General features: G+C 37.7%; 2 protein-coding genes across 2 annotated transcripts in view; both read left to right on the top strand.

Moving 5' to 3' along the window:
- The first annotated feature begins 337 nt into the window (after positions 1-337).
- Positions 338-25,604, top strand: ANKRD66 (ankyrin repeat domain 66). Its single transcript, XM_020993963.2, has 4 exons — positions 338-421; positions 4,568-4,727; positions 17,169-17,397; positions 24,943-25,604. The coding sequence occupies exons 2-4, from the start codon at positions 4,580-4,582 to the stop codon at positions 25,142-25,144; spliced, it is 579 nt and encodes a 192-aa protein (XP_020849622.1). The 5' UTR covers positions 338-421; positions 4,568-4,579; the 3' UTR covers positions 25,145-25,604.
- A 34,270-nt stretch (positions 25,605-59,874) lies between these two features.
- MEP1A (meprin A subunit alpha) overlaps positions 59,875-60,948 on the top strand; it is a 34,164-nt gene continuing 33,090 nt past the window's right edge. Inside the window, 1 exon segment of the mRNA XM_078155667.1 lies at positions 59,875-60,004. Coding sequence (XP_078011793.1) covers positions 59,875-60,004 — 130 coding nt within the window.

Raw genomic sequence — 60,948 nt, 5'->3', positions numbered from 1 at the left:
GAATTCCTTTAACAGATAGTTGTTTTCCAGCCTGAGAGTTTGCTAAGGAAAGAGAAGAGACAGATTCATTTTGACAAGAGGGAAAGGAGAGAAAGGTCTGCAGCATGGGGAGCCGAGAGCCAGGCGAGGACTTAAGATCTCCAGGCATCTATAGGAGAGAGTGCTGAAAGCAAGGGTGGAAGGCACTAAATTTCACCTACTTTACAATTCTGGCCAGGTCTAGAAATGCTTGAAGAAGTCAGGAAACCAATCATGAAAGGGACTTTTCTTCAGGTCAACCAATCCCAAGGTGGAAACAGTTACCATGGTGCTCACCAACAAACAGGAAGATTGAGGTCCTGAGCCAGATTTCAGCACTGCTAAATAAGCTTTGGGAGAATTCCACTAGCATTCTTTCACTGCTCACCATACTCCCTGACAGGTGAGTCAAGGAGACATCAGAGAATAATGTTATTTTTGGTTATGATATTTTACCCAGTGCTTATTTTATGTTCATGGAGCCCTTGTAAGTTAATTTTACTTATAAATTAATTGGAATAATTCTGTCAGATGAGTGGGAAGTCAAATGCCTGTTAGTTAAATTAAAAATATATATATATATCTTATTGGGACATTGTATTTACGTCAGATTCAGATGATGCATTAGTTTTACTGACCTGCTTTCCCCCTCCTCTTTCTTTTTTATTCTTTGGCATAAGGGATAACTCACTGGGTAGGTAAGGGATATGTTTGAAAATAAAAGTGATGCAAAAACAGAAGATCTCAATAAAAATGGATTTTAAAAAAATGTACGTGGGCTAAATTTTGCCCAAAGAAGACGTGATGAAGTACATTTCTCTGCTTCTTTGCAGACCTGCATGACTGTGGGTGTGAAACACTATGTACCATGTTACATTTTTTTCCCAATATGTTGGTTAGTTTCAGTGATTTCCCCCCCAACCCTACTTTTTTATTTCTTATTTTAAGGAATGGTTCCCTGGGAGGGGGAGGAGAAGGAAAATAGTAGGAAACATAGGTGATACAAAAAGAAACCCATAAATTGCATTTTATAAATATATATTTATACAATATTTTATATAATAATCTATATATAATAAATATATTATAAAGATATAAATTTGTTTTATAATTGCATCTCAGTTGCATATACAAGGGAGAGCCTGAGACATCGACATTAAATTGTAAACTCTGCACAAGTGAACTTTATAGGCTCATAGAACATTAGGTCAAGAAGAAATCTAAGGCGCCACCTTCATTTTATAGCCTCTTCATATTACAGATGAGGAAGTCAAAGGCCACAGATGACTTGCCCAAGGTCACACAGAGAGTAAGTGCCTGAGCCAGAATTCTAACCTCTGGTTCCAGATTCAGTATCCTTTCATCTTCCCTCCATTGTCTTCTAGCTACGCAGCTGCAAATTTGGTCAGAGCATGGAAACACACTTTGTTCAGTCATTCTTCAATTTAAAAGGACCTGTTTTAGTTTCCATCTTTGCTACAATAAAAGTGCTACAATGAATATTTTTATATGTATCCTTTTGTTCTTCCTTTTATTTGTTTGGGACATATAGCTACTAGTGCTATTGTTAGGTCCAAAAAATATGCACAATTTAATGACTTTCTGAATATTATTCCAAATTTCATTCCAAAATGGTTGTATCATTTCACATCTTCACCAGGCATATATGAATGAGCCTGCTCAATCCAATATCTCTTTCAATAACTACCATTTTCCTTTTTTTTTTTTTTGGTCTTCTTTGTCAGTATGATGGATATGAATAGAACTTTGGCTGTGTTGTACAATGCTGTCTAGGCAAACATTTTAATTCGCATTCTATGGATTTGTCTTCCCAGTGGGTGCTTAATGAATGTATTGATGGATTTTTCATTATTAGTCATTTGAATCATTTTTCATATAAATGTTGATAGCTTGCTTTTCCTTCCTTCATTCCTTCCTTCCTAATTTAGGTGGTATTTTTATTTTATTTTATTGACACAGATCACAAATAATTAATATCTCTTCACTTTATTTTCTATAAAGAGCTTTGTAGTTGTGTTTATATTAACTTTTATAATCTATGTATAATATATATGTAAAATTTATAATCTCATCTATAATTGTCTCCCAAACATTTTGTATGTTCAGTAATTATTTTGAATTGAATTTCTCTATCTGTTCCTTCTGTGTTTTGTTAGTGATGTGCAAACATACCAATGATTTGTTTATTTTATATCTTGCTAGCTTCCTGAAGTTATTGCTTTATCTAACTTTTACTTGAATTTCTATTGTCCTTTAAATAGGACATCGTATTGTTAACAAAAAGCAATAATTTTATTTCCTTTGTTCATGTGTTTTCCCTCAATTATCTGCTATCATTTTAACAGTAATTGATTCCAAATTTGATTCTTTGTAGGCAAAATGACTTACAGAATGATAAAGTGTTAGAGAACTTAGAGATCATAGGATTGTAGATTTATATATGAAAGGGCCGCTAAGACCATTTAGTCCAATCCCTTCATACTATAAAGGAGAAAATTAAAGCCCAAGGAGAGTAAATAGCTTGTTTAAAGTAGCAGAAGCAGGCTTTGAGCTCAGTTCTTCTGACTCCAAATCCAAGACTACTTCTTCTGCATTAATATAAACCTCTCATTTTACAGATGAGGAAATGGAGGACCAGAGTGATGGAATGACTTTTCTTAGGATCACACAGCTAGTCAGTTAGTGCTAGAGATGGGAAGAGAGTACAATGATACTAATAACTTACATTTACAAATGCTTTCAAAGTTTCAAAAACTCTTGGAAAAAAAGTTATCCTTTAGTGACCATCACAATTACCCTGTCAAATAGGTGCTATTATTGTTTCCATTTTGCAGATGAAGAAACTGAGACTCGGAGAGTTGAAGTGAACTGATCAAGGTCAAACAACTTGTAAATATGTGAGCCAGGATTTGAACGTAGGTCTTCTTGAGTCCAGATTTAGCTCTTATGCTACATGGCCTCCTAATCAAGTGCTTTTTCAGTTGGGAGTCAGATTATGGAAAGCCTTAATACTGGGCTTTCTCTGACTCTAGCATTTTCCCTCTGGTTTTTTTTGCTGAGGCATTTAGACTTGATTTTATCCAAAGGTTTTTTGATCAGAGAAATGATTTGCATACAGGATAGATAGCAGAATTAAATATAAACTCAGCAGAGCATGAAATGGGATGCTGATGTGCTTTAGCTCAGGAGACATATGAGGAAGTAAATAATGCCAAAGCATAGGTGGGTTCTGTTCAGAAAAAAAATGTGCTTTGGAAATATCCCCCCAGCAGCATGATTCCATTTTTACTTCACTGTCTCCTTATGGTTTGCTGTCTAGTTAAGTGCACTCAGCATTAGAAAAGGAACTGATCATCTGAGTGACAGTTTCTGGGAGTTTAGTTTGCCTGAGAGATCTCACACAAGTAGTTACTGAGTTTGGAATGTGACATGTAGAAAACAGGAGACACGAACAACAGAACTATTGTATAATTATGGGACAAATGTAATTTATCTAATTTTAGACTTGAAGTCAGAAAGACAAGAGAAGAGAGAAAACTACATCAGCTAATCAACTGGCCTAGCTGAGACATTGTTCTCAGTGAGGTGTTAGTCAAGCATTATTTGAATCAACTCAGCTTAGCCATGGGAGCTTCTATTTAACACAAAAGTTACATTCATCAAGGAACTTTTATGGACAGTTCCTAAGACAGAAAGAGAACATAAAAGTTTACAATTCTAGGCCTTTAAGTTAACTGGATTTTTCTCACTCAGATACCTCTTTGGCAGATGTCTACATGTACCAAGTCTTTGTCACAGATATGGAATACAGTGATGGGAGAGTATGACCTGACCCAAGTTTGTATGTGGATAGTTATTATTGATGCATTTTTAATAGATGAGTACCTGTGATATTATTATTTATTTTGCCTTACTGATACATAAATGTTTAACATATAAACTTTGCCTTACTGATACTTATATGTTTAACATATAAAAGTGTCATTATTGTGAGCAGCTCATTGTGTCAATAGAAACACCACAGTGGGGGCTTGATGGCTAAAGTTGCAAGTAAAGAGAGTACATTCCCTCATAATTGAATTACCTTAGGACAGGGGTGGGGAGCCTGAGACTTTGAGACCACATGTAGTCTTCTAGGTCCTTGGATGTGGCCTTTTGACTGAGTCCAAGTTTTACAGAACAATTCATTTTATTAAGGGGATTTGTTCTGTGATGTTTGGATTCAGTCAAAGGGCTGCATGTGGCCTTGAGGCTGCAGGTTCCCCACCTCTGTCCTAAGACTTTGAGAGAATTTGAGTATAACTGTGTTTTGGTGGTCTTTCTTTGGGAACTGAGACTGCGGTGTGATGGCAGGTTGGAGTGATTGAGTCAATCCAGAAAGTGCCCAAATGTCCACACACACACACACACACACACACACACACACACACACACACACACATACACACGAAAGGTATGAGGCATTATAGTGTAGGTAGACACTCCACATAATTTACATATTGTACATTTGTGACTGTTTTCTTATCAGGAAATATCCAAAATGACAGATATGACCAGGCTTCACCAGGCTGTTGCTATAGGGGACTACAATTTGGTGATGAGGATGCTAAAGAAGGGGCTTTACAATCCGAACCACAAGGATGAAGACTGGAATGACCGGACTCCACTCCACTGGGCTGCAATTAAAGGTAAATGGGTCTTGTCACTGCCAGTGTGCAATATCCACTTAGTCTGGCTTTTTTTTCCCCTGGGACTTCTGGAGAATAAAACCTTTTTTATCCAAAGGAATGAATTTCTAATGACAAAAAAATCTTCACGTTACTTCTATTATTGGGAGGAGATGAGCAATCTCTTTTCTCCCCTATGCAATAATGATTGCTCATTATATTACAATAGCTCTTGTAAGGAATGATGAAGGGTTCAGTGTTAGAGGAACTTGGGAAAACATGTGTGAACTGATATAGAATGAAACAAGCAGAACCAGAATGATTAACACAATAATAACATCATAAAAAACCAATAACTTTGAAAGACTTAAGCATTGTAATGACCATTCATGATTCCATAGGACTTAAGATGAAACATGCTACTTCACTTCCTAAAAGAGGGGTGATGGACTAAGCATGCAGATCAGGAAATATAGTTTTGGACATGACCAATGTGGAAATTTGCTTTGTTTGACTGTGCATATTTGTTATGTCAACTGGTTGGAACTGGCCTCTAACCTGTGGATAGCCAGAGCTGAACAGAGCAGGCTAGAGACAGGATAGTCAGGAGTCAAATAGAAGTGAGGGAAATGTCTTACAAGCAAGGACATATGTGCCAGGGCCCTGCCCATGGTGGGGATAATGGGTATAGGCCCAAGCCAAGACCTTTGCCCCTTACCCCAAAAAGAATTTGGGTCCCATTTGTTTGAGGGGGGAATGATGGGGTTGGGATATGGACCTCAGAAAGGAAAAACCCTGAACTTTCTCACATGGACAAATCTCTGGATCTTGCCTAAGGCTATAATCCCTTTCCTTATTACCTGTGCCCAATCTCCCAATTCTGTTACCCTTAACCTAGCCTAGCCCTCCATTTTCTTACCTCCAGATGGCCCCCGGCCACTTTCCACCCTTAATCGTATCTAGACTCCATTCTCCCTTGACCATGTGGTCCAGGTCCCAGGCATTCTGTTCACCCCAGCTTACTGGCCACTCTCATCTAGATCTTCCTTAGACCCCTCCTCCAGTCACACCAAACTACTTGGCCACTCCTAGATCCCTCCCACAATCTTTCTGTATATAAGGTACATCTTGTCTCCATTAAGGTGCTCAGATTCTTAAAATCTAGGCAATAGCTCACAGATGCTCACATTCCTTAAGAGTCTGGCTAATATGGCAGATCTTTAATAAAGCTTGTCTTTGGTTGAAAGAAAGTTTGGGTCAAATTCTTCTGAGCAGGACACGTGAGTTGTGATTTTTGTGTTCCCAGCACCCTTCAACCCCTAGATCTCAACAGGGAGAACTGAAGCAGTGTGGGGAGATCTTAATAGTTATACCAATGGCTACACACCCTGACAATGAGGGGTAACAGCAACAATGAGACAAGTTTGATTCATAGAAGGGCTTCATGACTAGAACATGGGTACTTGTCCCATTCTTGTCTAAGCTCAAAGAACACCTGGTGCTGGCCAAAGCAATACAGTAATTATGTGGTTTTGCCAGAAGATGAGATTGTCCAGAGGATTGCCATTATGCCAAGCTCAGGGCACAGCTTGTTTGCTGGGCTTTAGCTCTGGAAAACAGGGTGTCTTCTAACGTCTTCACATTTCCTCCTTTTGGCCAAAGGGTGGGGGTCTGAAAGACCTCCTACCCTTCTGGACAATAAAGGAGAGGCAGGTATAAGTCAAGATGCTAAGAAAGGACACTTTGACCAGGAGAAGATGTTGACCAGGGTGGTTAGTTCCTTGAGGAAACCTATTGGGAAAGTGTGTCCCAGATACCATTGCTAGCCATTGTTTGCTTGCAAGCAGAAAAGAGAGGGGGCCAATAATGTTTGATAACTTATTACTAAAACATACTCAAAGCCTGAATTTCCATGATAGATAAATTTTGGAAGCCAATCATATACATTTGTATTTAGTTCTTAGACAAAAATCTAATCCTGTTGCTTTCTCAAAATTTATTATTCCATTTATTTAGAAAACTTTTTACATCTTTGTCTTATTACATTGTCTAATCACTTCCCTCTTATGAGGATATCATCCCTATGTTATAATTTGACCATTAACATAGGTTAAAATTATAAGATGTTCATACTTGCATCCTATTATAGTAACTCAGAGATGTTCCAGTATCAATCTACTATATAAAAGATTTAGTATTGTACTTACAAAATTTCTTGATTATAGAAATTTACTATAAAAATAAAAAGAGGGGCATAGTTATAACAATGTTATGTCTCATAACAGAGGGAAAAACTCCCTTAGCTCTGTTTAATTCCAGGCATGAGTCATATCTGACAGTCAATCATGCAGTCACAGGGTGTTAAAAGCAAGGCTCAGGATTAACCAAGTGGGAATTTATCTTTTTAGAAAGGAAATAGCACAGTGGAGAAATAAAGTCAGGAGGATCCTCTCTAGGCTGTGCCAAAGTTGTCCCCAAAACTTTTCCCAGGAACAGACATTTAGCAGCTCCCAGACTGAAGCACATGCCATTTTCTATGATTGCTTCATGACAATTCAAATCAAAGGTCAAAACAAAAGTAAATTACCTTAAATAGCAAAATTTCACAAACCACAATTTAGGGCTTGAATACCTTTCCTGATGTTTCCCTGATGGTTAAAACATTGTATTTAACTTTTACTTATCAATTAAAGCTACCCATATTCTGGGGCTTCCAAAGTACAGCAAATACTTAATACTTGACTCATCATTGATACATCGAAGCTGTATCATTAAACCACCTTATACGCTTTCGTAATAGCCAAGGTTTTCAAATGAAAACTTACTATTATAGTAATATTATTCTCTGATTTATAATAAAACATATCTCATTAAATATTTAATAGTTTTTAAATATCTATTTTTATCACATCCTTTTAAAAAGCCCAATTCATGTCTAACAGCATCCAGATTAAAAAGTTGTTTTGCTTAACAGCATTTGTCACAATTGTCTTGCAAATTTCACAATATAAGAGAATTTATAAATGCGATAGCACAAACAAAAAACTTCAGATGACATCAATTGCATTTCTAAATTGTCACATATAAAAATCATTGATCTTATTACCTTTGACATTTTAAAGCTACTTTACAGTTATCAGGTATGGAACAATTACTTTCAATTAAAGAAACAATAATAATGTAGTGCTTAGCATATACCAATCACTGTGTTAAGCACTTTACAATCAATTATTATTTTGATCTTCACAACAACCCTGGGAGGTGGGTACCATTATCATTTTTCTCTTTACAGACCAGCAAACTGGGCAGAGATAACTTGCTTAAAATTACACAACTAATAAATTGCTGCAACTGGAATATAATTCAATTTTTCTAGCATTTTTTTCAACACCTTTATTTGAGAATCTCATCTGAGATGAGAGGGGTTATCAGAATAAGAAGGAGAGAGTCTCTGACCTGGGGGAGTCATAAGGGATCACTGGTTTAAACAATCATTCAAGGAAGAATTAACAAAAAGTTGCTATAAAATGGAAACAGTTTACCTTTTTTTTTCCTTTCTTCACTCTGGAATAACTTCCAAACTAGCTGCATTCCTTCATTGCTCTAGAACAATGAAGCTATTAATCTTGCCATTTACTTTTAAAACTTTTATAAAATTTAATCCTTACTTTTCCTTAAAACAAATTCTACAGAATGATACCCCAAAAGTTGCTGAGATATTTCAGAAGGGAATGAGTTCCTGGAATTACCCCCAAAATCTCAGGAATTCTCTCCTGCAATCTTAAAATGATTAATCTTCAAACTCTGCTAAGATGTTTTTACTAGTTCCACAAACTTTGGTTATCTGACTTTATTTCCGTAATTCCAACATAGCCAAAGCTGAAATGACAGGAAAAAAAAGAATGTCTTGCAGGTTTTTTCTCTTTTCTTATAACCTAATCTCCCTTGGAAAGACTGAAGAGGGAGTTAGTCTTCCTTACTGGGACAATTGCTTCAACTCTGAAGTTCATTAATATTTCCCAGTGTTCTAAACTCTCTAGCTACATCCCTTAGAAGTTTTTCTGGCTGGTTGCATTTAAAAATTTTTAAGGTAACAGAATCTAGCTCACAACACAAACATGACATAGACATGTTACATTTTATTTATTATTATTATTTTTTTATTTTTGGTTGGGCAATGGGGTTAAGTGACTTGCCCAGGGTCACGCAGCTAGTAAGTGCCAAATGTCTGAGGCTGTATTTGAACTCAGGTCCTCCTGACTGCAAGGCCAATTCTCTATCCACTGCACCACCTAGCTGCCCCCAACATGTTACATTTTACAAAGACACAGATAAAACAAGACATACAGACACTGATAGATTTAACAAAGCACACAATTACAATTCTAATTTTACAGAGGCACACAGTTACTGAGGTATGCAGTTTAAGAAACAACAGAGGCACATAGTTACTACTTTATAGAGGTGTGCAGTTAAAACAAAAGTGGAGGCATGTAGAGAGAGCAATTAACAGAGGTATGCAGCTTAAGAAAGGATATCTTTAACAGAGTGATCTGAGATGAACCAGACAAGAAGGGGTCTGATGTTTTCTTCACAAAGAATGGTGACCTTGACCAAGGTGGAAGTTCAAAAATTGGAGCAGGAACGAGTGCAGAGGACTCACCAGATTTGGGGGAGGGGGTTGGACTAATCCATTCCTACTGGCACCAGAGTCCAATGGCCTGGTTCCATTTCCAATCCCACTTCTGATACCAATTAATGTCAACCAGAACAAATCAGCCTCTAATCTGTGAATGGCCAGAGCCAAACAGAGCAGGCTAGAGACAGGAGAGTCAGGAATCAAACAGGAGTTTAATTTCAAAGTGAGGGAAGTGGCTTGCAAGTAAGGACACATGTGTCAGGGGCCTGTGCCTAGTAGGGGGACCTGAAGCAGTATGGGGAGATCTCGATAGTTATACCAATGCCTATGCAGTAAGCTGTAGCCCTGACAATAAGGGGGAACACCAACAATGAGTCAAGTTTGATTCATAGCAGGGCTTTATCACTGAAATATGGGTACTTGTCCAAGTTTCTCCTGTGCTTGTCTGAGCTCAGAGAACACCAGATGCTGGTCAAAGCAATACAATAATTATTTGCTTTTGCCAAGGGAAGAGATCACCCAGAGGATGAGTGCAAAGGACTATTGTTATGCCAGACTCAAGGCACAGCATGCTTGCTGGGCATATCCTAATATCTTGACAGGTAGAAGGGCTTGATTTTTCCTCCTTTTTCAATTATGGTAGCAGGAAGGGAAGTGGCAAGAAGAAACTGAATTTTGGTTAATTAAATTTTTTTAATTTGAAAGTTCAGTCGTTTGTGGCTTTATTTATAATAAAATTGAGAACATTTTGAAAGACATTCAAACAGCAAGATAATGGTTATTTCTAAATAAATTGTACTTTCAGCTTTCACATTTAACGCACACAAAAATTACAATAGGTCATTGTAAAGCAGTTTTCATATATTAAGACACTTTTTTCTTACAATCAGCCCAATGAAGTAGGGAGAAAGAAGAAGAAGAGAAGAAGAAGAAGATGATGAGGAGGAGGAGGAGAGGAAGAAAAAAGGGGAGGAGTAGAAGGAGGGGAAAGAGAGAAGGAAGCAGAAAAGGAAAAAAGACTGACATTAAAACAAATATCTATATTTTCTGTTGTATTCCTTCCCTATCCACTCCAGGGAGTTATCTTTCACAATAATTTTTTTTTAAAAAAAGAGGAGGGGACAAAACGTTTCACAAAACTAATGTACATATAAAAATGATGTTGTATTCATTATTTCCCACTAACGAACCCTTGATTCTACAAAGGAGTTAGGGGGATGTTTCTTTTCATCTTTTCTTTGAGTTGGAGCTTGTTCATTATAATTTTACAACATTCAAATTCAATTGTTTTGTTGTTGGTCTTTCCATTTTCATTGTTGACATTATGTATATTCTTTTCCTGGTTCTGCTTCCTTCACTTTGCATCATTTCATATGAGTGCCTCTTTATATTTATCACATTTAAAGTTTCTTACAATGTAGTACTATTACATTACATTCAGGTACAACAATTTGTTTAGCTCTTCTCCAATTCATGAACATCTACTTCATTTCCAAGAAACAGCATTTATGTAATACTTCCAAGTTAGCAAAATGTTTTATTTACATTGTTACATTTAAATCTCAAAACAACTCTGTAAGGTCAGTACTACAGGCATTTTTAGCACCATTTTCACATGAGTGGTTAACTACACAATGTAATTTGGGTGACTCCAGGAAAGCATCTTTTAAAAAACCTCTCTCCTACTATGTGTCACAATACTGGAAAAATCTACCATTAGATCATCGTTCCTTTGACCTTTAGAGGTTTTTTCCCCTTCTATCTCTAAGAGTCCCCAACTAAAATATAAATTCAACCAGCAAGTATAATATGTTTTACCTCAGCATTGTTATACCTGAGTGAGCATCAGGCCATTGTGGATCTAAGGCACAGCTTCTGGAGCTTCTGGAAATAAATAACAGAGGGGTGCAGGCCCAGGAGGTGGAAGATTCTGAATTCACCATTTTCACTATTTTCCTGTGCACTGACCCTGTTTCTGACAAGGAAGTTAAGGTGACAGTGATGCTAATGGTCAAGGCTTTAATGGCTTCTAAAATATTTTGTATCTTTTAGTAAAATATTATTGGAGAAAACTACATTGGGAGATTGGAGATAGAGAAATTAATAGGGAGGAACTGGACTTGGCCTGTGCTGGAGGATTTCTTAAAATGTTTCTGACCATCTGAGCTCCAGGGAAAAGCCTCACTGAATTGTGGTTAGCCAGGATAGCCAGACTAGAGAGCTCTAGGATAATTTGATTCAACATAGCAAACATTTATGGAGTCATATATAAGACACTTTGGTTGTTGCTGAGGATACCAAGATGAACAACAACCCAGTCTCTGCCCTCAAGAAGGCACTAAATGGAATATAATATATATACCAGTAAGTATAATGAAAGGTAGAGTGTGTGCAGACAGTGTGCATCCATAGGAAGCTTTGAAAAGAAAGGCAACACTTTCAGGTGGGTTGAGGGAGGCTCAATGGAGAATCATGGAACTACACTGGAAGGGATCCAAAAGGCCATTTAGTCCAATTCCCTCATTTTACAGAGGGAGAAACTGAGGCCTAGGGAGTTAGGTAACTTGTTCTAAGTGGTCAGGGGCAGGATATGAAACCAGGTCCTCTGACCGCAGGGCCAGTATCCTCTCCACTGTATTATTCTATGCCTTACAGGAGGGAAAGGATTTGAACAGGCAGTGATGAGAAAGGTAACAGGTGAGGGACAGTCTCTCTGGATGCTTAGAGGTGGGAAAGTTGGGGACAAAAATAGTCCAGTTTTACTAGAATATTGACTATGTAAGTAAAATAATAATAATATTAAATGCTAACAATAATTATCATGATGATGGTAACTAACATTTATATGGCACTTACTATGTACCAGGCATTGGGCTAAGCACTTTACAACTATTATCTCATGTGGAGAGGAATGATATGAAATAAGACCGAAAAAATAGAATATAGCATAGGATGTTAAAATCAAAGGGAATTTATAGAGTAACTAATCTAATCCTCTTAGTTTAAGGATGAGGAAATGGGGCCATAGTGGATAAGTGATTTAACCAAGGTTATACACTTGTCAGAAGCAGAATTTGAATTCAGATCTATCTAACTTCAAATGCAATGTATTCTTCACTATAATATACTGGCTGTGGCCAAATGATAAAGGGCCTTAAATAGGAGGCTATGGAATTTTTTTCTAAAGACACCAAGGGGGGCAGCTAGGTGGTTCAGTGGATAGAGCAACGGCCCTGAAGTCAGGAAGACATGAGTTCAAATCCGGCCTCAGACCAAACAGTTGACACTTACTAGTTGTGTGACCCTGGGCAAATCACTTAAACCCAATTGCCTTAAAAAAAAGACACTTAGAAGTTGCAAAATTCTAGGCATTAGAATTTTATTCTAAAATCATTAGAAAACCACTTTAGCTTTTTGAGAAGAATGATATGGTCAAAGCTGTGTATTCGGAAAATTGTCTTGCCATCTCTGTGAAAAACAGTTGAAGAGTTGCCAAACCCACAACCCCTGGCTGCATAGGGCCTAGAAAAACTTCCTAGCACTCCTTCAAGCAAATTAAAATGTAATTGGAATGGGTGTCACCGAGGAGATGAAGCACCAGGAACGGGCCAGGTCTGTGAAGACTCAGGGTTGTAAGAAGCCTGCATGACCTGAGGGACATCATTGAAACTCCTAGAGTTGCTTTCTTTGTAAAAAGAAGAATTTGGACTAAGTGCTTTTCTGAGGCCTCTTCCAACTCTAATTTCTAGAATTTTGTGCCTTCTTGCCTTAGTGTCTTTAATGACTAAACAGAGATGATGAACTTTGTTCCCGTAAGGGGGCCTTGACTCACAGCAATCAGGGTGATTGTTGTCCTTTGCTGCCCCCTGAAGTCCACCAGGAAAACATCACTTTCTGCTCTGTCAACATCAACATTGGTCCTGAAGACTGTGAATGGTTTGTGGTCCACGAGCACTACTGGGAGACCATTAGTACTTTCCGTGACAGCCTATCAATCAACACCAGCTGGCCTTAGAGGACTACAAATGGAATGAGGTGAAGAATGTCAAATCCATTACACCCATGATTCATATGGCCTGGAATTTTTCCCTCACCATCAAAGCCACTAATCCAGACTATTCAAGATGACCAAATTGACCTTCTGTATGGTAAGCATCATCAAAAAGGTCTAGGCCACATGGACCTGAAGAGGTCCAAAGAGAGCAACTGGAATGCATCAGAGAAGGAAAATTTCATGTAGGAGGTTGTGTTGGAGATGGGCTCTGAAGGAGAAGGACTTGTTTCTCTGCCTCCTGTCACTGTACTGGTGCCTCCTACTCCTTTAGTCCACATTGCCAGGTGCAGCAGGAGAACCTGGTGAGGGCTGACAAGAATGGAGGCTGACTCCATTCTTGCTATTGCTCAGCTATTGAGGTTCTCATCCTTTCCTTTCAGTCTGTCTACCTCCAAATTTGTGTGTGTGAGTGAGGGAGTGTGTTTCCATAGCATGACTCAATTCCAACTTCTAATTCAAAGAGCTGAATGGTCCCAAATCTATGTCTAGAAGGAAAGGGGAATGCTTATCCCTATGAAATACAAAGCCCAAGGTGTCAGTCAGTTCTCAAAGCCCTATTACATTCCATCAGTTCCTTATATATCTTGGATATTAAACCTTTATCAGAGAAATATCAGAGAAAGGCATTATGAAGATGTTTCCTTTCTAACTTCATTTATTTTGTTCAAGAGATTTTCAATTTTATGTAACTGAAATTGTTTTTATCTTTAATGACCATCTCTATCCATTTCTTTAGGTAAGAATTCTCCTCCTAGCCAAAGTATTTCCCTCTTTGGTCCTCTTTTTTTATGATATGACCTTTAATACTTAGGTCATGTGTTGATTTGGAGTTTATTGTGATATATATTATAAGGGGTTTACCTAAACCTAACTCAGATTGTTTTCCAGTTTTCCTAGCAGTTTTTATTCAATAGGGAGTCTCTACACTAGTAGTTGCTGCCTTGGGTTTATCAAACACCAGCTACTATGTTGGATTGCTTCTTGGTTTTACCTAACCTATTCCATTGACCAACTTTCCTAATTTTTAGCTAGTATCAAGTGTTTTTTTTTTTTTAATAATTACTGTTTATAATTTGAGAACTAGTATTACCAGGCTCCCTTAATTCCTGCATTTTTCATCATTGTTCTTTCTATCATCCCTACTTTCATTTATTTTCAAACTCTTCCTGTCTAATCGCTGCTTCCCTGTTGCCTACAAGCATGTCGATATCTCCTCATCCTCAAAAGACCATCTATGATAGGTGCTTCCACATACTTTTCTCCTCAGTCTCCTTTGCTGTACCCTCCTCCAGATCATGCCCTTTAATTACTTCTCCTTCTATACTACATCACTTGGTGATTTCATCAGCTTCTATGGATTTAATTACCCTTGCCATGCTAACAATTCTCAAGTCTACCTATCTTGCCAACCTCTCTGTTGACCTTAACATCTCCAATTGCCTTTAAGACATTTGAAACTGGATGTCCAGTAAACATCTTAAACTCAACATGTCTAAAATGGAACTCATTATCTCTACCCTTCAACCTTTCCCTTCTCTTGCCTTCTCTTTTTATGTAGAAGGCAACACTATCCTTCTAGTTCCTCAGGCTGAAAATCTAGCGTTATCCTAGACACCTCATTATCTCTCATTCCTTCAATCCATTTTTTTGCCAAGGCTTGTCAAGTTCACCTTCTTCTTCATTTCTGCCTACTGGATTATCTGGCTTCCTTTAAGTGTCAACTTCTATAGAAAGTCTTAAAATCCCTCTTAATAATAGTGCTTTTCCTCTCAATTATTATTTCTTCTTCTTCTTCTTCTTCTTCTTCCTTATTAATTAAGTACATAGCTTGTTTGTACATATTTGTTTGTTGTCTCTTCCATTAGATTGTGAGCTCCCAGAGGGCAGGGTCTGTCTTTTGCCCCTTTTTGTATCCACCTGCATTTAGCACAATGCCTTGCATATAGTAGGTACTTCACAAATGTTTATTGACTGACTCTTACTCTATAACTTTCTGCAGTTTGTCTTCTGACCTTATGATTCAACTGAAACAGTTCTCTCCAAAATCACCAGTGATCTTTTTAAATCAACTGCTAACTACTAAACTATCAAATCTAATGTCTTTTCTTAATGTTCACACTTCTTGACCACTACAGCTTTTGACATTGTCTATCATCTTCTCCCTGACAGTCTCTTTTCTCTAGGTTTTCATGAAACTACCCTTTCTTGGTTCTCCTTCTACCTGTCTTATTACTCCTTCTCTTTAAAAATAATTACATTATCTTCTAGTTACATGTAAAAACAATTTTTAACATTTGGTTTTTTTAAAAATTTTGAGTTCCAAATTCTCTCTTTCCCTCCCCCCCTCCCCTTCTTGAGAAGGCAAGCAATTTGATATTAATTATTCATGTGCAGTCATGCAAAACATATTTCCATATTACAATTGTTTCTTCTCAGTCTCATTTGCTAGATCTTCATTGGTCATGTCCAATAACGGTAGGTGTCTAAAGTTTTAGCCCTGGGCCATCTCTTTTTTCTTCTCTATGTTGTTTTACTTGGTGATCTTATCAGTTCCTATGGATTCAACTATGGTTCTACTGAGGATTCTAAGATCTATGTATCCAACCTTGACCAATATTCTCAATTCCAGTATTTCATCCCCAGATATATATTGGGCATCTTGACCTGAATGTCTCACAGACATTTTAAAGTCAGTGTATATAAAGTTGAATTTTCCTTCTAAGCCTTCCCTGTCTTTCTAATTTTCCTCTTACTGTTGAGGGGCACCTCTATCTTCCCAATTATTTAGGTACCATCCTTAACTCCTCAACTGGGAAATGGCTCTTTATTCATAGTCATAAGAAAAGTTAAAGTGGGAAACTGTGGAAAAGGCCTAAACCCAACCTTTTCAATACCTAGAACAATATAAGAATATTAAAGATCATCCTTAAAGCAGAATAAGAAAAATTAGAGTTAGATTAGGTATTGATTTAAAAAAAGATGAAATTCATGTTCACAGAAACACTTAATCAATACCAAGTATTTGTTTTTCTTTAAATCTTGCTTTAAGCCACACATTACTTTCTTATCATGGTAATTATAGTCAATGGTTTATGCTTATTTTTTTTAATAAAAGGCATATTTTTATATAAAAGCTTAATTTGCATTTTGTAGTACGTTATGTTTTGATTATCCACACATGTAAGAAAGTTAGCTATTGCATTAATGCAGATATATTCCAAGATTTCAAGACAAACATAGTGGTGGTTACCTGAATTACAGGTCTAATATCTCAGTGGAAAGGGACAGCTTTTGAAGAACTAGCTTTACAATGTTTGACTTCTGGAAGTGATACCAAAATATAGCTGTTAAGATGATTTTTTATTGGTTCAATGATCACGTCCACTTATAATCCAGCATATGATTTTTGGAACTTCCGAAAGGGTCCTTAGCCTTTCAATGTGGTACTGAATAATTAAGTTGAAACATCTGGGATTGGAAAGAGAAAAGACAACGTGTGGAACATACAACGTTAACCAAAGAGATGCAGTTCAAGTGAAACCTTTTATTTGGGTTTCCAGGGTAGCATGAGGGTAATGAATTGGGAGTGTGGAATAAGAAAAGCAGATGCTGGAAAGAGAAAAGAGAGGTTCCAAATGAAAATTTCATCCAGTTAACAACTTTGCTTAGGGCTGGCATTATCTTCAGGGAGAAATGCAATTTCTGCACTATCTTCAGGAAGAAATGCATTTTCTGCAATCTGATTTTTTTCCCCTTTCGTACTTCTAAGGACACATTGAGATGATAAGGCTTCTAATAGCCTATGGAGCCAGGCCTTGTTTGGTGACTGATGTTGGTTGGACCCCAGCACATTTTGCAGCTGAATCAGGCCGACTAGGAGTGCTCAAAGTTCTCCACATACTGCATGCTGCTATTGATGCCCCAGATTTTTTTGGAGATACTCCAAAGAGGATTGCACAGATCTATGGGCAGGAAGAATGCATGGACTTCCTAGAAGGGTGAGTTTCATTTTATTCTCGGGTGTTTACTAGTTATGTGACCCTGCACAAGTCATTTAACTTCTTTTAGGCCCGGTTTCCTCAAAGGTAAAATGGAGATAATGATGTCACCTATGTCACAGTGTTATTGTGGGGATCATAAGAGATAATAAATGTAATGAAATCTTAAAGTCATTTAAGGGGGGCAGGGAGCCAGTCCTAATATCAGTTTAAGAGCAGGCCAATGCCTGGGGTCCCAGGGTGAGTTTTATACTTTTAGCTAAAGTTGTTTACCACACAAGCTGATTGGTAGTTTCTTTCAAAATTACTGATAAGGTTGTATACAATATTTTCTCAGTAGTCTATCTTACCAGATGGTCTACAGATATTTCATCAGTTGTTCAAGAATATGCAATGCTGCTTACAATGTCGTACCACACAAGTATTTATCTTATTATTGAAAAACAACTGATAGAAAAACACTGTACTGAAAAGAGCTCAATCAGTCACAAAATAGAGGCTTACAAATGGAATCAATTATGCTCAGTTGACAAACTATCTTATGGTAATAAAATTTGCTCTTACTGTATTATCAGTTATACTAAATTAACAAGCTTGCTCCTACTAGATTATTGAGGTGTAAAACTTATTTTCACTAAACTAGTTGAAGAGTAAGTCTAATGAAATATATGTGCTGTAAGCATTTAAAACCATCAATACTTAAGAGTACCAAAATTTTTCCATTCTGTGTCTACTCACTAGCTAAAAACCAGTTGAAAGGAAAGAGACCTCTGGAATAGGGAAAGTCAGCAGTTGTCCTACAAATGGCCATATTAACAGGTTTAACCAGTTTACTTATCAGCCATATGAGCTTTCTCTGTGTAATAAAAACTCATTCAATTTCAGGCACATGGAACTTATGTATGTTTCATAGTTTAAATTTTGGAAAAAAAAACACAGAAAGTGAGGAATCTCTCTGGGGACTTGGAAGAATATGAGGAAGGCCAGATGGAAAACAGAGGCCTTCTTCCCCAGAACAAGTCCCTTATATTTGTGTTAATTCTTTCAATAGCTTAGTTAACAGACAGTCATCAGAGATATTTGTTGCAAATATTTTTTCCTAGCTATACTAGCTAAAATTTATTTTATTCATGTAAAAGCTTTCCAATTTCATATAGTTGAAATTATATATTTTATCTTTTGTGATTGCCTCTATCTTTTTTTCTTATTTGGTTAAGAATTCTCCCCCTACTCATAAGTGGTGAAAGTCACTTGATCTAATCCTTTTCTAATTGGTTGTTTGGCATGGTGTTTTATATTCAAATTATGTATTTATTTTAAGCTTGCTGTGATAGCATGAAATTTGGTCTGAACCTCATTTTTGCCAGATTGCTTTCCAGTTTTCATAGTGTATATATATAATGGCCTGTGACAGATGAATAGTGAGAGATTGAAGAGGCCAATTATGAACAGAGATGCTGAGATCTTGTAAGCTGAGATCTTACAATCACTGTGGAGTCACCAGCGATTTTTGAACATGGGAATGACATGTTAAAAATCAGTATTATAGAGAGATTGATATGACAGTTCTATGTGTGATAATGATACTAATGTAGCACTCTCTTTGGGTTAGTCTCCACAACTTGACGTTAGTTGCTTGGGTCTCTCTTGGTTAACTGCTACCCTTGGGGTACTCTGTTGGGAGCTACTTATAACAGAGGTCATGAGTCCCCACTTATGTACTTTATATTAACAATTGGACAGGTGACATAATCAGCTCAAAGCAAAGGCATTTGCTAAAACTGCATAGTGGAAATAAAATTAGAGTACAATGGTAGTGAGGCACATGTGTGAGAACCCTCTTTTTCTAGAACTGGCTGGCATCAAAGTCCTTTCTGTCTTGTGGAGTCTTCACAGATCTCCTCTATGGGCACAATATTTCTCTGGGTTCAGTTCTTCAGCTGGGTTTCCAGGCTCTGTACCCTTCTGCAGTTCAACTCTTGATTTCCAGGATGAGCTCCCTTATGAATCCATAAATACCTCTCTTCTTTGTTATAAAAAGTCACGTTCTTTGAAGCTGCTTTGGCCTTGAGTAGATTACCTTCTGTATCCGTGTCTATCTGGAGTGTGTGTCTTACTGGATGGAATTATCTTTACAGCCTAATAACTCAAAATATAATTTTGTCACTTATTTTCATGAATACCTTAATTGGTATAAAAGTTTTTTCTGTCTCTCTTGATGTTACTTAGAATGAATTTTTATTTACTTATCTCGGTGCATATTGTATGCCCCCAGTAGAATGTAAGATCCTTGAGGTTACATAATCAATTTTTACATGAGTAGGATGAAGGCATATGTGATATGCCTTTAAATAGCAAGGCAGATGATTGGCTGAACATGGCTACCTATTGTGTATCATTAAAATTGTGTGTGTGCGTGTCTGTGTGTATGTGAACTTAAATTTCTATGGAACAAAGTTTGAGAAATGATGGACTCAAAGAACTTTAAGTTCTCTTCCAGCCTCTAACATTCTATGACTGTCTCTATTATATAGTAGGGTAATAAATATTTCTTTTGGTTGAATGGCATGCAAAAACCTATTGCTTTTTACAAGTGATGCTGTCAAAAAATAGGAACCAGATAATTATATGCTTCACAGTTTGCCAACAGGAAATGTTCCTAAGTTTATATAGAAAATGTGGCATCTGCAAATATGAAACTTGTAAGATATTATCTTTTACCATTAATCATGAGGGCTTTACCACCAGCTACATGTATAGTGTGATAAAGCAAAACCATAGACCTGTGGGAAAAGAAAAGATTTAAGTGGTTAGGGGAGAAGATGGAAAAACAACTGTAGCTTTCAAAAGTACACTTTTGCATCACGACTTCAATACAGTGAGAGATGGGACAGAATGGATAGAGAGCTGTCCTTGGTGTTGTTAACTGGATAGAACCGGCCTCTAACCTATGGATGGCAAGAGCCAAACAGAGCAGGCTGGAGACAGGAGAATCGGGAATCAAACAGAAGTTTAATTTCAAAGTGAGAGAAACAGGTTACAAGCAAGGACACATCTGCTGGGGCCCCACACCTAGTGAGGGGACCTAAGGGGCAGTGTGGGGAGATTTCAATAGTTATACCAACGGCTATGCGTTGACCTGTAGCCCTGTCAATGAGGGGTAACAGCAACAATGAAACAAGTTTGATTCATAGAAGGGCTTCATGACTGGAACATGGGTACTTGTTCCATGCTTGTCTAAGCTCAGAGAACACTGGGTGCTGGTCAAACCAATACAATAATTATTTGATTTTGCCAGAGAGTGAGATCATCCAGAGGGTTATCATGAGGATGAGTGCAATGGATTGTTATGCCAAGCTCAGGGCACAGCTTGCTTGCTGGGCCTTAGCTCTGGAAAATAGGGTATCTCCTAATATCTTGGCAGTGTTAACAAAACCTGGGTTCAGGTTCTACCTCTGACACATTCTGACTGTGTGATCTTGGGCAGGTCAATTAAGTACTTCATTTTTCTGGGCAATTCCAAAGTTAAAAGTTACAAGGAAGCTTGCCAAAATATATCAGGTTTTGTTTGTTTTTGAGTATTTCATTTTTCCCAATTACATGTAAAAACAATTTTTGACATTCATTTTAAAAATCTGAGTTCCAAATTTGTCAATACACATTATTACAGGGAATATATCTGGGAGTTACTTATGCTAATCAAGGCACAGGCCCAGTCCTGCTTCCTATTTCTTACTTCAATAGGATGATGGCACTATTAATAACATCAAAATTATTCAATAATTTTTTTTAAATCCCTGGAGAGTTTTTTTTGTCTTGATGGATTGAAAACACATTAAAAAAGTTTTCACTTAATTCTCACACTGTGATTTTCAGGTAAGAGTGAGGAATATTGACCATGATTCAATGACAAAGGAGATAAAAATAGCATATTTTTCTAACAATGTTGTTTAACTAAAGTGAGGTGAAAAGTTGTGCACCTCAAGTAAATTGGGCTTGATTAAGCAGCCAATCCATTTCACTTAGGCCAAAGCTTGTTCTTTTGTGAATAAATTATCTCTACCCCCTGACTTGGTATTGGAGATGTCATAGAAAGCTGGAGCTGAAAGGGTCCTTGAGGAACATCTAGTTCAACTTCTTCACTTTATAGGTGAGGTCTCTGAAACCTACAGAAGTGAAATGACATACCCGATGATTGTCACATCTTTCCTTTCTTTATGTGGATCCTTTTTTCTTTTTTCTAGAGCAAAAGGGGTTATTTATTGTTGAATGACCTGGTAACAGAACCTTCATGGGACAAAATTCATTAGCTTATCTATCATATTAATCCACATATGTGTATATTATATATATACATAGCTTACTTTGTATATTTCTAAGCATAAATGTTCCTTACTTTTTATTTCTAATAATATTTTATTCTCCCCTCCAATTACATGTAAAAACAATTTTAACATTCATTTTTTAAAAAGTTTTGAGTTCCAAATTCTATCTTTTTCTCTCTCCCCATATAATATAGGTTATACATGCAAAATATTTCCAAATCAGTCATTTTGTGGACGTAAACTCAAAGAAAGAAAGAGAGAAAGGAAAGAAGGTAGGAAAGAAGGAAAGAAAGAGAAAAAGGAAGGAAGGAAGGAAGGAAGGAAGGAAGGAAAGAAGGAAGGAAGGAAGGAAGGAAGGAAGGAAGGAAAGAAGGAAGGAAGGAAGGAAGGAAAAAATAGTATGCTTCACTATGTATTCAGATACTATCAGTTCTTTCTCTGGCGGCAGATAGCATTTTTCATCATGAGTCCTTCGGTGTTATGTTGGTTCATCGTAATGCTGAGAATAGTTAAATCATTCATAGTTGGTCATCATACAATATTGCTGTTACTGTGTAAAATTTTTCTTCTGGTTCAGTTCACTTCATTTTGTATCAGTACATGTAAGTCTTAACCAGGTTTTTCTGAAATCAGCCTGCTTGTCATTTCTCATAGCACAATAATATTCTTTACCATCATATACCACAGCTCAATTCTTTATGCACCAAGCTCCAGCAGTCATTTGACTGCTTCTTTGGAGTTGCAATTCAATGTACTAGTTCAGCCATTTCTCAATTGATGCACATCCCTCAAATTCCAATTCTTACCCACCACAAAAAAAGCTGCTATAAACATTTTTGTACAAATAGGTTCTCCCTTCCTTTTTTATCTTTTTGGTTCCTTGATTTTTAGAATGCATCTATTCCAGAACAGCTAAGTATAAGGCAAAATTCAGCAAAATGAATCCATTTTTTATTGAGTTCCATTATAATATTAGAGATGTGTTCTCAAAGAATAGAATTCTAATTAAGTCAGTAGATCAACCTTTTAAAAATACACTTTTGATGAATAAGCACTGAAGATTTCTCATAGCAAAGAATAATATTGTGCTATGAGCCATTCCCTCTGCCAAGTTTGAGAACCATAGCTCTAAATCTTAATAATTTCTATTTGTGATTCATAATATCATGACTCCACATTTGTATGCACAAAACTTAGTTCCCCTCATTAATCCATCTTTCATACAGCTACAGGTTGATATTTCTAAAGCATAGGTCAGATTTGGGAACTTCTCTGCCCTAGAAAGTTAATGCCTTCTATCACAAAATTACCTGCTAATTATTTTGTATACGCTTTCACATATCCATGTTGTTTTCTTGATAGAATGTAATTTCTCTGAGGGGAGGGACTGTTTCATTCCTGTCTTTGTATCTCCGTTGTTTGGCACAGTGCCTGCCACATAGTAAGTGCTTAATATGATTATTGGTTAAATGATTGATTGAGTCTCCATTGCCTTTAGGATAAATTACAGACTCCTCAGTTGGGCCTTTTAAGACCTTCATATTCTAGCTTCAATCCAGCTTTCTTGACCAATGACATATTTCTTATCCACATGTATTCTATGGTCTAGCCAGACTACTTTACTTTTATATAACATCTCATCTCATACTTCTGTATTTTCATTCAGGGTCTCCTATGCACAGAATGCTCCCCCTTCTCATCTCTGCCTCTTGTAACCTCCAGTTCAAAGTTCAGCTCAAATGACACCTCCTTCAAGAGCCCTTTCTTGATTTGCCTGGTTGATAGTGATGCCTTCTCCTGCCCAAGATTTTGTACTTCGTTGTTGAATCATTTTCACTCATGTCTAACTCTCTGTGACTCTGTTTGGGGTTTTCTTGGCAAGGATCCTGGAATGGTTTGTCATTAACTTCTTCAGCTCATTTTACAGAAGAGAAACTGAGGCAAACAGGGCTGAGTGACTTGCTCAGGGTCATACAACTAGTAAGTGTCTGAGGTCAGATTTGAAATCAGGTCCTCCTGACTCCAGATCTGGTGCTTTATTCACTCCACCACTTAACTGCCCTGATTGTGTGTGTGTGTGTGTGTGTGTGTGTGTGTGTGTGTGTGTACTCTATATCTACTTATCTGTGACCATGCTGAATCCCTTTAGTACACTACAATCTCCTTGAAAGCAGGAACTGTTTTACTTTCATATTTATATCCTAGTGCCTAGCACCATGCCTGGAAAAGAGTAAAGGCTTAATACCTGCACAGTGATTGATTGATTGATTTTTGCCTGAGCATCTGTCATATCTAAAAGACAGGTTGGGATGTCCAAAACTTTACTCATGGCCAAGTTACAGCCACTTAACATGCCTGATTATTGATTTGGTGAAGAAGGGAAGCTGGAGGTCATCTAGTCCAAGCTCTTCATGTTGCAAATGAGGAGACTGAGGTCCAGGGAAGTTAAAAGACATGTGTAAGTTCACATAGATAATAAACATGAGATTCTTTAGGCAAAGAATTATTTACTGTCTCTGCATCATGAACCGTTGGGCAGTCTGATGAAACCTAGGGACCTCTCCTTGAAATAAGATTTTAAAGTGCATAAAATAAAATACATGTGATTACAAAAGAAACCAACTATGTTAAGATGTATGAATTTTTAAAACCCAAGCAAACAAGTTCATAGATCTCAAATTAAGAATATCTACATCTAGCTTAAAAATGTGTTAAATCAAGACTATGAGATCTATTAAACAAATAAACAACCAGAGTTCCATCCTTTCCAGTTGGGTAAATCTTTAAAACATCCTCGTTTGTTTTGTTTGGGAATGCCTATATTTGTTTTTCATTCAGGCACTGTGTTCTTATTATGCTAGAGGAAGGGAAGGGAAAAGAAGCATTTTACACAGTACCTACTAAATGCCAGGCACTGTGCAAAACACTTTGCAAATATAATCTCATTTGATCCTCACAACAGTCTTTCTGGGTATGTGGTGTTATTATCTCCATTTTATAGTTGAGGAAACTGAGGCAAAGAGAAGTTAAGTGACTTGTTGGAGGTCACATAACTAGGAAGTGTCTGAGGCCAGATTTGAACTCATATCTTCCTTACTCCAGGCCTCATTCTTTATTCACTGCTCCACTTAGCCTGAGTTATCTTCAGAGGCAAGAGAGCAATAATTTCAGAGATGCTTTTGAAATGGTAAATGGCCTTCCTCTTTCTTCTCTTTTCTAGGGCTGAAGTTGAGTGTCAAGCCTATCGATTAATGGCCCAGGAAGAAGGGCTGCCATTGGATCAGAAAGATGAAGAATGGGAACTCAAGAAACAAGAACTTGGAAAGATTTTCCCTTCTCTAAATCAAAACAAAAATAGGAAAAAAATTCAGAAATTTCAAGGCTCTCATCAGACTCCATGTGGTCAGGCTCATTTACACTGAGAATCTTGCAGGCAGCTTGACAAGGGAAATCACACAGTTAAAGCCAGATATCCTCAAATAATTGAATCCTATTCCAGGAGTATGAAAAAGCCTGTTTTCACAAGGTAAACTTTTCCTAGGGCTCAGTTAGGAGTAATGAGTATGCTACTTCTTTCTTTGTTAGATTTGCATGCACTTATATAGACTGGCATGCAAAGTTCATTTCCCAGGGTTGGCCTGTACCAGGCTCCCTAATAAATTGATCCCTCTGAAGGATTACTTGGTAAACCTGTAACTGGGCTGGGATTGGACCTGTTATTTAATTGGCATAAGGAAGCTCCACTTAAGGAAATTCTATTTCTTTTGAACTTAAATATAAAAAAAAAAGAACATGTACAACATAAAAAGCAGTCAATATAAAACCATAAATTTCCATTTCAACTGTTTGCTTTTTTTTGGGAAAAAACTATATAATAAATACTACACATTATTTTTCAAAAGCTGTCCTGGTTTTCTGTGATTCTGTTTTCTTTTGTTCTCTGCTGTGTACTTTTTATTTTTTCTCTCCCTCCCTCCCCACCTTGCCCTAGAGAAGGCCAGCTACCATTAGACACAAATATGTGTATATACATGTATGTGTATGTGTATATATGTGTGTGTGTGTGTGTGTGTGTGTGTATACATGCACACATAGATATACACATATATATGTAAAACCATACTGTATGTATTTCTTCTTATCACTTTTTTCTCTGGAGGTGGACAGCATCTTCCTCGGTAGGTCCTTTGTAGTTTATTTGAGTATGTATAGTGCTCAAAATGACTTAGTCATTCAAAGTTGTTCTTAGAACAATTTTTCTGTCGTGTGTACAATGTTCTCTTGGTTCTACTCATTTTACTCTTCATTATTTCAAGAGGAAACTCTCTCTACCAATTCAGACTGGCATCTTCTATGCAACTTAATAGGCAAAAGAGTGGCTTAGGATGCTGAAAAGTCGGCACTTTGTCACATTTGTGTGGCATTTGTATGGCCTTGAATATACCTTTTGTTTCCAGGTTTGGCCTGTATCATGTCTCCCCAACCAGTAGGTTTCCTGGTCAACCCATAAATCAGCTGTTGCCACCTTATGGAGAAGAGGGCTTGGTTGCCAGTCATATTCTGTTATCACTAATTGTACCCTTAAATCCTCCCTCTTTCCTCTGTCCCAGGTAATCATGAAATTTCGTGGAGATCAAGAGTAGAATATCATCAGTAAATGATAAGGAGAAGTCTACTCAAGGTTAAAATATCTAATTGGTTTTATGTCATAGACAAAGCAACCTATCAAAATTTCATAAGAAATTATTGTTATTCTAGTCTGTTTCACAGTCCTACTGTGTTCAGTACCTATCTAAGTTCATCACATAAAATAGACATTCAATTAATCCTTCGGAGATTGAATTGGTTCCCCCAGCACATTTATGTCAAAATAAAGGATAATAATCATAACTATAACTGGTACTCATATGGCACTTTCAAGTTTGCAAAATGTTTCATTGAAATTATCACATTTGAGCTTCATAAAAATTCTGTGAGGCTGGTAATACAGATATCATTTTCTCCATTTAACGTAGAAGGAAACTGTAACTCAAGAGGCTAGAATCCTTCAATAGAAACTTATGGAAACAGGCTGCTCAGGCAACACAACAGGTACATGATGACACAATTAGTAGCAGCAGTATTAGTCCAGTAGAATGGGAAGCATTTGCCTAAAACACTTCAGTGATCTGCCTTTAACACCAAAGTAGGATGATGTCGTAGATTGTTGGAATAAGACTCAAAAGATTTTGCTTTTCTGAAAACTAGCTGTATGACCTTGAACAAATCAATTCTACTCTCCATACTTCATTTACTTTCTACATCTATAAAATGAAGAGATTTAATTAGGTTCCCTTTTGGTTCTAATATTCAAGAATAAAATGTGGTGTGGGGGGGACTACATCCTTCCTCATCACTAAGGAAAACATTCATTTTGTTTGAATGAGAAAACAGGCCAAATAATTAACCCTGGGGTTTGGGGGCATTGAAAAAAAGACTAAATTTAGAGTCAGAGGACCTGGGTTTGAACCCTCGTTCAGAGTGGAGCCCAATGTCATGCTGGTCAAGTCACTTAAACTTTCTGGGCCTCAGTTTCTTCACCTATAAAATGAAGGGGTTGGACTAAACAGCCCCCAAAAGCCCTTCTATTTCCAAATGTATGATAACGTAATATGTGTTTCTTTTATATATTCAGAGAAAAATTCAATATTCCAGAGTTGGAAGGGTCTAAGAATTTAGCCACTGCTCTCTTCTGTTCCATAGTTCTACTTGTTTTATGAGAACGGAAATCTGTATACCATATTACTGTGGTTCCTAGCCACAAGTACAGTTTTAGAAAAATTGGTCACAGTGTTGGATGTAGGAATTTGACCTTCTAGAACTCAGAACAAACCTAACCTTGCCTTAGGAAGTCATTTTAATGGCTCTTCTTTTCATAGACCATTCTGTATATTTTTGTTTCTCCAGTTTGTACGTGAATCAATTCTGCCAGACTCCACATTATCTGCATTCTGCATTAAAAAATGGTTCTAGGCATTGCTCTTATGCACTTGTCTGTTGCAAATGCTCCAAAAATGCTTTCAACTCTTGTAGTCTCCTTTCTTCCCATGAAAAGTATTCAAGGATTCAAGTATCTGCTCTGGTGCTTAAAAGATTTTAAAGAGCCAGAGACGGTGGAGCAAAAGCAGTGACTTACTTGAGCTCTCCCTCAAACTCCTCAAAATACCTTTTAAAATGGCTCTCAACAAATTCTAGAGAGGGCAGCTAGGTAGTGCAGTGGATAGAGCACTGGCCTTGGAGTCAGGAGGACCTGAGTTCAAATCTGGCCTCAGACACATTACACTCACTAGCTATGTGACCTTAGGCAAGTCACTTAACCCTGATTGCCTCACCAAAAAGCAAAACCAAACAAACAAATTCTAGAGCAGCAGAACCCACAAAAAGACAGAGTGAAACAAATTTCCAGCCCAAGACAACCTGGATGGTTGATTGGAAAGGTATATTGTGCTGGGCTGCGAAAGAAGCACAGTTCAGCATGGGCACGAGGCAAAGATCAGGGCTCAGTGAACCTGGAGTAGGCCTCAGGGGACTGAATCATGGGGAGCTGTGGTGGTTTCCAGACTTCTCAACCATTAATGCCAAAGACAACTTAGAAGGTCAGTAGGAAAAGTCTGTGACCTTGTGAGAGAGAAACTTGGTCCCACCCTCAACCCTGGTGTAGCCCCTAGGTGGTGGCTGCTTCTGGAGCTCTTGACCTACAGACTGAGGGAGAATTGAGAGGCTGATCAGAAGGGGGATTATAGAGATCTCTTTGTTGTTGGTGCTGAGGCAGTTATCTCTTGCTTTGCCCCTGCTTGGATCTAGGTCAAAGTTCTGGATGGTGGTCCTGGGGTGAGAAGGAGCACTGGTGTGGTGGAGCTTGTGGTGGCAGTGAAGAGAGAATCCTCCTCACAGTTCCAAGGCAGAAAAGAGTGTTTGTGGTCACTCATAGACTAGAGCCCAGGCCTGGAAAAAAGTAAACACCTCACCCTCGATCATACCACCTTGGAAGAACTGAAAATTTATAGGTCCCTGGAAGTATCTTTGAAAAAGTAGCTGCACAAAACCCCTGGAGCTTGGGATAGTACATTCTCCATACTGGAAGCAAACTCCTACCTAAACAAAGAGTTTAAAATTCAAGTAATTGGCTGGTAACATGAGAAAACTGTGCAAAAGAAAGTCAGACTATAGAATCTTTCTTTGGTGACAAAAAAGATCAAAACATACAACCAGAAGACAACAAAGTCAAAGCTCCTACATCTAAAGCCTCCAAGAAAAATATGAATCAGTCCCAGGCCTTGGAAGAGCTTAAAAGGGATTTTGAGAAGCAAGTAAGAGAAGTACAGGAAAAACTGGGAAGAAAAATGAGAGTGATGCAAGAAAATCATGACAAACAAGTCAACAGCTTGCTAAAGGAGACCCCCCCAAAAATACTGAAGAAAATAACACCTTAAAAAATAGCCTAACCCAAATGGCAAAAGAGGTCCAAAAAGCCAATGAGGAAAAGAATGCCTTAAAAATTGGCCAAATGGGAAAGGAAGTTCAAAAGATCATGGAAGAAAATACTTCCTTAGGGGCTGCTAGGTGGCACAGATAGAGCACCGGCCCTGAAGTCAGGAGGACCTGAGTTCAAATCTGGCCTCAGACCAAACACGTACTAGCTGTGTGACCCTGGGCAAGTCACTTAATCCCAATTGCCTCCCCCCCAAAAAAAAGAATGTACTCACTTAAATACAGAGAAAATCCTGTCTTTCCTCTACTCCTTAATCTTCCCCCATGTAGCTTTTAGAGGTTCATATTAAAATTGCCTAGTAGGCATTGACAGTACCAGTCCCAAGTAAGATTTTAAAGTGTGTCTTCTCTACCCCCAGATTCCTCTTTTTTACCCTTCTACCCCCATTTTCCTTGCTATTTCCTCTGTGTCTTTGCTCTATACTATAGAGCATATATATTATATACTATAGGGCACATATAATCTATGTTATAGGGCTATAATACTACTCCATCCTCTATACAGAGGAAAGATCTGGAATCACAGACTGAGAGTTAAATCCCAGCTCTGGCTATATGACCCTGAAGTAGTCATTTACCCTTTTTGACTGTTAGTTTATTTGTTTGTAAAACATAGAGGTTGGACTACATGGCTCCTGAGGTCCCAGCTCTAAATCTAGGTTACTAATATATTACCTACTATGTCCCACCGGGAAATGGCAATGCTTGAAGGTTAATTGGTGCTACAAATACTGGTGGCCTAGACTGGGCAAGGTTTGGCTGTAGTCCTTGATAATTGACAGGAAGGTTGAGAGTAGGAATGGAGCTGACCTAATACACAGGCCATTCCCACCAAGTCAGTGCTAAAAACACTGAAGAGAAAGTTGTTGTTGTTATGCTTCCTTCATTTTCAAAGAGGACATCACAGTTGATGCCTTGATTCATGTATTAATTGCATTTAAGTGAGGCAGGTTGCACAAAGTTGTCAGCCTCACATTATCTTCCAGAGTCCAGTGGCAGGATAAAAGTCAGGACAACTAGTGATGACCCAGGATGCAGTGACCTTGGCTTTTTCAATGTCTGACCAAGGTCTAAGTGCTCCAAAGTGCCTGCTTCAGCCACTATCATGGCTGTTGAAACAAATTGTTCTGATCTGACCATTCTTCTAGGTGACGTCTTCAACTGCTTGGGGTAGATGGCCTCCTAACTCACTGATGTGTTTTGAGGCCTGTCAGTTATCCTCCACCTGATCTAGCCTGTCTACTGAGATGATTTCCCAGGATGTGGTTGCTGGGCATGCTAAAGCTTCTTGTAGTCACAGGTCAGAATTGAGAGGCAGGTAGAACCAAAGGTGGATGAGCAGCCCTGAAAAAGGCTTGGCAAGCCTCACACCCTAGGTTCTAGTTCTCACTAGATCAGATGTGAAGAACACCAAACCAAGGAACTGACCAGGAATGAGTGCCAAGAACACCAAAACTAGATAGAAAATGTCAGGAGAGCAAGACCAAAAATATCGTCAGCTCAAGATCTGGGATAATAGACAGCTTGCACTACAATGGTATTTAACCTCTGCATAGGTTTCTTTGGATTCACTCATTTGATAAGTATCTATGAAGCACTTTACTATGTACCAGGCATTGTGCTAAGTTCTGGGGAGGCAAAGAAAGATAAAACCAATCCTCGCCCTCAAGGACTGCACATTCCAATCATAGACATGGCACATAAATAACAAGGCACATCAACGATAAAAGGTAAAAGATAACCTCAGAGGAGAAGGCGCTAGCAGCTAGGGAGACTGAGAAAGGTCTCCTGCAGCAGGGATTTGAGCTAAGCCCAACTAGCATTTATTAGCCCTGCTCCTTTGGGAATATTCTAAGCAAGTTGGCTTGCTGCCTATAGGGAACTGGGTCTCACCCTTCCCAGAAACATTTATGTTTTTAAAAATGTCAACAGAAAGGAGGACATTCATGCTTCTGTATTAGACATTGGAGATGGGGAGGAATGGTGGGGTAGAAACTGGAGGCAAGAAACTGCCTCCTAGAGTCCACTCAAATTATATGACATGGATGGCTGCTTACTCTGTAACTGCTAAAAGAACATCATGGTTCTGTTGACTTTACAATGGATGTAAAAGCATCACCCCAAGTAGTTTATGAAAACAAAATGCTCAGCCAAGACATTTTATGTCTGCTTTGTTCCTGTCCCATTTGCCTTCCCCTCCCCCCATCCTTCCCTTTTCCCCTAAGTCCTGGCTTATTTCATGGCTGAACACTGTGTAAAGTGCCCAGGGCTATGCTGGTAAATGTTTAACAACCAGCTCTCTGGGAGGGAAAAAAAACTGCACGCCCGATGCACCTTTAAGTTTAATCACAATTACTAATATTTTTCTATCACTTCTTTAAGTCTAAATCATCAACAAAACAGTAAATCAAGCCCAAATGCTCACACTGAAAATTTTAACATTTGCTCCTTTCAAGCTGACTCCAGGCACACCACAAGTGCTTAGGTGAGATGTCCTTCTTATCTGGGCATCAACCAATTAATAAATCAATAACCGCTGATTAGGAATTTTCTATGTGTTAGAATTGTGCAAAATCAAGATACAAAACAAAGGCAAAACAATAAAAACAGGACTTGTTTTTCAGCAGTTTACAAACTAACGGGGGAGGTAATATGAGAAGTAATGTTATTTGGGATGGATGGCTAATGGAGACATGGGATGGGAGGATAAGGGAGTTGGTTTCAAGAAGTAGCCCAATGGGAAGGTGTTAGAGGCAGCCTAATACCAGCATTCTCTTATTTCAAGTTCAATGTTGGAATGAAATGAGACATTTCCAAGTTATTGAACAGACAAAAAAAGGAGTCTTACTTGGTCTTAATACAACAGAGCTTTGCAGTAAGAATATGGTGACATTTTGCTTTTTTCTCCCACCTCATCTCCATGAGAAAATGCATCAGGTCTTGAGGACAGGATATGGTGACTTCCATAGTCTTCAAGAGGCCCTGACTGCATATAAGGGGAATTTTTATGCCCTTAGATTACCAGGAACCTGAAAGCTGGGCAATTGGATAGGGACAGCTTTGTCTCCTTTTTAAGGAAATCTAATCCTTTTTGAATACCACAAGTACTAAGAGGTTAAGTGACAAGCTTAGGGTCAGTGTCACACAGCCACTATGGGGCAGGGATAAGACTTGAATCTGGGTCTATATGTCTTGGGGGAGGGCAGCTAGGTGGTGCAGTGGGCAGAGTCAAGAAGACTCATCTTCCTGAGGTCAAATCTGAGCTCAGGCACTAGCTGTGTAATCCTGGGCAAGTCATTTAACCCTGTTTAACTCAGTTTCTTCATCTGTAAAATGAGCTGGAGAAGAAAATGGCAAACCACTCCAATATCTTTGCCAAGAAAATGCCAAATGCGGTCACAAAGAGTCAGACATGACTGAAATGACTTAAAATTTCCTGCAATTTGACACTGAGAGAAGCTATCTATATCTTTGGGAAGGGTAAGCCCTGCCTGGGAGAATCATTTATTGGCCTATTTTGTCTTTTCACTCAAGTGCTAGAAATATTGTCCTAACTCCAAGACTAAAATATCTTTCTAAACATGTCTAATTTTTTTGACTCAGACTTGTGATGTGATTTCATGGATATAGGAAACTCCAAATGAGGAAGCTCTTCCTATCAGAAGATCTGTAATTAGTATACATCTTGTCTTAAAGAGTGGACCCTGAGATTAGAAAATTTTTCAAGCTGGGTCCCTCAAGAGCCCAGGGAGAATCTTACCCACCAGCTAGATCTGCTGACAGGGGAGTTAAAGCAACTTGAATAGCCAGACTAAAAAGGAAAACATATATATAAGCATACTAAGGAAGATGGTTCTCTGATAGCAGTTTCAACTTCGTAGGGTACAGATTTGGTTTCTATAACTTTTCAGGCCCACTTACAGTACATAGCCAACCAGCAGCGTTCTTTGGCAACTTAGATAAGTAATATCTTTCACAGGAGATGGAGGGGTAGAGAAAAGGGAAGAAGTGTAATCAGTCAGAGAAAAAGTGGTAGCTTTGGGGAGAACATATGCCATGCAACTGGAAGGATTTGTTGTTGGAATGAGATTCCCTATTTATTTGCAAGAAAAAAGAGGAGGTGACTAAATACTTTTATAACTGTTAAAGTCCATTTAATATAAGACAGTAAGGCTGAAATAACCATTTAGACAAAGCTACAGGTATATTGTATCTAGTGACAACAAATAGTCTTTACAACAATTTGATAGGACCATCTATTTTACTTTCTCCCTGCACTTGTTACATATTATTTCTTCAGTTACTTGTTTAAGATTATATAGCCAGTATGAGGTTGGGATCTGAATCTAAATCTTCCTAATTCTAAGGCTAGCACTTTAGCTACTATAACAAAATGTCTTAGAATTATTATTTTTGGGGGTGAGGAGAGGTTCTGGATTTGTGATTTTTGTCAATGGACATAAAGTAACTCCCCACTAACACAAATCAGTCATTCTATAACATATCGTCCCCTGGGGCACTTCTAAGTTAGATAACTTGCCCAGGATCATACACGTAGATTATAGATTGAGGATAAGAAAGGAACTTAGAGACCATCTTTTCTGATTCTCTCATTTTATAGAAGAGGAACCTGAGCCCCAGAGAGATAAGTGACTTGCTAAATATCACACAGTAAGTACCCAAGTTGGGATTCATACCATGTTCCTAGGGATTCAAAGCCACCAACTTTTCTTTTTCTTTTTTAATATAGATTTATTTATTTTTAGCTTTCAACATTCACTCCCACAAGTTTTTGAATTCCGAATTTATACCCCATCTCCCCCTTCCTCCCACCCCAAGATGGCATGCATTCTGAATATCCCTTTCCCTAGTCTGTCCTCTCTTCTATCTCTCTTCCCTTCTCTTATCCCCTTCCCCTTATATTTTCCTGTAGGGCAGGATAGACTTCTGTACCCCATTTCCTGTATTTCTCATTTCTCAGTAGCATATGAAAACATTTTTTTTCTTTTTTTTTAAAAAATTTTTTCTCCCTTCCCCCCCCCCACTTTCCCCAAGACTGCGCACAATCTGACATAGGCTTTACATTTACATACCCATTAAACATATTTTCACATTAGTGAAGTTTTAAGTAAAAATTGAAACCAATAGGAGGAACCATCAGAAAGATGAAACAAAACTCAACTTAAGGTAAAAATAAGTGAGAGCGATTCGACTTCCATAGTTCTTTCTTTGGATGTGGACAGCATTTTCCATCCCGAGGCCTCTGGAGATGTCTTAGATCCTCGTAATGCTGAGAAGGGTTCAGCTTAACATTCTTAGTCATTGCATAATGTGGCTGCTATTGTATACAAAGTCCTCTTGATTCTGTTCACTTCACTCAGCATCAGACCATATAAGTCTTCCCAGGTTTTTCTGAAGTCAGCCTGTTCATCATTTCTTATAGCACAATAATATTCCATTACATTCATATACCACAACTTGCTCAGCCATTCCCCAATTGATGGGCATCCTCTCAATTTCCAATTCTTTGCCACCACAAAAAGATCCGCTATGAATATTTTTGTACATGTGGGTCCTTTTCCCATTTGTTTGATCTCTTTGGGATATAGCCCTAGAAGTGCTATGGCTGGATCAAAGGGTATGCACATTTTTGTAGCCCTTTGGGCATAGTTCCAAATTGTTCTCCAAAATGGTTGGATCATTTCACAACTCTACCAACAATGTATTAGTGTTCCAATTTTCCCACATCTTCTCCAACATTTATCATTTTCCTGATTTGGCATGAAAACTTTTTTTTAAACATACGTTTTTAAAACTTTAGGTTTCAAATTTTCTCTCTTCCTCCCTCCCCACCTACCTTCATTGAAAAGGCAAGCAACTCAATATAGGTTGTATATGTGCAGTTATGCAAAACACATCCATAGTAGACATGTGAAAAACTAACTCTATTTCCCTTAATCCTATCCTGCCCTCCCATTTGTTCTATTCTTTCTTTTGACCCTGTCCCTCTTCAGAAGTATTTACTTCTGATTACTCCCTTTCCCAATCTGCCCTCCTCTCTATCATCCCCCTGCTCTCTTGTCCCCTTCTCCCCCTATTTTCCTGTAGGGTAAGACAGATTTCCATACCCAATTGAATGTGTTTGTTATTGCCTCCTTAAGCCAAATCCTATGAGAATAAGATTCACTCATTCTCTCTCACCTTCCCCATCTCCCCTCCACTATAAGAGACTTTTCTTTTCTGTTTTTTGTGAGATATTTACCCCATTCTACCTCTCCCTTTCTTCTTCTCCGAGTATAATCCTCTCTCATCCCTTAATTTTATTCTCCAGATATGACCCCTTAATCTTCAACTCACCCTGTGCCCTCTATCTATCTACATATACATACATATAATTTTTTTCCTCCAACTACCCTAATACTGACAAAGGTCTCATGAGTTATAAATATCATCTTTCCATGCAGGAATGTAAACAGTTCAATCTTAATAAGTCTCTTATGATTTCTCTTTCCTGTTTACCTCTTCATGTTCCACTTGAGTCCTGTATTTGAAAGTCAAATTTTCTATTCAGCTCTGGTCTTTTCATCAAGAATGCTTGAAAGTCCTCTATTTCACTGAATGACCATTTTTTCCCCTGAAGGATTATACTCAGTTTTGCTGGGTAGGTGATTCTTGGTTGTAATCCTATCTCCTTTGCCCTCGGAATATTATATTCCATGCCCTGTGGTCCTTTAATGTAGAAGCTGCTAAATCTTGTGTTATCCTGATTGTGTTTCCACAGTACTTGAACTGTTTCCTTCTGGCAGCTTGTAATATTTTCTCCTTGACCTGGGAACTCTGGAATTTGGCTACAATATTCCTAGGAGTTTTCCTTTGGGGATCTCTTTCAGGAGGAGATCTGTGGATTCTTTCAATTTCTATTTTGCCCTCTGGTTCTAAATATCAGGGCAGTTTTCCTTGATAATTTCTTGAAAGATGATGTCTAGGCTCTTTTTTTGATCATGGCTTTCAGATAGTCCAATAATTTTTAAATTCTCTCTCCTGGATCTATTTTCCAGGTCAGTTGTTTTTCCAATGAGATATTTCACATTGTTTTCTAATTTTTCATTCTTTTGGATTTGTTCTACTGTGTCTTGATTTCTCATAAAGTCACTATCTTCCAATTGCTCTATTCTAATTTTTAAGGAAGTATTTTCTTCAGTAAGCTTTTGGACTTCCTTTTCCATTTGGCCAATTTTGCTTTTTAGGGCATTCTTCTCCTCATTGGCTTTTTGGACCTCTTTTGCCATTTGGGTTAGGCTATTTTTTAAGGTGTTATTTTCTTCAGTATTTTTTTGGGTCTCCTTTAGCAAGCTGTTGACTTGTTTTTCATGATTTTCTTGCATCACTCTCAGTTTTTCCTCTACTTCCCTTACTTGCTTCTCAAAATCCCTTTTGAGCTCTTCCAAGGCCTGGGACTGATTCATATTTTTCTTGGAGGCTTTGGATGTAGGAGCTTTGACTTTGTTGTCTTCTTCTGGTTGTATATTTTGATCTTTTTCACCAAAGTAAGATGATATAGTCTGACTCTTTTTGCGCTGCTTGCTCATGATCCCAGCCAATTACTTGAGTTTTAAACTCTTTGTTAAGGTAAGAGTCTGCTTCCAATGTGGAGAATGTACTGTCCCAAGCTTCAGGGGTTTGTATAGCTGTTTTCAGAGATACTTGTAGGGACTTGTAAATTTTCAGTTCTTCCAAGGTGGTATGATAAGGGGAGGTGTTTACTCCTTTCCTGGCCTGTGACCACAAGTATTCCTTTCTGTCCTGTAACTGTGAGGAAGGGTTCCTCTCCACAGCCACTCAAGCTCACCACGCCAGTGTTCCTCCTCACCCCAGCACGCCGCCCAGAACTGTGACCCAGATCCAAACAGGGCAAAGCAAGAGATTCCTGCCTCAGCACTGGCAAAGAGATCCCTGCATCCCTCTCTGATCAGCCACTGGATTCCCCTCAGTCTGTGGGCCAGAAGCTCGGGAAGCAGCCCCCCTCCCCCCGGCACACTCTTGGGGAATGGAGCTGAAACCCCACCTTCCTTTCTCAGCACCGACAGAAACAGACTTTTCCCACTGACCTTCTAAGTTGTCTTTGGCATTCGTGGGTTGAGGAGTCTGGAAACCTCCACAGCTTCCTGAGATTCAGTCCTCTGAGGCCTGCTCCAGGTTTGCTGCAGCCTGTGTGCCCATGCCGCACTGTGCTGCGCTCTGCTCCCAGCCCAGCGCCATACACCTTTCTGATCAATCATCCAGGTTGTCTTGGGCTGGAAATTTGTTTCATTCTGTCTTTTTGCAGGTTCTGCTGCTTCAGAATTTGTTTAGAGCCATTTTTTATGAGTATTTGGAGGGGTTTGGAGGAGAGCTGAAGCAAGTCACTGCTTTTACTCTGCCATCTAGGCTCCCCCCCCCGCCACCAACTTTTCTACAGAAAAAGTACTACATTCCCTCTAGCTAGTTTGTGTTAATGTTAGATCTTGAACCAGTGTCTTCCTGACTCCAAAGTGAGTAGTCTCTCTATTCTACCACACTGCCTTTTTCTCCTAAAGTCTTAATACACTTTAATACAGTAGGGTATTATGTTCCAGTTCAGGAGGAAATACAGAGCCACCAATGGTTATACAATAAGAAATTTCCTGATTTCACCTTATGTCTCTCCTATTTGAATAGCTTGTTCAGCACTTTCTCATAGAGGATCTCATTTGACTCTAATAACAATCCTGGCAGGTAGATGGGTCAAATATTGAAGAAACTCTGGCTCAGATATATTATACTGATGTCAGATAGGTGAAAATTTTCAGGCTGAATCCAAATGCTTTTTAATGTCTCAAATGAATTTTTAAAACCTGAATGTCTCCCTGTTGGGTACAACATATGTTCCAGATCCATCAGTCACTGACACAGCTGCTGAATATTAGTCCTATATCTTTGTAATCTGATTGAATGGAAGCTTGGGTCCACAGGATTGGGGCAAAAACTTATTTCTAACTGTGTACATGATACTATATATCTTGGTGGAAGCTTAACAAATTCTGTCTTCGTGCTTCCATATTACTAGAAATTTAGCTAGGCCAACTGGATTTCCTTTTAGATTTTCATCCCAATTTGTAGTGCTTGGTTTGATGTAGACTTATAGACCATATATGACATGGGATGGTTTGTAGGGTAGAGAGACAGCCAACCTGGGTTTAGGGAATGCTTATCATTCTGCTCCATCATCTCTTTTCAAAGAGCCCCAGTTATGCTTGATCATGATTCAGCCCCGGCAGACAGTGTCGGTGAGGGGCCTCCGTGTCAGCTAGAATTTTCTGCATGGATGCCTGGGGTTGGCTGCCCTGGAGGACTTCTGTGTGAATGCTTCTAGACTGGTTCAGCCTCGTGTGACATTTTGAGAGGCACTGTTTTCCTTTTGTTTATTTAGAGGGATTCTCAGTCACTTGTGGAGAGTACGGACGCTCTTCATTCCAGCCTGGTACACTCAATGTCATTCATTGAGTTCCTATCTTAGCAAGAACTGTATACAAAGTTACTAGATGGTTCAAAACCTCATATCAGAATCAATCTCTACTGAATGCTTTATGTCTGTTTCCCCATCTATTTTGCAATGTTCCAGAATCAGAGAATCACAAAATCTTAGAGCTAGGAGGAATCTCAGGGGCAATCTAGCCCTACTCATGATGGTACAAAAATCCCATCTACAACATATGCAACAAGTGGTTGTTCTGAATTTGCTATAACTCTCTATTTCCAGAGGCAGCACATATTTCACTTTTGGATAAAAAGCTCTTATATCCTGCTTTTCTGCAACTTCCACCTATGGCTATTGGTTCTATTCTCTGGATCAAAGCCAAGCACAAGTCTATTCCCCTTCTATATGATAATACTTAAAAAGCTTGAAAAAAGTTATCATATCTTCCCCTGTCTTCTCTCCTCCAGAATAAACATCCCTAGTTCTTTCAGTCAATCCTTATACAGAATGATCTTTAGACCCTGATATAGTATGATCTTGAAGTCCTTTGCAAGCCTGAAGTTGCTACATAAATATCTACTTTATAATTATTGTATAGTATCTATATGATCATCATTATTATTTAGCATACTAGCTTCCCTTCTGGCTTTGTAGCATCTGTGCATTTGATAAACATGCCATCTATATTGGAAGCCAAGTCATTCATAAAAAATGCTCAATAGTATAGTCCAAGCACAGATCTTTGTAGCACTCTACTAAAGACCTCCTTCCAAGTTGACATCAAACCATTAATGAGCTTGTTGGGTCTAGCCTTTCAACTAGTTTAAAAATCACTTTTAACTTCAGCTAACTAGGTTGTCATCTAGTCTACTTCCTCTGTCTTTTCTGCAAGAATAGTACGAAAGATTGTCAAATGCTTGTGATATCAAATCTAGGTGAATGATAACTATAGTATTTCCCAGATCTACTCAGTTTGATAATAATCATATCAAAAAAAGGAAATGAACTCAGTCTGATATGACCTGTGTTTGCAGAGGGAGTGGAGAAGAGGAGACAAATGAGAAAGAAACTGGTGGCAGGGGCAGACATAAAAGAATTTGGGAAATGACTGGATGTATTAGGGGATGGGCAAGAAGGGGGAGAAAGAAGAATCCAAGGTTACAAGCCTAAGAATTCTGGAGTCACCTAGAAATAGAAAAGTTAAGAAGAACAGGCTTATTGGGGAAGATGAGTTAAGTTTTTGGACATGCTGGGCATGAGGTGCTAGTTGGGCATTCAGGTATTTTGTGCTAGACTAGAACACTGGAGGAAATACTGGCATAGAGATAAAGATTTGAGAGTCATCTTCACAGAGAATCAATGAAGCCATGGTACTAGGTGAGTTCACTAAGGGACCAGTTTGTATAGAGGGAAGACAAGAGGGCTCATGACACAGCCTTGAGGAACATCCATGTTAAAAAGATGGATGAAGAGTGAGAAGTTGAAAAAATATTAAAAAGTTGTAGGAGAAGCATGAGAATATAGTTATAGAATATTAGCTAACATTTGTCAAGTGCTTTTGCATGCATTATCTCATTTTGGCCTCAGAACAACCCTTTAAGCATGATTAATCCCATCCTACAGATTAATATATTGAAGTTGAGAGAGTTAACTGATTTGCTTATAGATATAGAGCTAGTAAATCACAAGGTCATAGAGTTAGAACTAGGAGGAACCTTAGAGGTCCTTTAGTCCAGCTGTCTCATCTTACAAAGGAGGAAACAGAGACACAGAGGGGTTAAGTGATTTGCCCAGGCAGTAATTGCCCAGGCAGTAATTAATAAAGCTGGGATTTGAATTGTGAACATGAGTTCTGTAATGAGTATAATAATTTGTTAGATGTATTGGAGCTTCCCTTCTTCATAGGGGAACAGGACAATGGAGTTACACAACAAACTACCAATTAGAAGGATTTCTGAGCTTAGGGCTGCTTGAAATACCAGTTATCCTTTGCAAAGTGAACTTGGGGATGCCTGCAGAGGTGGGACTGGCCTCAAACAGCTCCAGGGCAGCCTTGAACAACAGCTGCAGACTAGGGACTTTCAAAACACCTTATGCCTTGGCTTATCACGTCTACAGATGTCTTCTCTCTCCAACCTCCCCTCCATTTCCCCTCCCCCTCCACTCAGATGCCTCTAGAAACTATATTTCACTCTTTTCCCACTCCCATTTGAACAGCTGAGAATTCTCTTCCTCTCTCCTTCCTTGTAGGATCTTCTTTCCCCTATAAACTTTTTCTCAGACAATAAATGTTTTTAACTGGTATATCAGACACTTTCATTTTAGATCCCTTTATGGGCCTGAAGGTTTTTGGTTAGTAAAATCCACATTTATTGGTTCCAAATGTACCACTTTTTCCACTGTACCATGCTGTTTTAGAGACTTGGTTTTAATCCAATTTTTCTTGACTCAAAGTCCAATACTATTTACTATGCAAATTCCCGCATCTAGGGAGAAGAAGGAATTTAAGAAGAGACTAGTAATCAACAGTATTAAAACAACAGGGTGGTCAAGGAGATTGAGGAGGAAAAAGGAAAAAGGACCATTAGATTTACTAACAAAGAGGTCATTTCTGACCTTGGAGAGAGCTGTTTAAATAGGCCAGTATAGTCATGAGAGAGATTGAAAGGTGGAATATATCATTCAACTTTTGGCTAAGCAGATGACCATGATCAGGCCTGGACTTACTCAGGTTTTCTGTGCAAGGACTCCATAAGGGCTGGTGTAAGCAGCAGAAAAATCAAGATGGTAAAGATACCATCATGAAGGCCGGCCCTACATGTCTTTAGTGACTCTCTAACTTTCCTTCCCCTAGCTTCAGGTGCCATCCAAGGCCTACACTCCCTGGACTCCTGCCCTCATATTGCTCTGTTTTTCACCCAGGTTTTCTTATTGATGTACATCTTTATTTTGGCATTTAAAGCCAATCCAATCCACTAATCCAATAAGCATTTATTAAGCTTCTACTGTGTACTGGCACAAGTGCTAGAGATACAATGAATAAAAAGAAAGTCATTCCCTACCTTCCAGGAGATTTTAATCTCTTGTTTGTCCTTCCTTTTCAAAGAAGGACACCATGGGTGATGTCTTGACTTGTGTGTGAATTGGATTTAAGTGAGGCATTGCTGCACAGCACCTTCAGCCCCACTCTCTCTTCCAGAGTTAATGAAGTCCAATGGCAGGACAAAAGTCAGGATGGCTGGCATCAGCCCAGGATGCAGTGCAGGAACATGACATCTTCTTTCTAGACCAACTGGCCAACTTGTTGTACATGATATTTCATTTCACCTTGGTGACTTTTCACAGGTATCATCCCCCTTACCCTCTAAGTTATGCATGTGCCTTTTAAAGGGGCCTACAGGAATCATGGTCACAAAACCTATTGATTCAATTCAATAAACATCTATTAAAACACACTGTGTGCCAGGCACCTGAGAATACCAAAATGAAGGAAAACATGGCCCTTGCCCTGAAAATAGTTTAGTGGGGAAGACAGTGAAGAAAAGTATGGAGACAACTAAAAATATAAGCTGGTTTTTCCCATTCTATGTTTGCCCAGTGACACGTACTCCTTTCAAGGTGGCTGGTCTTAGGTAGTAAGTGATGTTGTGGCTAATGCATCATTTCCCTAGGTGAAGAGCAAAACTTTGAATGTTATGTTATTGTAGATAGAAAGATAATGATAATAACATCTAGTATTTACATAGTTCTTTAAGGTTTGCAAAGTGTTATGTAAAATACACATTATATATAATTTATTTGATATATATTTTACTTGCGGATGGAGCTAGTCTTATAGCCAGGAAGTTCTGGGTTGAATTCTAGCCACATACTGACTATGTGACCCTGAGTAAGCAACTAAACCTCTCAGTGGTCCCAACAACTCTCTAAGGATAAGTTTGCATTGGTAGAGGGAGCTTCCTCTTCTGGGAGTTTCCTATAACAAGGAAAAACTACAAGTCCCATCCCTATGTATTTTGCTTACTTATCACATGTAGAATTGTAAGCATAGTATTTGTAAAATACATGTATGTATAAAATATCTAGACTAACTTCAAAACGTGTCTGAGCTCCCAGAGAACTGAACAAAAATGGCTATTCTTATTGAAGGGAAAATGTAAACATCTTCCTAGCTCTCTTTCTATATGTGTGTCAGCAACATCTACTATATTATAGTTGCAAAGACAATGCATACCTCCAAAGGTAGGTCTTAGAACCAGAAATGACGGCTATTGTAAATACAGTAGAGTTTTGGTGTTTTTTTTTTTTGAGGGGCAGGAATAAAGGAGAGGAATTCTGTTTTGGACATGTTAAGTTTGAGATTATTATGGGATATCCAGTTTGAAATGTTCATGGTGGTATGGGACCAAAGCTCAAGAGGTAGCCTAGGGTTACATATGTAGATATGGGAATCATTTGCGGAGAGATGATAACTGAACCTGTGGGAGCTCACAAAGTCCCCAAGTTAAAAAAAATGAAAAGAGAAAAGAGAGAGGGTCTAGGACAGAAGCTTTGGTTATACCCACAGCTAGTACGCAGTACATGGATATATATTCAGCAAAGGAGCAAAAGGAAAGATCAGGCAGGTAGGAGGAGAGCCAAGATTCATTTTGCAATAACACAAAAACCCAGAAAAGAGAGAACATTCAAGAGAAGGTGGCCAATAGTGTCAAATGCTCCAGAGAGGTCAGAAAGGGTGAGGACTGAGAAAAGTCAGTCAGTTAACAAAAATTTATGAAGTGCTTACTATATATAGCATGCATTTTACTAAGTGCTGGGGATACTAAGAGACGCAAAAATGCAATCTTTGGTCTTAAGGGATTTAGATTTTCTAGTGGGAGTGACAACATGCAAAAAATGGTGCATGCAAGATTTGGCAGTGAAAATGGAATGTTTTATCACATATGGCCATTAAGTACACATTTGGTAACTTGGGAAAGAGAAGCTTCAGTTGAATAAGGAGGGAGGAAGTTAGACTACAGATGGTAGAAAAGAGATTAAGAGAAGAGGAAGTGGAAGTACTGAGTGAAGACAAATTTTTCCAGAATGTCTGTTGAGCAGAGGAAGAGAGATACAGAATATTAAGATGATAGTCATCAATGGGTAGTTAAAGTATCAAAAGATGGAAAGAGCATGAGAAAGAGTGCCAGAGAGTACAGTGGACAAGACAGGCAGATCTGGAGTGACACATCAGGGAGGCAGGATTGTGGTCGATGGGAATAAGAGGGTGAATACTAGTGATTAAAGGAAGGGATTTGTTTGTCAGCAGTGTAGGGTCCAGCATTATTGGGATGGGGAGATTAAAAGAGGAGGAAGTTTGTTAACCATAGGAAATGAGTCTGGTCAAAGTATTAATGGAGGGGAGGAGCTCCACGGATGAGTTCAAAATCATAGTTTGTCCTTCAGCTGCCTGAGGTAGCAGCCCAGTAATGTTGTATTCTGTGGGGCTCAGGAATGCCATCCCTCCAGTTAATGAAAATAGCCTTGGTGGTATTTTATCCTGAGAGGCTCCAAAAGTTCACCTTGCTTTAAGATTTGAAAAGAACTTTATTACTTTTAGATATAAATTATTTTTTGTTTTGTTAAATATTTTCTAATTACACATAAGAAAGTTTTAAACTATATATATGTATATGTGTATATGTATATATAGTTCCAAATTTTCTTCCTCCCACCTACCTTTCTTCTCTCCCTTCCTGAGAAAGCAATTTGATATCAGTTATACACGTGAAGTCATGCAAAACACATTTACCTGTTAGCTGTGTTGCAAAAGAAAAACAGAAACAAAATAAAACAATAAAAATGAAGTGGGAAAAAAAAGTATGCTTCAATATATATTCAGAATCCATCAGTTTTCTCTCCGGAGGTAGAAAGCATTTTTCATCCTGAATCTTTTGGAATTGTCTCAGATCATTGTCTTGATAAGAGTAGCTAAGTCTTTCACAGTTGATCATTTTTACAATATTGCTGTTACGGTATACAATGTTCTCCTGATTGCGCTCACCTCAATATGGATGACTTCATATTAGTCTTCCCAGGCTTCTTTTTTTGAAACCAGTAAAGTACTTTGCAATATCTTATTTGAATTTCACAACAATACTGATGGTATGTACTATGATTATTCCCATTTTACAGGTGAGACTGCTGAGGCTCATAGAGGTTAATGACTTCATTGGGGTCACAGTGCTTGGAAGTATCTGAGGCAGTATTCAGACTCAGATGTTCTCTAATGCTGAGTTCAGCACTTTATCCTCTGCACCACCACTCAAATGGCTAAGTAAATTACACTACATTAATGTCATGGCATAATGTGATTATGAACAAGTCTGAGAAATAGGAAGAAATACAGAAAGGCTTTTCTGAAATAATGCAACGTGAAAAAAGTAGAATCAGGAGAATGTAGTACACACTAAGAAAAAAAAGTGAATGAGAATGTATGGACAGAAGAAAAAAATCCTAATAAGAACTTGGAGTACCTGAAAAATTATTCTGATAATGCCCTCTGGTGGACAAAATTCTTTCAAATGATGTTACCAAACAGCAAATGCATATGTAACAAAAAAAACCTAAAAGTGTCAAGTAAACGTAATTATAATATCACAGAACTTTAGAGCTAGATGATCTTGTCTTGCTCTCTCTAATTTTACAGATGAGGAAACTGAGGCCCAGAAAAGGGAAATTATTACCCCCAAAGTCATATATACTTTAGAAATCTGAGCTCTGACAATATTTTATTAAGTACCTACTTTGTGCTTTAAACGAACAATTGGAAATCCTCACATCATTATTAGTGTGATACAGTGAAAAGACAACTGGAGGTGGATTCAGAATCCTGGATCTACCAGCATGATCTTGAGCAAGTCCCTTTACTCCTATAGACTTATTTCCTCATTTGTAAAATTAGAGAGGATGGGACTAGATGGTTGTCCAGTTGAGGTCTGAGGTCCCTTCTGGCTCTAAATCTGTGCTCATCTGATTCTGTGATCATTAAAAGTCTGTGATACAATTGAAAGTACACCAGATTCAGTTGGAGGACCTGGCTTTGAATCTTGGCTCTGCTGTTTATTAACTATGTGACTTTGGGAAAATATCTTAACCTGTTTGGGTTTTAGGTTTCCCTCCATCAAATGAGGGGGTTGTACCAAAGGACCTGCAAGATCCCTTTCAGCTCTAGAGCCTAAGGGGTAAGTAGAGCCGATATTCTCATTTTACAGAGGAGAACTGAGTGTATTCCAGGCCTAGAATGTACTCTCTTCCTACCTCTGCTTCAAAGAATCCCTCTCCTTCCTGTAAGATGTAGCTTAGGCACTATCTTCTGCGTGAAGCCTTTGTTCATCACCACCACTGCTACTTCCAAACTACCTTGTATTAAGCTATTGATACTTTGTATGTGCATTTATGCACACGTGTATATCTATATGTGTTAACTTTACATTTGTGTTACATACACGCATGTATATCCTTGTTGTCCAGATTAAGTTGGAGGAATTGGCTTTGAATACAAATGTCTGAGGAAGGATTTGAACTCAGTTTTTTCTGACTCCAAGTCCAGCGCTCCAAACAACAACAAACATTTATAAAATGCTTTACCAGTCATAGACACACATGCTCATCACAATAACCTTGTTTGGGAGGGAGGTTAAACATTGTAATACCCATGTATTTTGCTTATGGCCACACAGTAAGTGATTCTATGAATGAAGAGGTAGACCCAGGATCTGAATCCAGGTTTTGGAAATCCAAATTCAGTGTGTTTTCAATCATATCATTGCTATTTTTTTATTCTGAGTTTTTTCAGGTTTTGGAAGTTTCTTATCATAAGTCATTTAAGAAGTATTGTACGATGATACAGTAGGAATAGGAATTTAGCTAGATCCCCCAAACAGTATGATCAAAGTCAATTCAAGATTGACTTTGCTCTTCTGGAGTCTTTAAATGTGTAAACAGCCATTAGTAATCTCTTTATTCAGAAGGTCTATTATTGGATGAGCAATGCACTTGGTTGTTATGAGGAAACCTAAGCCATTGCAGGTGAGAAGGAAGAAAGAAAAAGAAGAGTAAGAGAAGGGAAGAGAAAGAGAAAGGAGGAAGTAAGAAAAAAATGAGAATTCAACTCAACCAACATTTATTAATTTCCTGTTATGTATCACTTGGCTCTGGGGCATGTGGGTGCTTGCACAAGACATAGGTCTTGGTCTCAGAGACCTTACAGTCTAGTAAAGTGATATAACATCATTATCATAACATAAAGTAATAGATCATAAATATGTAAAGGAGTTATAAAAGTGTTATATGACATCAAGAAAGGGGGAAGATAACTGTTGAGGGGACTCAAGAAGACTTCATGGAAACATTTGGGCTGAGCTTTCAAGCATGTTGGGGGAGCACATTAGGCAGTGTTAGTACTAAAGATATGAGGTGGGAAAGCATGGGTCATGTATTAAGGTTAGTAAACAGCCCATTTCAATTAAATTTCAATTCAAATTTAAAGAACATTTATTAAATAGCTACTATATGGCAAGCACTAAGCTGGTGCTATGAAGACAAAAATGAAAAGAGTTCCTGCCCTCAAAGATGTTAAAATTCTATGGGGGTTTCCTGGCCTTTACCTGATTTGGGCCAAATCACAAAAATTTATGTTTGATACTGGAACAAAATGAGGCATTATATTGATTCGACAATTAACAAAAGATTCACTCAATCAAACAAGAGAAGAATGTTCAGCAAAGATAGGCAGCGAGTACTTCCTGAGTTGATTCGGCCGAGAAAAGCTTCTTTACCTGAGTTACCCATCATTTTACATGTGCCAGACATGGCAGAACTCTTGGAGTTCCTCATGGCTTCTTTGTACTTAGAAGTGATATCAACAGCCTGTGTCAAATAAGTCTCAGGTTTTCAGTACCTTTTAAGAAGAACTAGCTTAACTTGCAAGAAGGGGGTGGTTAGGATACTACTCCTACTATGAGGTGAAAACAACATAGACAGAGATAGACAAATACAAAATATATTCAAAGTAATTTTGTGTTGGAGGGCTCTAACTGGTTGGAAGTCATCCTGTAGGAGATGACACTTAAACTTAGCCCTGAAAGGCTTTGAGATTCCGAGGCAGAGATTAGGATGAAGAGCATTCCAGGTATCAAAGTGTTAGATATGGGAGGTAGAATTTCTCTTTTCCAATTCCATAGCAGGTAAGCCAGTTTAGCTGGATCTCAGTGAGCTTGGGGGTAGTGATATAATCAGCCTGTTTTTTTTTTTCTTAGCAAAGATTCTGGAGTGGTTTGCCATTTTCTTCTCCAGGTTATTTTACAGGTGAGGAAACTGACGCAAAAAGGGTTAAGTGGCAAGTCCAGGATCATACAGCTAGTAAATGTCTATGGCCTATTTTGAACTCAGGAAGATGAATCTCTGAAAAATTCCATTAAAGTCTTCCTTAGAAGCTAGTTTCTAATTTGTGGGTGGCTAATGTGAGTTTACTAAAGAATTGGAGACTGAAATCATCATCATAATCGCTTGGACATAACTTTGAGGTGTAAAAATTTTAAGAACAATGTCTTTAATAGGTGTTGCCATACCAAATTATCAAGCCCTAAGTGATGTGAAATGACAAGTTCTCCAAGAAATCAAAATCATTTGGGAAAAAGAGGAAGTATATATCGTCTCTGTAGTCCTGTCTGCTACTTGGAGTTGATGCTTTCAAGCAAGCCTACGGCTGACAAGTTTATATCCTAGTAAATTTAGATACCTGCACTTTTTTCTACAGAATATTAAATATAAATGATAGCAAGATAATGACATCATAGGATCACGAATTTGGAGCTGGAATGGATTTTCAAGGCCATCAAGTCCAAACCCCTTATTTTACAAAAGAGGAAATTTAGGCCTATTGAAATTAAGTGACATGGTCACACAGGTAATAAACGTCTGAAGCAGGATTCACACTCAGGTCTTTCTGACCAAAGTCTAGCACTCTATCCATTATACCTCCTAGTTTACTCAAGCAATCTAGCTATCCATATCCTTTGAACAAGAGACTCCATTGCCCTAAGGAAGCCACCAATAAGAAACAAGTCCTATATACTCCAAAATATGTATAGCAGTACTTTTTGTGACAGTTAAGAATCGGAAATACAAACTCCAAGATATTTATAGCAACACTTTTTATGATACGTAAGAATTGGAAGCAAAGTGGATGTCCACCAACTTGGGGAATTGGCTAAAACAAATAGTGGTATGTGAATGTAATGTAATATTCCTGTTCTGTAAGAAATTATGTATGTAATGAATACAGGGAGGATCATGGCAAGATCTGAATGAACTAATCCATAGTGAAGTAAGCAGAGGGAAGAAAACTACAATAACTGCAATAATGTAAATGGAAAGAACACTACGCACAAAAAACCAAAAGTCAGTGTTATGAAATTAAAAAGAACAGACATGGCTCAAAATAAGAGAAATCACTGTCCTACCTTTCTGCAAAGGTGTTTGTTTTTGTTCAGTCATTTCAGTTATGGCCGACTCTTCATGACCCCATTCAGGGTTTTCTTGGCAAAGATACTGGAGTGGTTTGCCATTTCCTTTTCCAGCTCATTTCATAAAGGTGAGAGGTCCACAAATATTTGACATCGCCCATATTTTTAGAGTTTTCGATGTACAATCAGTTATGCTGGTTTTTCATCCTTTATTTTTTCTTTTAAAATGCAATTTGTTGTATGGAGTGACTGGAAAGAAAAGGATGAGAGATACTGAGGGAGATTATGGTGAAGTAAAAAAATGGATTGATAAAAACATTTTTAAAAAGTCAGACGAGCCAATGAAAGTGATCTCTATATAGGAAGTCACTAAGGCTTTATCATCTCTAAACCAGAAAATCTTCACAGCAAGGAAGAGTCAAAGTTTCCAGATCCTCCCTGTTCACACTGGAACTTTTGAGATCTAATTGGTTAAAAAATTCGAACATCAGCTAACAGCTGTAATCAAAGTCATAAAACCAAAACAAAAAAGGTCAAGTTTGTAATAAGATTCTACAAAAGACCTATATTACCGTGCCTCTGTGTCTCCACCTATTCTCCACCACTTCAGCAGAGGATATGTTTATCCAAAAGAGTGGATGAGATGGCTATCTAATGTTCCTTCTCCTTCTAGCCACAGAGTGCATAGAACTCATACAAATGTTTTATTTCCAAACATTACTAATAATTACCAGTCATCAAAATGTTCAAAATAATTGAGGGTAAGGAAAAAATCAGGGGATGTAGTAGCCAAAGAAAAGGGAGAGAGGGGAAATACAGTAAGGGACCTTTCACTAAGAAGCATTCATTTCTTCACTAATGCGACTAGTATTTAGTAACCACTCACTTTGTGTAAAACATTATAATTGACTCAGGAAATATAAAGACAACCCCCAACTAAAAACAGTCTTTTCCCTTGAGAAACTTACCTTTGAGAGAAAACAATATATACCAAAAAAAAAAAAGTTTTTGAGGGGGAGTGGAAAGCATTTGCTAATGTGGGGATAAGGAAAGACTTCATGTAGAAGTTCCTGACACACAGCAGGCACTTAAAAATGTTTACTGATTGATTGATGTAAATGGTGGCACTTGAGCTGAATCTTGATGGAAACAAGGAATTCAAAGGCTTGAGGCTGAAGGACTACATTCTAGGTATGGGGGACAATCAATGCAAAGTCATTGCAATTGAGTCTTATGAGTGAGGAATGTCAGGAAAAGCAGCATGATGGAGGAATAGCAGGCAGGCCAGTTTACCTGGACCATAGAGTGGCTGAAGAAGAGTGATACACACACATACACACACACACACACACACACACACACACACACACGTGTATATGTGCACATATAAAACATAGTGATGTATATATGCATGCGATATATATGATGCATGAATACATAGACACACGTGTATATACATAGGCATGAATACATTACATATATGCATATATACATATATTCATATTCATATACATAGACATATATATATATATACATATATATATATATATATATATATATATATATATATATATATATATATATATATATATATATATACATATATATATATATTTGAGTAGTCTGGGTTGGGGTTTGTATTTTACCTTAGAAGTGAAAGATGGCCATTGAAGTTTCCTGAGCACAGGAGTGACATGATAAGACCCATTCTTTATCAATACCAGATTGGTAGATGTATAGAGGGTGGATTAGATACAGGAGAAATTTGAGGTAGAAATAGCAATTAGGAAGATATTTCAATAGTTCAGGAGTGAGGTGATAATGGCCAGAACTAGGATGATAGCTATATGAGTAGAAAGAAAGGGTAGAAATAAGATGTTTTGGTGTTAGAAAGGACCAGACTTGGTGACTTATTAAACATGGACTTGAAAGAAAGGTAAGAATAGATAATGTCTCTGATGTTGTAAACCTGGTAACTGAAAGGATCCTGGTGCTTTAATTTTCAATAGGGAAGTTAGGAAGAGGGGACAATATTTTAGAAAGGACGCTGGACCTGAAGTCAGAAGACCTGGGTTTGAATTTGGTTTTGCCGCTTACTACTTATATGACTTTGGAAAGGTCACTTAATTTCTGTGGTCTTTGTCTGAAAATTAGGTTGGGCTAGGTATCCTCTAAGTTCTTTTATAATTAAGTGACAGAATAGTTATCTTGGACACAACTTGGAGGGGAGGGGGTTAAACATGACTTCTTTATTTAAAAAGAACATAGTGTTTTGCTGCTGTTGTTTCTTTTAAGTCATAAAAAGCTTCCCAGAGTATCAGGTATAATTCAACTTCTCCAGGCTCTCTCAGCAAGTGGCTTCATTGACTGATGACTCAAAGGACCACAAGAGTCATGAGGCAACATGCTGGAGTAGAGACCTGATTAATAAACCCCTAGTCCTGTATGCCCAGGGTGGAAAAGGAAGCTCAGTGACAGAGCCCAGGGAGGTGCTCTGAGTGAGGTTTGCTCCTAGGATCAGATGGTCCTTTACAATTGCCATGGGGCCAATATCTTGCTGATAACTTGAGAAAGAGAGACCATAAGACTGAAGTGTACTTGTATCATTTGTTATAGCTGTCCCAGATGTTGAGAGTCAGTAAAGGAGAGGGAGAGGGAGAATTTCACTGGGAATCCTGTATATAACAAGTATATTAAATAAGCCTTCAAAAAAAATAAGCAATATAAGGCAGAGGTTCTTAACCTTGTTTGTCACAGATCCCCTTGACTGGAATTGGGGAACCTGCAGCCTCAAGGCCACATGTGGCCTTCTAAGTGCTCAGGTGTGTCCTTTTGACTGAATCCAAACTTCACAGTTCCCTACCTCTGTGGTCTTGATGATCTAGTGAAGCCCATGGATCCCTTCTCAGAAAAATGTTTTTGTTTTTAATGTGAGAACTAAAAGATATAGGATTAAAAAGGAAAATAATTTTGTTGAAAGATAGTTACCAAAATGTTAAAAACAAGCAAAGAAGTTCATGAACTCCAGGTAAAGAATACCTGATCTAAGGATAAAAAGTGTACAACAAGAGTAAAGATTTCCCTTTTCCATATCATTTGAGTTTGTATCCCCAAAATATGCCTCTCCTGAGGGAAAAACTTGCTGGAAATCCTAATACCTGTCTTTTGTGGAAAGCAGAGTGACTGCTGTGCCATTAACTTTCTCATTCTTTAGTTTTTTTGATGAAAAGTGAATTCCATCCCAGCTTCCCCACTGAACAAATACTATTCAAAAGAGACTTAGTAATGAACTAATCTAGTTAGTTTAACATATGTATATATATGTATATATATATGTATATATATGTATATATATGTATATATATATATATATATATATATATATATATATATATATATATTTAAATCCTACAGTAAGTATGGAGAGGAGGGTCAAAGCTCAGAAACAGATAGCCAGGGCAAAGGTCAGGAGACATTTATTACAAGGCACTTCCAGGAAAATTGTTTCACTTGCCACAATGCTTTGCACCAGGGCTGCCTGGAGACTATCCTTTACCTTGTTGTTTGCCTTTGCTGCTTCCATATCGGTGAGTGGCTTTCCATTCTCCTCTACTATTGAGAACAATTTATTCCTATGTTCTATTATCCATTATATGTGTATTTCTTTGCAGATCAACCCCTCCTCCAAAGAAAATGGTAAGGTTTTCTCATAATGGTAAGAGAATGCTTCTTTACTGTCTTTTTTCAATGACAGTAGTAATAATATCTCCTTTCCCCCTAGATATCGATGTTAGTAAGCAAAAGAAAGATATTTTAGAAATCAACCTAGGTAAGTTACATTTCTGCCTGTTTATTGCTTTTTTTAAAAAAAGCTTTATTTTTATAAAACAAAAGCAATAATGATAGCTAATATTTATGTAGTACTTACTATGTGTCAAGCACTGTACTAAGTGCTTTACTAACATTATGCCATTTGATCTTCACAGCAACTCTGGAAGATAGGTGCTATTATTGTACTAATCTTACAGTGAGGAAACTGAGGAATACAGAGGTTAAGTGATTTGCTCAGGGTCACACAGTTAGTAAGTGTCTAAGAGCAGACTTGAACTCAGGTCTTCTGGACTCCAGGTCCTATACTCCATCCACTATGACACCAAATTACCCATACTTTATGACATTACTTTGTGTATATATTTTCCTTCCCTAATTGACTCATTTCTTATAACAAAGAAAATCAATATTGCGACTCTTTGACAATGCATGAGCATTTTATCTCTGTAGTTTCTTGACTTTCAGGCCAGAGGAGTCAAGGAGACCTGAGATCATTATTAATTTCCCCTCCCCCATTTTCTTGGAACTTGAATCATTTGTGATCTTTTCAATCATATTGTAGCTTTTCAATCAGGGTAGAATGTATACATTATTTTGGTAATCCTGCTTATTTCACTCTGAATCAGCACATAAGAATCTTTCCACACTTCTCTGAAGTCTTCATATGAAAAACCAGTTGTACAAATGAGTTGCCCGAACGAGTCACTTTTCAATCAATTAATATGTCAAATGCCTATTATACAATAGGTATACAACACAATTACTATATTACGCAATCATAATACTATATCATATTATTGTATAATACAATGTCATATAATATAACTACTATATAGTCTTATTTATATATCAGTATTTTTAGCCACTTTCTAATTAATGGGCACTCATTTATGATCATATTTTTCAGGGGAAGAGTATAAACCACCTGTTCACACAAATGAAAAAAATTGCTTATTGTAATTTTTCAGTCATGATTTATATTTTATTGGAAGAATTTTATCAAAGCCTCATTAAGCCTTACAAGTTACCTGAAAAGAGAAATATTATTTCCATTTTGTAGAGGATAATCAAGGGACTATTTTAGGAAGGCAGAAAATTTTTTGTGTAATCTAAGAATATATCCTAAGTCCAGAGCTCAGAAAGTTTAATCATTATTTATTTGACAAAAGGTTCTATTTATCAGAGAATGAATTAAAATATGGACTACAGAAAAGGAAATTGGTACCAATATCCTGTTTTTTTGTTTTACTGCTTTGTTTAATTTTTTTGTTTGTTTTAGTTTTTTAGATTTTGTTTTCTTTTTGTGTTTTTGTATTGAGTGTCTCCAGGTACACACCACCATCAGTTTTTACAGGCCAGATAACATTCATCACAAAACAAATCTTGGATTTACATGTACATAACAAATTGTGAAAAGGAACTTTAGGTTGGTGATCTTATAATAATCCAATTAACTGAGGAAAACCACCAGTTTTAATCTACTACTAAGAGGAAGAAGAAAAATAGTTCCTTCCCCCACCTCCCCACCCCAAGAGAATCTAAGATATCCTGAATATTTTTTATTAAGATTTAAGAAAGGCTGAGAAGAAGTTGTTTTCATGAAAATAGTAGCTAAAAGATCAAGGAGGATATTATGAGGTCCAAAGGATTAAGAACTTCTATGCCATCCCCTGCCCCTAGAATGATGAGGACAAAATGATAGTCTTCTGGTGTGGAGAAAAGGAGGTTTTCCTATAAGAAACAGGAGGTTTTCCTATAAGAGCTTTCAGTGTTATAACTTGAACCTATGATAGAAAGAGTCACATGAACTCATTAATGTAACTCAGTATGTTTCTAGCATAGCTGAAGACTTTAGTTATGTATTTCCCCCCTGCTCCCCTTTTCATGCTATGCTCATGACTCAGCTAGGATATTAAACATGGAATTGGTATTAGAATTGGTGTCAACCAGTGGCTACACACCTCTGGTTATTTATTATCATCCAGTGAGGATGGGGATAGGATCTGTTATGTTAAAAACATAATCATTATGAATAAAATTCTAAATTTTTGTCCTTCAAGTACATTAATTTTTTTTTTTTTGCAAAATCTCTCATTTATTGCTCAGAGATATCTTTACTCTACAACCTGTAAGGTCATTATAATGGGTAGGGCTCCCCCAAATATGTACAGGGTCAGCCTGAAGAGTAAGGCTACCCAAATGTACCCAGGCTTGCTTTAGTGCTAGCTAAGTTCATGTTGATTCTGTCTGTGATGAATAAAGTAACAATAACAGATATTTGTACAATGGTTTATGGTTGGCAAAGTACTTTCCATGTGTTCTCATTTGAATCTTACAACCCTGTGAAGTCTATACATAGATGCTATCCACATTTTACTGATGAAGAAACTAAAGTTGAGAGAGGTTAAATGATTGGCTCAAAGTCATACAGCAGATTAGTCTGAGAGGTCGTATGTCAGGGTGGTATGACACAACATAGAGTTCTGAACATGGAATCACAGGACCTAGGTTCAAATCCTGACTCTGCCACTTACAACTTGTGTAACCTTAAGTAAGTAATTTCTCTTCACTGGTCCTCAGTTTCCTCCATAAAATAAAATGATTTTTTTAAATGATTTTTTCCCTAAGATCCAAAGCTCTGATTCTATGGTTCTATGATTAAAGCAAGGTCTCTTGAATCAAAGTCCAGAACTTTCTACTATGCCACATTGATTGAAGATGAAAGCAGTGACTATTGAAATTGGGAGTTCATTTATGCAACAGACATTTATTGAGTGTTTTCTATGTGCAGAAGACTATGCTGAGCAATGAGAGTCATAAAAAGATGAGATTCTTCCAAATATAACTAGGATTGCTTCAGTGGTAACTGAGTAATGGAAGTTGGAAAATCTGATATGTACAAAGTATGGAACAGAGTGGCATTTAATGAGTGAATGATACATAACGAAGAGACTATAACGTTCTCTGCGTTAAAGTCATACATTGCTATCACTCTCTTTAGTGCTGGAAGGAAGAACTAGATTCAAATCCAGATGAGTATTCACCCCTTTTAGGAAACTTTCCCTAACTTAGGCTGAGGAGAGCTAATAACATATTCTCAGTCTTGCATACAATTGTGTCTTCCAGCTATTAAGCTTGTCTAACAAGTCAAATGGAATCCGAGACCATAGAATGGGTGAGCTGGAAGATATCTTAGCAATGATTCATCCAACCTGCCCATTTTACAAATGGAGAACACAAGGACTAAATGACTTCTACTGTACAAGTGGTTCCCCATGCATAAGTAGTCCCCCATGCACTCTTTCTTCTCCTTTTATGATCTATGGTGCCATACTTTTTCTATAATCTGACAATCTCTACCCCTGACCACCTGAGATTATATTGGTATTTTTTTAAATTTAACTCAGAATGATAAAAAAATTCAAATTTAATCACTCATATTTTCCCTTGGTACTGTGAGGCCTCTTCAGAATGACTTCTTATTTTCTCAAAAATATCTTTGGCACCAAGCCCTGTTCTCTTGTTCCCTGCATTATGTAAATTTTTCTGTCTCACACAGAACAGGCTGTAACAGGGAGGAAGTATTTGAATGATCTGATCCCTAAGATATGTGACAGGGTACAGCATGAGTGTCTTGAAAAGCCGGTAGGGACTGGGGCTTGCAGTCTGTGTTCCTCAGGTCATTGACCCAAATAATTATGCAATTCTCTATTTTACTTTGTTAGTATAAATAAGAATGACCAGACACAAATGACCTTAAAATAACTTAGCTTTTTAATTTATATTTCTCTGTTTCTTAAAATTTAGGGCATGCCCTTGGCAAGAAAGGTTAAGGGTCCTAGACAACCAAGACTCAATTTGCCAAATTTGATAAATCCTAAGTGCTGGTGGATCCAAGCCATAGCTGGAATCTAAATGAATGTGTTTGTTCAGGGACCATCATATATAATTTGAAATTAGAAGAGGCATTAAGACCCGCTTTTTCAACGCCTTCTATAGAGGAGGAAAATGGGCCAGAGAATGAAGTGATTTGATCAAATTCATGCAGATTTTAAGAGGTACAGCCAGAATTCAAATCCAGATCTTCTGATTCTTAACCTTTAAAACTTTGGAACCTTATAGCATAGAGTGTGAGAATTAGAGGGCGTCTTTAGAACACAAAACATGGACTCTGAGAGCACAGAATACAGTATCTCAGAGTTGGAAGGGACCTCAGATAGTATCTGGTCCAATTTCCCATCGAGTTCAGGATTCACACCTGACAGCTTCCAAGATGCTCATGTCTGTAGCCTCTGCCTAAATGTCGCCAGAAATAGGGAGGACAATACATCAGGAGACAATCTGTGTTGGGTCACCGGAAAATTCTGCCTTTCTGTTGTTTCTATCTATTGCTTTGCATTCTATTTTTGGCATCAAGTAGAATAATCCAAGGGCAACTATGTGGTGCAATAGATAGAATGCTAGGCCTAGAGTCAGGAAGGCTTAAGTTCAAATCCAGCCTTAGATACTTACTAACTGTGTGACACTGGGCAAGTCACTTAACCCTGTTTGTGTCAGTTTCCTCATCTGTAAAATGAGCTGGAGAAGGAAATGGCAAGCCACTCCAATATCTTTGCCAAGAAAACCCCAAATGGGGTCCCAAAGAGTAAGACATGAATGAAATGACACCACCACCACCACTAAGTCCAAGCCCTCTTTGAATACCAGCATTTGCCATGGTTCTATAAAGACTCTTACATACAGACCATGTGACAGAGGTTGTCATAAAGCATTGACTGTTAGGTTCATACTCTATATTTACCAGATAATTATCAACCTTTCTACTGCATTTGGCCAGTGTAGACAGAACAGCCAGACATAAATGATCTTGTGAAACCATATTTTCATAGGGTCATAGATTTAAAGCTGGAAAGGAACTCAAGAGACCATCTAGTTTGACATCCTCATTTTGCAAATGAGGAAACTGAGGCACTGAGAAGTGCAGTGATCTGCCAAGGTAGTATCAAAGACTGGATTGAACCTAGATCAAAGGCAATACTAATGGCACCATATGATCATTCTGTCTCTTGTTTCAGTGTCTGCAAATCACATACCTTCTGATTAAGTTATTTTGCCTCTGACTCCTCATCTATAAAATGGGGACAATAATACTGTCTCACAGGCTTGTGCTTGAAAGAGCTTTGTAAACCTTAAAGTGTTATAGAAATATGAGATTATTATTATTATGAAAGGCCTCCATAACTTCTCTATGACTCATTTTACCCCTTCTAAAAAAATCTGGGCAATAATAAGTAATGAGGACATAAAAAGATGAGGTTCTTCCAAACATAGCCAGGGTTGCCTCAGTGGTAACTAAGCCACGGGACCCACACTTTAGTGGTAGGAAAATATTATACATAATGAACATACTCTACAGAATAGCATTTAATAAAGGAATGATATGTGACAAAGACGTTACAAACAAAGCTCTCTGAATCAAAGTCATAAGTTGCTATCACTATCTTTAGGTTAGCTCTGGAAGGAAGAATTAGATTCAAAGCCAGATGAGTATTCTTTTCTAGCAAGCTTTCCCTGACTGGGCTGCTGTCCTGCCAGTAGGATATTGTAAAACCTAAGAAAAACATCTGCAAAATATTTTGAGTACCATAGTGAAAGATTCTCTTAAAGATAAAGAAAATATTGGTAACTATAACACTTTCATTTTAGGAAAATTTTCCTACAGGAATTTCATTCACAAAAATATCTCCTTTGGAGTAGTAGTAGTAGTGGTGGTAGTAGTAACAGTAATAGTAGTAGTAGTAGTAGTAGTAGTAAATAACAGTAATAATAATAACCATTATGGTGTTATATGTTCACATAGGACATTTTTCTATTTAAAATATGTCACTGACATAATATCGAGAACAACTGATGTGGAGCAGGGCAGTTAGGTTGCGCTATGGATCGAGTGTCAGGGCCTGAGATCAGCAAGACTCATCTTCCTGAATTCAAATGTGGCCTTAGACGCTTGCTAGCTGTGTGATCCTGGGCAAATCACTTAATCCTGTTTGCCTCAGTTTCCTCATCTGTAAAATGAGCTGGAGAAGGAAATGGCAGATCATTCCAGGATCTTTGCTAAGAAAATCCCAAATGGAACCATAAAGAGTTGGACATGACTGAACAACAGTTCAACAACAACAAAAACAACAAAATAACATCTTTCAGAGAGACAGTTTAAAACTGCTAGGAGTATGACTAATCTTAAATTCATTATCATTCTTGCTAAACAGAAATGAGTAGATCTTTCAAGTCAAAGAGGGAATTATATAAAAACATTTGTATCAATTCCTTGATGTACTCAGATAACATTAAGCCATGGAAAACCCGCTATTTAATCTTGAGGAAACTTTAATAAAAAGTCATTTAGATCTATGCCAGTAGGATCACAGAATCCTAGATTTAGAGTTGGTATGTACCTTAGAAGTTATCTAGTACAACACTCTTTTCATACAGATGGATAATATGAGACACATAGAGATAAGTGACTTGCCCAAGTTCCAACAGGGAGCTAGTAACAAAGAGGTAGGATTTTAACCATATCTTCTGACTCCAAATCTAGCATTCTTTCTATTCTACTACACAGAGATTAGCTTTGGGCTTGAATCCAGAGGTCAAAATATACCAGTGGATGAGAGCAAATGCTTAGAAATACCAAGAGAAACAGAAGGTTATGAAGGAGAAAGCTGAAGCTGTGTTTGTTAAGAAGCTGACTTGTATCCTAAAGTCAAAGGTGAATTATACTTACGCAATGCCTATATTAATGGAGACTCCTGGCACGGAAAAAGGATTAATAATGGATTTAGAAGAGGCTCCACAAAAAGACATATTAACGAAACAAATGACTTATCACCACCATGAGGCAGCTATAAAAAGGTTCAGTAATCTTCATTAAAAAAAAAAGGCAGAATATTGATAGATGGTCTAGAGTAGAGCTAGATCTTATTGGTGGAAAAAATAAACCTCATGATGTTCTCAATGATTTGAATTTGCTCTGTGTATTTCCATTGTGATGGAACCAATGAGCATATTTTCCATATTATGATTTTTAATAGTGCAAATTAAAATACACGTGACCGTTGCAGGGAATTTGTTATTTCCACTAATTGGCACTAGCTGTATGTGCTAAAAGAGGTTAAAAATTTACAGAAATACTTTTGGAATAAACAGACTTTATTTCACTATGAAGTAGTAAATGATAACAATGGGAATAGCCATTGGATTTGTCAAATGTTGTCAAAGGTGATTTAGCTCTGGATAGAACCTTTAAAGCAGCTAAGTTACAAAAAAAGGAATCAAAATGTGTCAATAATCAGTCAGTTGATCAACAAATAAGGCAAAGCTCTGGGGATATAAAGAAAGGCAAAAAACAATCTCTTCCCTCAAGGAGTTCACAATCTAATGGAGAGACAACATGCAAATAATTATGTACAAACAAGATCTATACAAAATAAATTAGAGATAGTCTTGGAGAGGATACTAGCATTTCCCCCTATAATCTAATTTTCAAACTACTCCTATAATAATCTACCTAATTCAAAGGTCTGACATTAAGTGTTGAACAAATAGCTGAGCTATGCAGAGTTGTTTATAGAATTCCAAGGGGTTTATGATAGCAATTCAGGATCGGATCATTGCTACTAGAAGATATGGAAAGATTTTCCTTAAGGAGATGAAACTCATTGATTGATATAGATTATGCAATGAAGTAGTGGAAACTGTGCAGCGTATCACTAAAGACCTAGAAAGACACAATTAGGTAGGTAGAATTGTACAACAGAAGCTCTTTTCTAAAGTATCTTTTCTAAATCCACAGACAACCAAT

This window comes from Phascolarctos cinereus, unplaced genomic scaffold (genome assembly GCF_003287225.1).
Source record: "Phascolarctos cinereus isolate Bilbo 61053 unplaced genomic scaffold, phaCin_HiC Scaffold_5;HRSCAF=322, whole genome shotgun sequence".
NCBI lineage: Eukaryota > Metazoa > Chordata > Mammalia > Diprotodontia > Phascolarctidae > Phascolarctos > Phascolarctos cinereus.
This window is presented reverse-complemented; position numbering and strand designations above follow the sequence as displayed.

Excerpts from the sequence above, each read along its gene's own strand:
- ANKRD66 (XM_020993963.2), top strand. The coding sequence starts at position 4,580 with ATGACAGATATGACCAGGCTTCACCAGGCTGTTGCTATAGGGGACTAC. Across the intron at positions 4,728-17,168 it reads CCACTGGGCTGCAATTAAAG|GACACATTGAGATGATAAGG; the intron begins GTAAATGGGTCT and ends CGTACTTCTAAG. Across the intron at positions 17,398-24,942 it reads TGCATGGACTTCCTAGAAGG|GGCTGAAGTTGAGTGTCAAG; the intron begins GTGAGTTTCATT and ends TCTCTTTTCTAG.